Source organism: Cibotium barometz, chromosome 4 (assembly GCF_041138505.1).
Source record: "Cibotium barometz isolate CiBa-2024 chromosome 4, ASM4113850v1, whole genome shotgun sequence".
NCBI classification, from domain to species: domain Eukaryota; kingdom Viridiplantae; phylum Streptophyta; class Polypodiopsida; order Cyatheales; family Cibotiaceae; genus Cibotium; species Cibotium barometz.
The window spans coordinates 68,656,507-68,728,595 of NC_141049.1; the positions used below are offsets into that span (position 1 = coordinate 68,656,507).

At 41.7% G+C, this 72,089-nt stretch overlaps 1 protein-coding gene, 1 long non-coding RNA gene and 1 pseudogene across 3 annotated transcripts; 1 reads left to right on the plus strand and 2 right to left on the minus strand.

The window, feature by feature from the left end:
- Positions 1-2,813: 2,813 nt before the first annotated feature.
- LOC147639552 (uncharacterized) lies at positions 2,814-3,695 on the plus strand (annotated as a pseudogene). The gene has a single exon (XR_015265052.1). The product of XR_015265052.1 is annotated as an uncharacterized LOC147639552 (transcript).
- A 15,715-nt stretch (positions 3,696-19,410) lies between these two features.
- On the minus strand, positions 19,411-39,464 carry LOC147639553 (uncharacterized). The gene is made up of 7 exons (XM_086792577.1): positions 39,447-39,464; positions 38,015-39,320; positions 37,573-37,824; positions 37,181-37,471; positions 28,147-28,481; positions 27,160-28,020; positions 19,411-19,931 (listed from the first exon to the last, which is right to left on the minus strand). The coding sequence occupies exons 2-6, from the start codon at positions 39,161-39,163 to the stop codon at positions 27,990-27,992; spliced, it is 2,058 nt and encodes a 685-aa protein (XP_086648703.1). The 5' UTR covers positions 39,164-39,320; positions 39,447-39,464; the 3' UTR covers positions 19,411-19,931; positions 27,160-27,989.
- LOC147639554 (uncharacterized) lies at positions 39,253-40,443 on the minus strand. Its single transcript, XR_015265059.1, has 4 exons — positions 40,044-40,443; positions 39,713-39,767; positions 39,482-39,587; positions 39,253-39,387 (listed from the first exon to the last, which is right to left on the minus strand). It is a non-coding gene; the product is annotated as an uncharacterized LOC147639554 (long non-coding RNA).
- Between the last annotated feature and the right edge of the window lie 31,646 nt (positions 40,444-72,089).

The following is a 72,089-nucleotide window of genomic DNA, read 5'->3' on the forward strand; positions in this document are numbered from 1 at the left end:
CATAATAAGAATGTCAATACCAAGGAGTACAGACCTGTCTAGAGTCGTAAAAATGCATTGCTCGCGGGAGAATGGAGACCTCAAGGGTTGTCAATCCCTCAAGCTCTACTAATCCAATGCTTGGGCCTCTACAATCTAACCACACAAGAGGAGAAGCTAGCAAGTTTCCTCTCAACTCATTCCATCTCTCTCTCTCTCTCTCTCTCTCTCTCTCTCACACACACACACACACACACACACACACACACACACACACTCCACACCTAGATATTCTCAAAGTAAGAATCAAGCAAGTAAGCTCTTTGTCAAATGATGGCACCAAAGAGAGATATTCCAATGATCTAAACTTTAAGGTGAGGGTTATGAGAATGAGTGAGGGAGGTAGTGGAAGAACCAATCCCTAGACAACCAACTAGATAGCTAGTGAGTTGTCTTGGTGGAATTTCCACCACTAGAAGACTCTGTATTGTCTAGCTTGGCTATGGTCTAGACGAGAGTGGTGGAATTTCCACCACTAGAAGACTTTGTATTGTCTAGCTTGGTTATGGTCTAGACGAGAGTGCTGAGTTGTTGGTGCATAGCTGGACTGGTGTGAAGTAGATTATAACGACTATAAGCGTAGGTGGAACAACCTACAAAGCTGGGGGCAAGAGAGTTTAGGGTAGGGAACTCTTGCTAGTGTAGTTGGCGGAATCCCTTAAGATAATAGCAATCCTTGTCCTCATGCCCATTCTTCTCATAGAAGGAGCAGTATTTTCACTTGGAATATTTTGAGCTAGCATGCCTAGGAGACTAACATAGCACACTAGAGACCTTTCCTAGACTCTTGCTAAGACTTGAGAGCCTCAATCTCCTTCTTAGGTTGTGGCAAAGTGCTTTCTTCCTTCTGAGACTTCTGACTCATCAGCTTCAGTGCCTCTAGCTCAAGCTTAAGTTGAGCGACTGGGTTGTCGTTTGGGGGTAGAATGGTAAGAGTTGGGGAACCCATATCACGTTCAAACATTGTATTTTCAACTTGGGATGCCAATTCCTAAAATTCTAGCAAGCTGGTGACTAGGTCCACTTTCTTGGATCTTCTATTGGGTTGTCCTAGCTTCCATCACCCACCACTGAAAACCGCACCATGGGCCACCAACATGGTCGTTTGTGTCATGAGCTCTGCTACACTTTCCCAAGGTAAGAGCTTAAGCTTTCCCAATTCTTGTAGAATGTAGAATGAGGTCTTCATAGATGCCTAGCTAGAACTTTCTAAGAATGTGTCCCTCATGGTGGGCTAATCTACAAAGGGAACTGGCTGAACCATTTGTCACCAGAGCCTTCCAATGTGGAAGGAAAGAGGGTAGTAACACATAAGCATCCTCTTGGTCCAATCCCCTGCTCCTACACATGGCCATGGTCGTCCACATCTTCCATGGGAAGAACCTCTGAAAGTAGGAAGCTTGACATTGACCTAACCTCGCATGGTGGTCAATGGTTCTGGAGTAGGTGGATTTTCGCCCTAGTTATTGCTAGTAGGATTTCCTAGGTTTGCATGTGCATGGGAAGGGGTGGAGGAGGATTTCAGGGTGGTACAAAGTTATTTAGCCTCCTACGATTGTAACAGGGAGAGAGAGGACTTCGGATTGGATTGATTTGATTAACATGAGATCGAGTATGGGGCATATAGAGAGGTAAACTCAAAAAAAGAAAGCTAGGAACTCCCACTAGTTAGAGTTTGGGTGGGATAAAAATAAGGGATCTCATTTGTAAAACATTTATAATTTAAATGGTGAAAGATCTTCATATCTAGAAATTGAAGGTAATTCTTTACTGATTTCAAGAAATATGAGATATTTGTGTAGACAAGAATGAGGGGAAAAAATGAACATCAGTGGCACATGGCTGTAAAAAAAACATAAAAATATATATCTCCCTAAAATAAAAACTAACGAGCGAGCTAAACTAACACACATCACACAACTTTCAAATGCTACATGAAAAGGTCTAGGCAACACATTAGTAGTTAGATGGAGCATTTGCCAAAATAGTTGACCACCACAAGCTCCTCTATGGAGTCCATTTATTTTCACCTTAAGTAGGGAATGGCCATTCTGAGATGACCCGACATAGATGAGAGCCTCCTTATAGAATACTAGAATAGCCTTCTCTAGGGTCATTTTTGGCCCGTCAACTATCACAAGTGTTGGGAGGCGAGCACGTCAGCCCTTGGAATGCATTATGGGTGAGGGCTGACATGTTAGCACTTAAAATGTAAATTGAGTAGGTCAGCTGGTTTGTTTTTGAATGGGTGAATGCAATATGGGTGAGGACTGATATGTCAACACTTAAAATGTATTTTGAGTAGGTTAGTCAGTTTGTTTTTTAATGGTTGGTGTAGAAATTGACGACAAACAATGATTGTGATGGGCCTAGACCAACCAAGTGTAGATGATAGATGTTGGACTAGGGAATCAGGCTTGATTTTTTACTGGTGTCCTTGCCCTTCAAAACTGATGGGTTTGATGAAATATAGCAAGTTTTTTTGTAAGCGGGCACTTTAAAATTTTGCGACCAAAAAGCTCAAAACTGATCGTGATACCGCTTAAACAAACTCAACACCCAACGAGATGCTTATGGCAAGAGGTTGAAGCACTACGGTTTGTAGTACCTCGTTTCCTACTATAGGATATTAGGAGGCATAGCCTTTGATAGGAGGCATAGCCTTCACAACTTTGAACTCTATAGATGAAATTTCCATCAAAAAAAGCAACTATGAAGCCACTTTCCCGTTGCTTTTTGTTTTTTGGTTTTTTTAGAATCTCTTTTTCTGCCTTTTTGCTTTCAGCTTTTTCTTTGTAGTGTTTTAGGGTTGCAAAAGGACCATAAGAAGCTGAAGGTCGTCACATCTCTATAGGTAAGCTTTCTGTGCGTCTTTCTCTCTAATGGCCGTGTCTCTGCCTTATGGGGACGGCCTGATCATACTGGCCATCTCTTTCGCATCGGCCATGATCTGCGAGACCATATCCTGGATCCTTATTTACAGGACGGATTCCTACAAGAGTCTGCGCTCCACCATAGACAGAGCCTCCAGAAAGCTCGAGGTCATGAAGGGCACAGGCGCCTCTGCAGTATCCAGCAGCAAAAACTCCAAGGTCAAGAAGATGGATCGATTGGAAAGCAGCCTCAAAGAGTCCAGCCGTGACCTCTCCTTCACCAAGTTCAAGTCAGGAGGCGTGGTTGCTGTTGTTCTTGTTGTTGTCTTTGGCCTTTTGAACTCTCTCTTTGAAGGGAAGGCTGTGGCCAAGCTCCCTTTCTCCCCTATCCCTTTTGTGCAGAGGATGAGCCATAGAGGGCTCCATGGAGACGATCCCACTGACTGTGCCATGGTTTTTCTCTACTTCTTATGCTCTGTCAGTATACGGTCCAACTTGCAGAAGCTTTTAGGTTTTGCTCCCCCCAGAAATGCTGCCAACACAGGCATGTTCCCCATGCCCGATTCGAAAACAAAGTAAAGGCTTGGTAATGTAAGATTTGGAAAAAAAAAATCTAAATTAGTGACTTTGCCCGTGCAATGGCTGGGTCTTTTTAATGCATAATTTGAATAATTAAGCATGGATTGTTAGAAGATCCACATAGCTTATGCTGGATTGGTTTTCATGTAAAGGAGTGGATAATCAGGGTTCAAGTCTTGTTGATAAATATGAATTGTGTCAGGCCTTTCAACGTGCATGTGAAAGTCTGCCATTTTCAGGGCTTAACACGCGTTGTGGGCCCAATCCTATCCAACTGTGGAAGATCTCTCCCATACTGTTAATGTCTCCCAATTTAAGGTCAAGCTTGAATGTAGGCTGCCTATGATGAGACTTAATGTCATGCACCACTCTGATGTGCTGCTGAAATCTCCATGGTTTATCTGAGGCTACTGCATGTATATGCTCGTTGTTTTGGACATCAAGCTTAATTTTCTTCTTTGATGGTTAATGTCTTGTGTGTACTGATTAGTTCTTTAGTTATAAATTAATGAACAGTAGTTTCCCAATGATGATTTGTTATTAGCTCTAGCTGATGCAAATGCTGAACACTGCGAGTATCTGAGGGACTACTACCACTTTTGGTGAATTCTTTTTTGGTTCTCATTGGGCCTTTACTTCCTTTGTCCTTTGAACACATGGAACACGGTGCTACTGTGCCTAGAAACTGTAGTGATGGCTTGGATGGTGATAAGCTATGTTGGCCACGGTTAGAGAGCATATCATTTTGTAGGTGGCGCAACAAAGGTTTAACAGCTGCTTGGGCAGTTTCAACACATCTCATTTGTAATATGTGAGCCAATGACCCCACAAACCATGTCTATGTCGCTCCTTGGTGACGCTTGCTCAGAGTTAGGGTTTTAATTTTATTTTCTACAGCAAAACTTGCAAAAAGTGGTCCCACCCTTCTCTTGTCTTCTTGAGTTTGTCAGCGAGGCACGGCCTTGAGGTGCGCCTTGTCACTTTGGTCAAAAGCGGAGATGCCTCTTCAAGCACTGGCATCGGCACCGGCTTCCCTCACGCGCCAATGCTCTGCAGAATTGTATGGAGGAGGACGGAAATGCATGGCCTCACACGCGCAGAGATCCCTGATATGTGAATGTCACTTCAGCTTCCTTGAATGGCCAGCTGGACTCAAGTGGGAGACTCGTGGCGCAACACTTGTCATCCCGTTCCTTCTTCGAGGGTGGATACCCTAACTTTCTAGGTCTGGGCATGCACGCTTTCCTTCATCCTGCTACAACATGCATTGGAACCTCTGAGCATGGAGGGTACACGCCACTCCCTTGCACCCACTCCCCCTTCAACACGGCACCTGTGCGGTTCCTCAAACAGAGGCTAGCGTACCCCCCTTCATCCACGCTCGAGCTGACTTCCAAGAGGAGCTCATCGCGCAGGAAAAGAAGCTCCTGCGACTTGGTCCTTGATGAGTAGAGAATATGTGCATAACAATCCCTTATTAGAATGCAACACAAATTCTATGGTCTTTGCGCAACCTATGCAAGGTCGCCTAAGTGCCAATTCAAGCCCTGATTCCAGCTCCACAACGTGAGAACATCGTGTCCCATGAAGATCTCCTTATGCTGTTGAGTGGCTAATTGGCCCACAATTACGTGTACCCTACTTGGCATGGTGCTAAGTCCACATAAGATATCTCCTTCAGCCACACATGGTTAACGTCTAATGTCTAAATTGGGAATTGTGGGTGTTAAGTGTGGGTTGATGTAGTGCACTCTTCCTCGAGTTGTAGTAGGGCTTGAAGACAAACCTCAAATGCTTTTGGAAGCTCTCGTGTTAGTATTGTCAGAATTGGTGTAGCAGAATACACACACATACGCACGTAGAGAGAAAGAGAGAGATGGCGCAGAGAGTTGACGAACGCAGGTAGGGAGCGAAAGAGAGAGAAAACGCAAGGAGATAGAGAGTTGACGAACGCTTGACTTGATATAGCAATGAATAAGATGGTTTTTACAATGGGGGCATAGGGTTGTTTATATATCCCATAGGTAGAGATGGCCGACCACTACCACACTTTGAGATACATTAATTTAACACCCTCTCTGTAGCTCATAGTGGGCATAGATGAACAAGCCAAGTTGATGTAGATGCAACCATGGACACCTCAGTACCGGCCGGATACCGAATACACCTCGAAAAATGCACCAAACAACCTGTCTCCTCAAGGAATGCCATCTTGAGCTTCAGCTGCCACATAGAATAATGAATTGCAGACAACTCCACATCCATGATCCTCCATTCGTTGAACTGAGAACACACACGTCCAAAAGATCTCCTGAACATTGAACTATCAACACATGACGCCCAAAATTCTCTGACAATGAACTAGGAACTCATCCCGTCCATAATGTTACCACAATGAACTGCAAAGAAAAGCACGTCCATAGTGTTGTCAAGCCATTCTTCTCGCCAGATGCATGTGCATTGAATTCTGACACACGAATCCAAACACCTAGAAATTGAACTCCGACACACGGGTCCAAGTCATCAAAATGGGAGCACAGACTGCCCCTCTCTGCCACTCACATGCCTCTCTCTGGCTGAAGCACGTGGTAGTATCCATCCACCAAGCTAGAATGCTGGAGCATGTGCCAGTGTAGTCCTCGCCACACCGGTAGACGCCGTAGCATCTCTGGTAGAATCACTGTCACTGTCATCCTCGTCAGCTTTGCCTTTGCCTTTGTCATTCGTCGAGCCTTGAGCTTTAGCTTTGGATTTGCAATCTCGAGCCAAATGCCCTCGCTTTCCGCACTTATAACAACGGCTCCTAGACTTCTTATTGGATTCCGATGCAGCATGTGCCGATTCTACATTCTTCGAAACTCGAATCTTGCCTTGGGAAATGAGCACTGTTTCCTCCTCAATGAGAAAAGAGCTGAGATCATCAAATTCCATCTTTTCCTTCGTGACTTGTAAGCGTAATGCCCTCGAGACCATCTCGTACTCCTCAGGCAACTTTGTAAGAACCAAGGCAGCTAACTGGGTACTAGTTAACGCACTATTCATAGCCAATAACTGATCATGGATAACCTTTGCCTTCATTAGAAATGACTGCATAGAGGTCCCGGCTTCAAACTTGATGAAAAACAACTGGCCAAGAAGGGTTACTGCTTGCATTGTTGAGTCTCGATCAAACATTCCTGCAAGCTTTGACCACATTTCCTTGGCATTCTTTAAAGTTTGAATGGCAGGGGAAATTTCCTTGGTGAGAGATTCTGCAATCGCCGACATCGCCTTCGCATTGTGAGCATCCCAATCCACAAGAGATTTGAGAAACTCCTCCTCCTGAAGACGTGTGAACCGATTGCTATCCCTTCGGGGACGTTCCTCCGAGCCATCAACAATGTCCCATAAGCCTTTTCTGCTAAACCATAGCCTCATGATCAAGTTCCAATGCGCATAATTGTCGCCATTCAGTTTGTCGTCCTTGCTCGAACACGGGAGTCCCATCTCGAAAACTCCGTCCACCTCTTCTCAGTCGACCCGGTCTGCTCGCCTTGCTCCTTACTGCCTTCCTCTGCGCATCACCACCGGCGCTACCTTGTAGCCGCTTGTGGTATTCACCCAAGCACTGCTTTACTCTTTGTTCGGCTATGCTGACTGCTGCTTGCAAGAAAAAAAAAATGCTTGTGTGCTCTGCCTACAAAAACGCAGGCCCTTTCAACACAGCTGCCCTTGCGCTAGACTGCACACCTAGCTCCAGCCGCCTCCTTGCTCACTTTGGTTGGCTGCTGCAGATGCTCGCTATTCCCAGCCTTCACCTTCTTCTTCGTGCGGAGTGCATAGCCGAGGATCACGAGCGCCTACTGCTCTGATACCATGTCAGAATTGGTGCAGCGGAATACACACACATACACACGTAGAGAGAAAGAGAGAGATGGCGCAGAGAGTTGACGAACGCAGGTAGGGAGCGAAAGAGAGAGAAAACGCAAGGAGATAGAGAGTTGACGAACGCTTGACTTGATATAGCAATGAATAAGATGGTTTTTACAATGGGGGCATAGGGTTGTTTATATATCCCATAGGTAGAGATGGCCGACCACCACCACACTTTGAGATACATTAATTTAACAAGTATATCATTGTGCCGGTTGAGTGGTGTGGTGGGTTTGGTCTGTGTGGATTGGCCATAGGGTGTTTGACATGGGCTTGAGCTATGACCAACCTTGGTACTATATATAGGGGGGTTGGCAACCTTCTCAATTATATTGAGATCATCAATCTTATTCATTGCATTGTGCATCCTTGCTATCTTGAGTTTTAGAGTCTACCTTGAACACCATCAAAGCTATACATGTTGGAGCACAGATTGGTAGACGTGGTCAGTTTGTAATCTGGTTTGCTAACAATTGTCTAGTTGTTCTCCATCTCTATTGTATCAAGTGAATCTTTACCTTATACAACAATTTGTTATTTATGTGAATGCAAAATTTATGTTTTCTTCCAAGATATTAAAGGATCTGAGGGAAGAAAAGAGTTTTTCCACGACGATACTTCATCTCAAAAGATTAATGATATGATCAATCAATACCTTGCTGAACGTGTACGGTTTATAGAAACCGGTGGAGCAGAGGAGTACCAAGTGAAAGCTTTGATATTTGATGAATTTTACTGATGATGACTAGCTGCCGATGTGGTGTTTGAAAAACTCAAGGTTGAAGCCGCTGGAGAAGACAACAGCATGAAAGGGGTGCCGAGGGCAGGGAGAAGCCCAAGGCTCTTGATTGTAGGGCCAGGCTAAGTAGCACCCAGTGTGACGGCCGTCGAGTTGTTATGCTGGTGTGTAGGCAGGTGACTGAAACGCCCAGTTGGGCGGGATGGTGTTGAATGTCCATCGCTGGTACCATAGACTAGAAGAATATTCTTGAAACGACATTACTGAAATTGGTGGGAGTTCATTTTGGTCATCAGACCTAGAAATGGAATCCTAGGATGTCATCTTCTATATTTAAATGGAAGGGTTAATTCTCTGGTCGTTTTTCATTACGATGTGAGATAAATGTAGAAAACCTAGCATAGTTGTAGCCTTGAAGAGAGACTATGAATTTTGAACGTCTCTCGCTCTCCCTCTCTGTCTCTCCCCCCCCATCTCTCTCTTCCCTCGTCTCGAACCGCGTGGACATCCATTTCATGGAAGCTCTCCAATCTGTCACAGTTTGGCCACAGCTTTCCACTTTGTACCTTCCATGTTCTTCTCTTCGGTCTCCGCCACTAACAAGTCTACGATTTGTTGAGCTTGGTTAGCTGTGCTTTGAGAGCTCGAGACACAGTAAGAAGAGGATGGCTTCTGCGCTATGGCATATAATTTCGAGGATGATCTTCCTGAAGAGGGTGCTGCGTCTTGTCGTCTTGCTGTTGTGCAGCACCGGTGATGATGATACAGATGCATGAGCAACGTTTAGGAAAAAGCGGCGGCGTCCTAGAGGTCCAGCTCTCTCCTCTAAGTTGGGAGCTCCATGCCTATGCGGCAGTGTTCGAAAAAAAATATTTTCCGAAAAGGTGGAAATGTGTACCTTCAAGTTTTAAATTGGAAGGTATTTTTCAAAATATGCAAGTGCAAACTACACTGAACTCTATAGATTCTTAATTCATCGGTAAATGACGTTTTTCTACTGTGAATTCTTTTGTGGCCATTTTTATCTGCATGTGATGTGTGTGTAGCTATAAAATTTATCATAGCTATGGTTGTCTTTGCAAGGCTCCACCTCTACTCTGTAGAACTTTGCCATCGCCATAGCAAAGCTCTGCACAGAGGTTCACCGCCCCTTGGGGGCTCTAGGTAGTGTAGTTTTGGGACACTTGTCTGTAAATAATACGATCTAAGTAGGTTACTCGTAATACGATCTAAGTAGGTTACTCGCGCGTCATTGTGTGGCTACACCATATCATACAACAGAAAATATTTTCCTAATTGTGAACTCAAGCATAACCCAAGTAAAAAATCATACCTTCATCTCAAATCTAAAAAATCCCAAAATCCCCCTTTTTGTTCAGTTGCGAAGTCAGCAGTTCCTTCCTCCTCGGTGTCTTATCTGTCATTCTTGTGGTTTCTCATATGCGGTTTTGAAGATTTGGCCATGTCCATGGTACATGGAAGCACACATGTATGATGCTCTCTTGATTGTCTCGATGAAATCTAGCATAGAGAAATATAGAGGTAAAACGGTCAATTTATCACACTCTATAAAGTATAAAGGGAAGTAATCAAGCTCGCAGAAAATCACCTCTTTTTACCAAGCCAGACAATTAGCTAGTTTTAAAGCTTTGTTTGCACTAAACACACGTGAGAAGTCTTCAAGTGTAGGCCAAACTAAAAAAATTTAATATCAATGCTTCCAAACCAGGTGTAAAAAAGTCCCATCTTTTGATTCTCCATTACATTTGCAAAATCTAAAACATGCTATACCCATGCCTTAACATTGCAAGAGGATTTGGCATCCTTTGGATCGTGAGAAAAGGCAAAAGTAGAGCGCGAGGCTTGCATAGGCTCCTTCTCAAGCTTCTTGCCTAGATGTGGATGGAGAATTTTACCAAACCAAGCCATACAACAAAAAATACTTTCCCAAGCATGTATGAAAATTACAGCTTCCAAAAATATGCAAGAATCCTAACTCTAACTTGAGTCATAATAAAACCCTAATCCTAATCCTAACCCGAGTCATAATAAAACCCTAGTCTCCCATAATAGATGATGGGGGCAAATTCAGCACCGATGTCTTCTTCCTCATTGGGGGGTTTGGCGTTCGACATGATCTCTAGAAAAGGTAGAAGTAGAGCTCGAGGCCTCCATAGGTTCCTTCTCGTATTCCTCCTTGTACATATGTGATTGTCCAAATTTTAAAAAATGCAAGCTTGTTGGCCGCAATGTGGAGGGAGAATTTTATTAAACCAAGTTATACAACAAAAAATACTTTCCCAAGTGTGATCCAAGTGTAAAAAAGTATACCTTCATTTCAAATTTCAAAAATCCAAAATTCCTTCTTTCTCCTTGGTCCCTTTTCTCCCTCTCGTTTGGCCACATGGAGAGGGAGTTAGTTATGTTTAATTAAGAGTGGATGTGATGGTGCATGGCCACGTGTGAAAAAAAAGTGATTAATGAATGGTTTATGAAAGATATAGAGAGCTCTTCATACCATAACGTAATTCTAGAAAAAATAAAACATGAACTTATAAAAGTGAGTCAAATAAAATTCCCTAAAAAATGATTCACATGATCAATATTTGTAATTGATTGCCTAAGATAATTTCAAATGAGTTAGTAAAGGATTCTACTTGTATCCATTGATCTCTCTTTCTATGTGCAACCTTTGGTAGAAGAATAGTGAGAATGTAAGTCATAACATCTATGGTCAAGTTGGGACGCCTATGAGATGATTATTTACGTATGTTTATTAGAGATATTTTATTTTGAATGCGTCTTTTATTTATATCATTTTTTAAGATAATGTGTTTAATCGGCTTTGTGTGTCGACTAATATTATTTTGGATGTATGTGATGGCAGATTATTTTATTAGTCGTTCGTGAGTGGAACATTTGTTGGACCACAATGAGATATTTTGGAAGACATATAAATATCTATTATGCTTACATATTTTGGTATTAGTATTTTTAAAAGGCTAAGGCCTAAAATCTTTATATATATCAATCAGTATTTATAATTTTGGTAGGTTCAAGACTTGATAATTGTAGCTTACTATATTTTTGGAAGAGATTTTATGCTCAAAAACTCAAAAAGCTCTTTAGCTTTATTGTTGGAGTTGTCTTTTTGAAAAGCAAGCTTTAATATATATAAATATGGGTGAGTGGTATGACGGACCACTCATCTAGGGGAGTTTGAATCCAATCTTGTGTCGACAATTATCTCTCTTATTTTTCAAGTTATGTTTATTTATTTTTGGTATAACTTTGTTCATGTAAGGTTCATGCTTTTAATATATTCCAAGTCTATGGTTTGCTCTAATTTTTGTGTTGAGAAATAGGATTCTTTTCCTAGTGTCATAAAGGTCATGACAGTGGTATATTAAAGTTTTGGGGATCACTCAAGGAGAAGAATTTTTCTTCCAAAACAAATTTTTATGAAAGCTTTTGGAGCAAAGGAGGCTAATGAAATTATTTTTTGGAAATTCTTAAGGCTTCAACAAATTAAGGAGTCATTGCACGAGAAGAGGTAAAAGGTTACAAGGCATCTATATATACATTACAGGGCTTGCACCCCTACATGGCAAACTTTTTAGGCATATCCTACCTTCTAATAGACGTTGTCTAGCAGTCTCAACAGAGTGATAGCCTAGAAACGAGGAAAAGAGAGACGTTTCTTCGAGAATCTTTTTTTTTTTTTCAAAATTTAAATCCTGATTGTCATAGGAGGTGTCAGATTTAAAAAAGGGATTGAGGCGTCAGACTCTGCTCTAAAAAGGGTAAAAAGGGAAATGAGCCATTTTATTCTTTTCTTTCAAATGGTTATGAAGCCCTGCTTCTGGACTCCCCAATGTCTGCTCCATCGCTAGAACCCCTCCCCCTCCTCTGTCGCTCAACAGATACCACTTTCTCCTTGGCTCCACCAACCTGGGACTCCCAAAACCGGATCTGGACGGGCGACAGCACTGGTGTCGTGGCTCAACCTCAACTTTGCCAAAGATATCAACGCCTCCAGCTCCGCCCGTAACATCAATCTACCCGACACGGTTCCCGTGGGCATGCTAGACGCCAGAGTGAGCATGGGTGTGGTGAAGTTCAGCTTCGTGTTCACCCATGCTACGAATACTATATATTTTTGTTGTGAAATACAGGTTATCAATTTTGCTAGAGGATCCTTCATGATTTCATGTTAGAAATTTTTTATGCATTTGAATCATTCATGCCGGCAATCCCCTCATACGCATAATCAATCATGGCCACAATCACTAACTGAAAATCTGATTGTTGAAACATTATCTTAATTTTTTTTTTGCCAAGGTTGGTCGGTGAAAATATATAAATTTTTTTGAGGCTTTTTATTTTTGCTTTTAGTTTTTGGACCATTGGTGTGGATGCGATGGCACATATTTTTTGTCGACCAGGGTTTTTCCCAACATAGAGGTAGAGACAACAGTGCCTTACTTGCACAACCAATCAATGAATGTGTACGGTACGATCTGGGATGGTGATAGCTGGGCGACAGAGGGCGGTCAGATGAAGATCAACTAGACGCATGCACCTTTCATAGCATCCTACAGGGACTTTAGCAACTCATTCGTGTAGATTGACATATGTTCAGATGAGATTTTGCTTAGAGGCTTAAAAAATAATTGTAATGTGTATGTTTGTGTTTAATGTAGGCTTTGTGTGTATCCAAGATTGTGTGTGTGAAGAGAGAGAGAGAGAGAGAGAGAGAGAGAGAGAGAGAGAGAGAGAGAGAGAGAGGGCTCACGAAGGGAGGGAGAAACATTTTAATGTACGTGATTGTGTGTGTGTGTTCAATGCGAGTTGCAAGTGTGTGTGCGTGTGAAGAGAGAAAGAGATAGAGAATTGATTTGTGCGCTGTGAGAGAGATTTTAATCTGTGTGTGTGAGAGAGAGAGAGAGAGAGAGAGAGAAAGAGAGGGAAAGAGAGGTTTAAATATTTGCAAATATGTATTTGTGTACTCATAAAAAAAGCAAGGTTGGAATGCTCTTAACTCTTTTGCTTGATATGTATGAGTAGGGATGTATTCTCTGGGAATGTGCTCATTTGGAGAGAGAGAGAGAGAGAGAGAGAGAGAGAGAGAGAGGAGAGTAAGAGGGAGGGAGAGAATGAGATAGGGAGATGATAAGAGATAGGGAGAGGAGATGAAGAGGGAGGTAGAGAATAAGAGATAAGGAGAGTAAGAGGGAGGGAGAGAATAAGAGATAGAGAGAGAGAGAGAGAGAGAGAGAGAGAGAGAGAGAGAGAGAGAGAGAGATAGGGAGAGGAGAGTAAGAGGGAGGGAGAGAATGAGAGATAGGGAGATGATAAGAGATAGGGAGAGGAGATTAAGAGGGAGGTAGAGAATAAGAGATAAGGAGAGTAAGAGGGAGGGAGAGAATAAGAGATAGGGAGAGAAGAGAGAGAGAGAGAGAGAGAGAGAGAGAGGAGAGTAAGAGGGAGGGTGAGAATAAGAGATAGGGAGAGTAAGAGGGAGCGAGAGAATGAGAGATAGGGAGAGGAGAGTAAGAGGGAGGGAGAGAGAGAGGAAGAGGAGAAACTGAGAGAGAGAGAAAGAGGAGAAGGATAATGAATGAGAGAGAGAGAGAGAGAGGAGAGTGGTTGAAGAGGGTAGAGAGAGCAAGGAAAAAGGAGAGACAGTGGAGAGAGAGAGAGAGAGAGAGAGAGAGAGAGAGAAGAGAGAAGAAAGTGGAGTGAGGGCTGGGCTGAGTTGGTGAGGGGGAGGATGAAGGGAGAAGAGAGAGGACATGGGTAATAGATGGTATAGAGAGAGGGTGGATGTAAAAAAAAGCTCGCTCCAAACCCATCCCCCAAACAAAGCCATGCATGCTTCACATCTTCTTCTCCATCATTAGTGTTACCTTAGACATGTGGATAGGTAGAATACCTCTCCTCAATTTAGCTTTCTCCTCACAAGCTTTGGCTTCTCGTTGAGCCTCTTTTTTTTTTTTCTTCCTTTTTGGTAGGTAGAATACCTCTCCTCAATTTAGCTTTCTCCTCATGAGCTTTGGCTTCTCACATTGAGCCTCTTTCTTCCTTTCTATTTCTTTCTTTTTGATGTCTGTGTATGGCTTCAAGAAGCAATTCATAAGAGAGAGGTCTGTAGAACTTACTCCCTTTTAAGAATCCTTCCATTTGTATTCCATCTAATGTTTCTAGGTGGATGGCTACTCTTTGAAGTCACTTCATATATCCTAAAAGGACCCATCCCTCTAAGCTTGAGTTTTCTTTTGTTTTTCTTGAGGTTAAAGAGTAGGACCAAATCCCCTACCTTAAATCCCTTGGTCTTTATGTTTCTAGGTGGATGGCTACTCTTGAAGTCACTTCATAGATCCTAAAAGGACCCATCCCTCTAAGCTTGAGTTTTCTTTTGTTTTTCTTGATGTTGATGCAAGCTACACTCCGGTGAATGTTGGAGAGAATGCAGAGCAAAGTTCTCAGGTACCTTCTCCGGAGTTTGCACGTTTGCTGAGCAGATCACTGGTGAGCTTCTGCAAGAATATGTGAAGGCAAATAGCATGCAAATGGCTGCAGTAGATAATGGTGGTGTGGCTGATGTATGCATGGAGACTCCTTTGTTGCTACAACAGCTAGTAGATTTTCATGATCGTGCTGCTATCTTCTTCTTTACTGGGCGTATTCCGTTGTTGCCTCGTCTTAGAGCATGGTTGGGCCGCTTGGTGTCGCCTGAGGCACTTGAGGAGATTTATGATGGTCCGAGAGGCTTTTATGAAATACTTTTTCACACTTCGAAAGCTCATAGGGCAGTCTTGGAGCAGGTGCCACTCTTTTTGGATGGGCAGTTGGTTCATGTGGTTCCGTGGAAGCCTATGGCAGAGTACCAAGATATGTTGCGCCAGGCTTGCCCAGTTTGGGTTGAAGTGAAACAATTCCCACCAATGTTTTGGCATGTTTTACCAGGTCTCATGCGAGGTATCGGTGATGTCTTGGTGGTGCCTCGAATGGCATCGAGAAACCGAAATCGTCTATGCATGTTGTGGGATACTGGGAGACCTAGGCCGACACATTTGCGTGTCAATATGGCTGGGCTGCAACCTTTAATGTATGAATTGAGGTGGAATACATTTGCTGGCCACTGTTTCAAATGTGGTGAGATGGGCCACTTTGTCTCCGAATGTCCTAAGAAAGAACAAGTTGTTGCTACCAAGGATATCGTTGATGGGCAGTTGCCCGTGGAAGATGAGCATGATGCTCCTTTACATGATGCCTAGCACATGGATGTACATGTGGATGTTCAGAATGAGGTTGAGTAGCCATGGGTGGAAGTACGTAAAAAGACACGATTTGTTGCCTCACGGGGGGATTTCTCAGATGCTGTTTGGCGGGGGCCTTTGCGTACTCATCAGGGGCGTTACATACATATGCTCGTCACCCTTTGGGTTTAGGTGCCCAACAACAGACCAGGACTGAGAGGCCGGGAGGCCAACTTTCTCAGGGTACAGGGGCTCGTGGGGTGGATAGGGTAGAACGCTATCCTATTAGAAGTCGCCTAACAATAGAAGCTTAACAACAATTGCCTCTTGTGTTTGGTTCGAAGGGTGAGGTCATCTCGCCATGGGATGGTCATTACCCTTCGGCACGTGCTCGGGAACTCCAAGGGCAGTCTGAGATCACAAATACCATGTCTAAAAATGCAATGCTTCAAAAGGTTCGTGATTTGGCAAATTGTCCTGGGCCTAGTACACGGCCTTGTTGATTCCTTTTCTGGGAAGGCTTATGAAAATTGTACAATGGAATGTAAAGGGTATTTCTTCGCGCCAAAAGCAGTTCAGGCTTTGGCGTACAACTTTTTGTCATGGTTGGGATGTTTTGTGTGCAGTTGAACATAAGCAGCATAAGTTGGCTGGCAAAGCCTATGTATATAAGGGGTTTCATGTTTTCTACAGCGGACATCCTGCTTCGCAGTCAGGTGTTATGTTTGTTGTTCGTTCACAGTTTCAGCCTTCTCTTGTGATTCAAGATGTTCACGGAAGATTTCTAGTGATACAGATTGTTTGGGATGATACGCCTTTATGGTTATTAGGGGTGTATGCTCCAAATAATGCTCGTGCACGCCGTTTGCTGTGGAATGACTTGTGTGCTCTTTCAATCTCTCATCCTGGCTTTGTGATGGGAGACTTTAATATGTGTGTCTCCAGGGAGCAAGCCACGTCGCCTCATTCTGTAATGGATGGCCCGGAGAGAATGGCGTGGGAAGCTTTTGTAGCAAGGTCGCTAAAACAAGACATGTGGTCTTGGTTGCATCTAGATGAAAGGGGTTACACTTATGCCTCACAACAGTTTCGGGGCACTTATGCTAGATTGGATAGGATGTATATTTTACATAAAGATCTCTTTTTGCCAGAGGTTCTTACTATGATGATGGTCAACAGGTTTTCTCGGATCATTGGCCGCTTGTGTTTGAAATGGTCTATCATCCTGTGGATGCATATAAAGGCTTGTTGGGACGCTTGCCTTTGCGCTTAAATCACACTTTTTTGGAGCATGAAGTTTTTGATGTTTATATGCGTCAGTTGATACGACATTTCTCCACAAGAGTGTCCATGGCTGATTATCATGCTTGGCCAGTGTTCCTTACCAACACTCGGAAATTAGCGCGGCATTATGGTCTTGCTAATGCCTCTATACAAAAACAGCATGTGGCTCTTCTTGAGTCGCTTTTAAAGGGCTTGCAGGCGTTCATGTTTACTGACTCTATGGATGCTGAAGTTGTGGATGCCATAGAATGGCTGAAAAAGGAGCTATCTAGGGTGCAGGAAGCACAATATATTCGCTTTAAACTACTTGCACGTCTTGATGCTTTGCGGGATGCTAACTGTCAATCTCATCGCTTCTATGATAAGTTGGATCAAAAACATATGCGTGAGAATATTGTTAGGCTGATGGATGCCCAAGGCAACCTTGTTACTCAACCTTCTGAGGTTATTCAGCATTGCATCAGGTTTTATGAAGATTTGCTTGCCCCTTGAGAGGATGTCTCGCCGGCTGTCCTGAGTCATTGTTTGCTGAAGTACGATATCAAGTTGACCCTGATGTGGCGGTTCAGCTTGATGCTCCTGTTACTCAAGGGGAAGTGGAAGCTGTTCTCTCCAAACTTCCCATGGAAAGAGCCCTGGTTGGGATGGTTTGACAAATGAGTTTTTCCGAAAATATGTTGATCAGCTTGCAGAGCCTTTGACGCTTATTTGTCAAAGGGTTTGGGATGAGGGATATATGCCTGCCGATTGGAAGTTGGGCATACTTCGTTTGTTGCCCAAAGTCCCTTCGCCTACTTCTTTGGCTCAATGGCGCCTGATCTCACTTATGGGTATTATGTATAAAATGTTTACAAAGATTTTTGCCAATCGCTGCCTGCAGAAGGTGCTTCCTACTCTTATTCATCCATATCAATATGGATTTGTGCATGGCAGGAATATTTTGCATAATATTCTTAATGTTCAAATTGGAGTGGATTATGCCAAGGCAAAGAAGCAAGAGATTGTGATGGTGCAGCTGGATCTTGAAAAAGCTTTTGATCATGTCAGCTGGTCTTTCCTCTCTCAGTTAATGACAGCCATGGGCTTTGGTCCCAAAATGGCTAATTTGGTGCATTTACTTGGCTCTGGCTCTATCACGCGGATTATGCTCAATGGAGGACTTTCGGATGGCATTTCTCTCACCCGTTCTCTCTGGCAAGGCTCTCTTCTTGGCCCTCTTTTCTTTGCCATTGCCTAGATTCTTTATTGATTTGTATGCCATGTTTCATTTGGAGGATGTTGGTGGGAGGGTTACCTACACGGGATCAGCTCAGCCGTCGTAAAATTACATTGGCCTCTTGCTTCTTCTGCATGACATGCACTGAAACACTTATGCATCTGTTCATGAGTTGTCCAGTGGCCTGTCAGATTTGGTCTTTTGTCTCTCGCGTTTGGGAGGCAGTAGAGAGGTCTACTGTTTCGGCTCATCAGTGGATATTTGGGATTTGTCCTCAAGTCATTACTTCGGACAGTCACCTTGTGATATTCCATTTCCTTAGATGGACAGGACTTTGGCATATTTGACTACACGGAATGGGTTCATCTTTGATTCCTTGTCTGGAATACATGGACACATTCTACGTATCTGCGGTTTGCTGCTTTGGCAGTTTTCTTCTCTTCTCTCAGCTCAGCTACTGGATGCAGATGTTATTTCGTTATGGTCTACGGCAGCTCGGCTGGCTCATCTTTGATGCTTTTATCTGGGATGCTTATTTGGCTAGGAGGCTTTCTTATTAGTGTACAGGTTTGCATGGTCATGATCCTTTAGAGGATCTTTTGTGGGGGTTTTTTTGGGGGCCATAGGTTCTTTGTGAGCCATGTGGCTGATGTACATTTTTACATATAATATAAAACACCATTTCACGAAAAGAGAGAGAGAGAGAGAGAAAGAAAGAAAGAAAGAAAGATTTTATCAACGTCTTTCAAAAGACCGAACTCAGCCCATGAGACATATCAGTGTACCTGTGTGGGGTATCCTCTGTCATCCCAACAAAATGAAAAAGTACTAAACTAAAAAAGCTGAATCTGGGTGTGCAATAAGTACAATGAGTGGGGGAGGTGATGGAGCTCTACTACTAGGAGAATGCAAAGCTATATGCATGGAGTATACAATCATGATATGCAACCTAGCTAGCTCCATCCTGTACCATACTAGGGGTATAGAATGGTATACATCAATGAAGAGGGTGTCCACAGCTCCTTGAAGAACATGCCTGGGTCTGCTCTAAAGCGAGCCAGTCGCTCTACACCCTCTCTGTGAAACTGAGCTCTGATCTCTGTCATCTCTCTCTGGTATAGGCGTGGTGTCCGAGAGAGAGAAATGAAATGTTATATCAACGTCTTCAAAAGGCCATAATGACCTATGAGACCAAAAAGTTACATCATGGTGGATCTGATACAATGTCTGGATAAAAAACCAGAAAATGAAAAATAAAGATGATACTACTGGCACCTAGAACTGGAAGGTAAACAGAAACCCTTATAGGGTGCGAATATAGTGAGGGGGGGTATGCTATGGAGGTGAGTGGAGTACAGTGAGGGGATACAATATCATGTGGGACGGGGGTGTACACTACGGAGAGAGAGAGAGAGAGAGAGAGAGAGAGAGAGAGAGAGAGAGAGAGAGAGAGAGAGAGAGAGAGAGAGAGAAGAAGAAGAAGAAGAAGAAGAAGAAGAAAGAAGAAGAAAGAAAGAAAGATTTATTAACGTCTTCCAAAAGACCGAACTCAGCCTATGAGACAAATCAGTGTACCTGTGTGGGGTATCCTCTGTCATCCCAACAAAATGAAAAAGTACTGAACTAAAAAAAAAGCTGAATCTGGGTGTGCAATAAGTACAATGAGTGGGGGGGAGGGGATGGAGCTCTACTACTAGGAGAATGCAAAGCTATATGCATGGAGTATACAATCATGATATGCAACCTAGCTAGCTCCATCCTGTACCATACTGGGGGTATAAAATGCAACCTAGCTAGCTCCATTCTGTACCATACTGGGGGTATAAAATGGTATACATCATGAAGGGGGTGTCCACAGCTCCCTGAAGAACATGCCTGGGTCTGCTTTGAAGCGAGCCAGTCGCTCCGCACCCTCTCTGTGAAACTGAGCTCTGATCTCTGTCATCTCTCTCTGATATAGGCGTGGTGTCCGAAAAGATAAGATATATTAACGTCTATGGAAGGCCAAATTGGCCTATGAGACAAATCTGTATACAACAAGTCCATGTACTGAGTGTCATGGAGAGAAAAACTGCAATGAAAATGAAAAGCTAATCCTAGTCATGTGCTCACTATGCAGTCACTGCCTAGCATGCTATAGATATATACCTAGATGAATCCAGGAACATGCCCAAATTCACCTTACAAGAATGTGCAATTTATAACCTCATGGTAGTCATCCACAAGACTATAAACCATCAGCTCCATCATGCATAGTATGGACTAATACCATGACATCCCTACTAAACATCATGAGTGCCCAATAGTGGGTGTAGAACTTGCTATCAATATATGCTCCCACACACACACACCCCACGCACACAGACACACAGCAATAATCTGGTCAGAGAGAGAAATACACAGGATTGGGTCCCAAATACCCTCTACCCGGACTGAAGTGATCATCTAATGAGATGTTTCTTGGCTGAGTGTTACCTCTGCCCTTGATCTACTTCAACCACCTTGCAAGAGGAATCCCTTGGCTGTCCTAGCATGGAGACTCTGGTGCCTGTAGGAGAATAAGATGAGAAAGCCTTAGGCTGTCTATGGTTCATATAGGGTTCCAACACTACTCGTCAGTTTCTAGAAAAGGCTGTCAACTTAGATAAACACCAACACATAAGGCATCTTTTCACACGTGTGCTGGCCGACTGACCTTGCTATTGGCTGACTCGGTGTGTATGCCCTACCACCTTGCTGCCAAACCCTTATACAGCTGGTTTCTTGAGCATGGGGGCTTCCATAGCCCCTAGGGTGACCTAGAAGGGCTACCCTTCATGTAGAACAGGCTCAAAGAGCTCTTATGAGAGGTGCCCATAGGGCTGCCCCCTAGCCTACAGCTTGGCTCCTTGTAAGCCCAACAGGGCGTGCAGTGACATACTCAACCATGTGTCCAGGAGATAAAGATATAGAGAGAGAATGGAATAGGGATCTTGCACAATACACCACACTGAGTGGGGAACAGGCCCCGCCTGGCGCCTTTGACGAATTTATTCAGGAACAATCCACGGGCACGCTAGCCAGGATCAATACAATCAATGAATACAAAACAAACAGATATGCCGATGTAGGATAACCAAGTCGATGTAGGCATGAGATCTCTGATGCCGAGCACACCACGAGGATGACCCACAAGTATCTCTCACCGGCTAGTACCAAATCTAATATCCAAATCCAAATCCAATGAATCCAAGTCCAAGTCCAAATCAAATCCAAAACCAAGTCCAGATCCATGTCCAAGCTTTATGTCTAAGTTCCATGTTCATGTCCAAGTTCCATGCCCAAGCTCTATGTCCAAGTTCTCCATGTCTATGCTCCATGTCCAAGTTCTATGTTCCATATCCAAGCTCTATGTCCAAGTTCAAGTAGTCCAAGTTCCCATGAGTAATATCCACAACTCCTACAACCTTGACGATGAAGAAAACCATGGAAAATCTCTTTCTTGCAAGAAAATTGATATAAAACCTGTTTTAATGGTTTTTGGGCGATAAAAACATCCAAAAAGCAATTTTTAGGGTTTTTGGAGCAATTTTAGGGTTTTTGAAATTCATGCCCGTACATGTCTGTACAGCTCCGTACACGCGTCCATATCGCCCATGCATATGCCCATACAAGTCTAGGGCTGACCGTACATCTGAAAAGCAAGTTGAAGAAGGTGTTGATGGCAAAGACGAAGCTCTCCATGATCATAATGATGCCCACACACTCCATATCTCCTTCATGATGCTACAAGAGAGGTTCAAGCCTTTTTATACTTGAAAAGGGCTCTGCTTTTTGCAGAAAGCTTGTCCATGCTTTTGCTTTGCCTTTTAATGCTTTGCTTTTTCCTTTTTGCCTTTGCCTTTGCTTTTGCTCTTTTTACTTTTATTAATAAAATATTACTCAACTTTTGGTGCTTTGCTTTTCTAGCTTTAAGGCCTTGCTTTTTGGCCTTAGAGCTGCTTTTGAGAAAGCGCCTTTTAGCTTTTTGGTCTGGCTCAATCTCCTCTTTCCAATGGTGCCCTTGGTTTGCGGTCAACCCTGTTTGACTTTTTGCTTTTTCTTGCTTTTTTGACCAAGAATGGTGTTTTTTCTTAATCAAATGTTATGGACCCCGTCCACATGTCTTCTTCCACCTATCTGATGTCCGGGCATGGGTTTCATCATGTGAAATAGAGCTAGGAGGACCAAATAGTTACATTCCCTCCCTGTTACATCGCAGTTCCCCTCAACTGCAGACCGGCAAGTGTTCCAAGCATATCCAGTTCTTCCAAGTACATCCATATGTTTCAAGCATATCCAGTTCTTCCAAGTACATCCATATTTCCCTGGTACATCAAGTACATCCATGTACATGAAGTACATCCATATGTTTTAAGGTACTAGCCCCATCTGGTGAGCTTGTGCATCTGGTCTTTCCCCATATCTGTGGTGTCGACCAACGTCTTTGTTCTTGATGGTACATCTTCATTACCTGTCACATGTGTTGGATAAAATAAGTACATACTTACCTCCTGCAAAAACTAGACACAAGCTAGTCAATAAACAAGTATGCATCATTCGCGTCTACTAGGTATTCCAGGTACTGGGGCCAAGTAGTCTAGAGCCCAATGGACTATCACATGCCATAAATCCAAGCATTGTCCATACATCAAAAACAACATAGAAAGTCAAAGAAATTCAAACATACATCAGTCTACAATGCAGAAGTAATGATCCTCCTGTTCATGGATTGTCCTGTCTGGTTTCATCAAAACCGTGCTGAGCCATCTGGCCACTAGGACCGCTCAGACTATCCTCAAGGCCATCTGGTCACCTAGGACCGCCTGAGAGTTCATCAATAGTCATCCGGGCCATCCGGTGGCAATGACCGCCCGACCGCGAAATCCAATAGTCTTCTAGGCCATCTGGTCGCAATGACCGCCCGACTGCGAAGTCCAAGATATCTCGCATCGTTGCCATCCAATGGGTCATCTGGCATCGTTGCCTCCATATACAAATCTTTCTCCTTGGGCTAGGGCTAGAGGCACAATCCCTCCTTCTTGAATCTGTCTTGATCGCAAGACGTCAATACATGTACTTTAAATACATATGGACCAACCACTTCCTCATAAGCTCGAAGTATATCTAAATAGTCCTTGAAGTACTTCTCTGGGATTCATTTGGCATCCAATAGCAAATAATTCTCGAATTCCAAGAGGAACTTTCTGACCATGGTCTTTTCTCTTTTTCTCACAAAATGAAACTCAATCTGTTCTGACTCTTCCATCCCTGGTGGATCCTTCAAAACGAGTTTCTTTGGGGGTAACCTATACATGGTTTCAATAAACTGTCATGGAAAACATTATATATCCTCCAATGATCTAAAAGGTCCAACTGATGAGACATACATGGTTGATCTTCTTGGTATCTTGAAAAGGTCCATATACCATCATTTCCATTTCCTGACTTTGGTAATCCAAAGCTAAATCCATAGCAATACTCGTTCAATGGGTTCAATAATCTTGCTAGCTTTTTTCGATCAAAACTTGACCATCTGATAAAACCACACATTCTCGAACATATAACTCAATGTCCTTTCTCATACTAGGTCAATAAAAAGTAGCTCTCCAAAGCTTGAAGTGTAATCAAGGCGTCTCTATGCCCCACGTAGGGAGGAGCATGGCACTCCTCCATTACTTTGGCCTCAATTCCTTCTGTCACACATAACTTGGATTTGCATCATAAGAAAACCCTTCTTGATGACATAAAAAGTCACCAATTGTCTATTCTGCAATCTGTTCCAACACATGTTTGAAATCCTCTTTGGTAGTATAAGGATCCTTCATCAAAGTGAAATCCATATGGTAACCCATAGAAACCGCATGGCTCAAGGCTCTCCGAGATAATGCATCTGCTACCTTGTCTTTGACGTTCATAGGCCACAGCATGGCCTTTTGGTTCAAGACTGCTCCAATGCAAGCTCATCAGATTTAACCACAAAAAAATTCTAGAATATCCAACACTGGTCCTTTGCTAGCATAAAGTCTCAATGCTTCAAAAGGATTCCGTTTCAGCTTTGGTCCACAAAGATCCCATGGCTTTATTTGTCGAAACATGCAATGGGCTAAGCACCACTGCAAACCGTTTGTCGAACTTCTTGGCATGATGTCAATTTGATGATCTTCCGATCTCTCTGGCTTCTTTGCCTTCCTTTTCCTTACATGTCTTGAGGAAACTACCTCTGAAAGAGTAGACCTAGGAGTAGCTTCCTTGTCTCCTCCATGATAAATAGAGCAAGTAGCTCTAGATCCTCCTACAATGGTGACTCCTTTGCTCCAAAGATAGGCTTTAGTAGCTTCAACTCCTTCGGCTTCGATGGCTCGCCCCTAATGAAATCTTCAAACATTTGGGCCCTTCTTTGGTCCCATTCCCTCTTGGTTCTCCACGCAAGGAATTCTTCGTCTCTGAGAAATTGTCTAAACTGCTGAAAGTCATGGTACTCTTCTCATGACATGGCTACGGTCTCATGAGTAATGGATCAATGACCCTTGTTCTTATCTTGAAGTCTTGGATCGGCCTGATAGTTGTTCCCTTCATTAGACCCTTGGTTTACCTCTCGACATGGCTCTGTCACCCCAAGAAAGTTTCTTCAAGAGAAATCCTGCTCTGATTCCACTGTAAGCCTAGCGGGGCGTGCAGTGACATACTCAACCATGTGTCCAAGAGATAAAGATATAGAGAGAGAAGAAAATAGAGATCTTGCACAATACACCACACTGGGTGGGAAAAAGGCCCCGCCCCCTTTCAAGAATTTATTCGGGAACAATCCATGGGCACGCTGGCCAGGATCAATACAATCAATGAATACAAAACAAACAGATATGCCGATGTAGGATATCCAAGTCGATGTAGGCACACGAGATCTCTGATGCCGAGCACACCACGAGGATGACCCACAAGTATCTCTCACCGACTAGTACCAAATCCAATATCCAAATCCAAATTCAATGAATCCAAGTCCAAGTCCAAATCAAAACCAAAACCAAGTCCAGATCCATGTCCACGCTATATGTCTAAGTTCCATGTTCATGTCCAAGTTCCATGCCCAAGCTCTATGTCCAAGTTCTCCATGTCTATGCTCCATGTCCAAGCTCTATGTTCCGTATCCAAGCTCTATGTCCAAGTTCATATCCAAGTTCCCATGAGTAATCTCCACACAACTCCTACAACCTTGTCGATGAAGAAAACCATGGAAAATCTCTTTCTGGCAAGAAAACTGATATAAAACCTATTTTAATGGTTTTTGGGTGATAAAAACATCCAAAAAGCAATTTTTAGGGTTTTTGGAACAGTTTTAGGGTTTTTGAAATGTCTGCCCATACAGTTCCGTACATGTCCATATAGCTCTGTACACGCATCTATATTTCCCATGCATATGCCCATACAAGTCTTGTCATGTGCATGATAAATGCCATGGACATTTTTAGGGCTAAATCCAAAAGAGGCAGCCAGATAAAGAGTATGAACCAGTCAGAGATAACTAGAACTAGGATTTGGAGCAAAAGGTGTAGATGAGACAGTAGGATGGACTTGGACCAGGACCTGGAGGACTTAGGGGATTCAGTCGGCTGCAAGGAACAGGGCGTCGGCTGTACCAGAAGGCGTCAACTGCACCATGCGTTTCCAATCATGGAGAGACGTAGCCGACCAAGGTTTATGGAGGGTCCAAGGCTAGTCGGTTGGTCCAACAGCAGTCGGCCAGTCCTCCAGATTTGAGTCAAGAACCATATAAATAGCAAAATGTGCTCATTGTTTTAGGCATTCATTCCTTTATGGAGTGGATCATTAGGGTCCTAGTTTAGGACAGAATTTTGGGTGTTATCACCTTTTCTTCAAGGCAGCCTAGGGCTGCAGACAAGTACCTTTTTGTACCATATGAATATACTGAATTTCCAGCACATCTCTCTCTCTCTACTCTCTCTCTATATCTGCGTTTTGCATCAGATGGTTTCCAAGAGTGTCTAGGGCTGTAAGAAGACTCCCAGAGCTTCCGCGTGTTACATTGGTATCAGAGCCTACTTAAAGTACAAAGATTTAGCAAAGAAACCAGAATTTTTTCTCGCTCGTGTGGTTGGTTTTTAGACGCCGGTGGACTACCCCTTTCAGAGTGACTCCTGTCTCTCGAAGGACGGTTGGTTTTTAGCCTCCGGAAGCCTTCGAAAGTCTCCCACACAGATAGTGGATGGTCAGATTGCGTTCCGGAAAGGAATTGCATTTTCTTGCTATGGCGAGCTTCGACGACGAGAAAGACCAAGAACCATGGGACCAGAGTGCACCAGGCAGCCCAGCTAGGGCACCAGGCTTGAGTGTCACAGACATGTTCCAGCAGATGATGTGAGCAATCGCAGAACAGACAGCCAAGTTGGATGAGCAGAAGGCGCGGATCTTGGCTCTGGAGGAGCGTACCCGCTCTCCAGCGTCGCGTTTTCCATCTCCTCCTCCCTCTCGTTCCGTAACCCAGATACCAGATCCTCAACACAGGGACCCTCTCGGGGGGTCACAGCTGCAGCCAAGCTCCTTGCTTGAGTTGCAGATGCGTGCATTGGAGATCCGACAACGAGAAGACGACGCCATGCGACGCGTGGAACACGAGCGAAGCTCCTTGCTTGAGTTGCAGATGTGTGCATTGGAGATCCGACAACGAGAAGACGACGCCATGCGACGCGTGGAACACGAGCATTACCTCAAACCTTTGGACGCCAAATTGACACCGGCGGCGCCCTCGAATCATTTTCCCGAGAAAATGAACTTCAGTAAGTATAATGGTACACTCGATCCCACAACTCTTTATTCATGGTTACATCCATTTGAAGCTTACTTTGCCGCAGTTAGGAAAACAGATACTAACAGAGTGATCTTAGCCGGTTGGTACTTGGAAGGTGAGGCCAGACTCAGTGGGCTCATGCCCACACGGGAGCAGGTATGGCAGCTTATGTGTGGGACGAGTTTGTTAGTGTATGTACATTTATATGCATACATATATATAAGATTGGAAGCTTACTGATTGAAAGAATCTTAACAAAGACACAAGTCATATCAGAGTTCAAGTTAGTGACTACTTTGGTCTTTATACAACCACGAGAATAATAAGGCTAGCATATGGAAAACACCAGTTTAATCAGTCTGAAGATGTAGTTTGGATACATGGTTCAATAATGAAAAATAACGATGTGCAAACTGAGATAAACTAATTACCTTGTGGCTCAGCATATCTGCTCCTATGATCTTCAGCTCTTCAGTAAGCTGACGTATTTCAATGTCCGTCTGATCTTCACTGTGTTCCTTATTACTGCTTGATACCCTGTCATCAGAGTCTGCTTCTGACATTGCTTCAAGATGAATTCTTCCAGTTTTGGCTCTGGAATGGCCGTGTTCAAAGATAGGGGACTGGTAAACGCAGCTGTATTTCTCATAAACCCCATCAGTCCACGTGCTTGTTTGGGTAGCAATCTCAGTGTGCTTGACATCTATATGATGATCTTGTGCTGATTCTGAACACTCTTTCGGCGCAGCTTTATCAATTTCTACATGTTTTAACTTCCTCTCAAGCTCCTGGAAAGCATCCTCTGCTGTTTTCAACTGCAGTTCCTGTTGCCTCACCTGCTGCAAGATGCATGCCTCCTTATTTTTTAATAGAATGCTTCTTTCTGTCACAGACAGTTTGTCATCTTCTAACCTATCGGTTCTCTTTTGGACCTTGGCACACTCTGAGATGCTACCACACATGGAAAGCTTTGATTGCTCCTCTCTCTTTTCAAAGACATCATGCTTCTCCAATGTATCATACATTTTAGAGAAAGATTTTGGTGATAGGGCCACTTCATGCAGCTCATCACGCATGATTTTGGGGGCAATCGGAGTTTTGATCATCAATGATGAAAATTTTTCCTTCAACTCCTGCAGCTCCTTCTTGGCCTCTTCGCTCTTAAATCTCTCTTTCTCAAACAAGGTGTGTAACCGCACCCTGTCCGCCTCCTTCTGCTCCAACTCCTCGTCAAACTTCAAATGAAGTTTCGTGCGTTCGTCTAGCAATTGTAGCAGCCTACTCTCCGCAGCCTGATAAGAAATCAAACTATCCGTCAGCTGAAATTCAAGTATAATAGGTTTCGCCTTTATAGGTAAAGGATTGAATCAATAGGCAATGCAACACTGCTATATAACCCTTCACTGTGCATTTCTTACCCTTCATATATTCGTGCCTTCTCTTCTGCAGCAAGCCTTGCTTCGAATTCCAAGGTCAACTTTTTCCTCTCTCTCTCCTGCACGAGTGCAAACATCTTAGAACATCCATCTCCTTCTACACTTGAACAATTCATGTCCTTGCTTGTGCCCAGATCTCTCAAGAAATCATCATAGTCTTTCGTGACCTCCAGTTCTTTCTTGGAGGATTCATGCCTGATTTTCTCAAACTCCAGCTGTTGATGTACCCTTAAAGTGCCTTGAGACAAGGATTCATTTGAGACGATTTCACCCTTAGAGATTGGTGTTCCAGGCACAAAATGACCATTTTCTCCTGCCTATAAGAGACAAAAAATGATATAATTATAACAACCTTGTTTGCTTAGTGTTTATTTATATTAAAGACGTGCGCCGCATAAAACACACATGCACCCCTCTTCCTACAGATTCAGGTATGGAAATCTTAAGAATACATCACAATGGGCACTGGTTCATAATTGGCATAGATCGTTAGAGCAGAACTCGCAAGAGATAAAGTAGATATTCATGATTGGTAAGCTTCACATACACACACACACGTGCGTGCACGTGCATCAATGCACGCATGCATGCACGAATGCACATGTGTGTGTGTGTGCGCGCGCGCGCACACACACGTGTTTCAAAATACTCAATGGATTTTTGCTTGAATGGTGGCGGGTCAGTGGAGGTGATAGGAGGTTTTTCCACATCATGATCAAACAAATTACCCTTACTTTCTATACTCTTTTGGTACTTTGAGCAACTTAGATTGTGTTCTAAACAACCATTCATTCGGTATCATGACTAAGATGAAACAACATCCAGTAGACTTTGTGAGGAACTGCATCGAGTAAACCTCTTTTATGGATAGATCCTTACACCTTTACTCATATTGCATTATGACCACGTTAATTTTTATCTTCATTTTGACTTTTTACTTGATGATATACACAATGTGGCCATTTCTTGGGAGGTTTTGTCTAGTCTAAACACACACACACACACACAATTTTTTTTTTTTTGTGAAACCACTGTTTATATATTAAATAGTAAACTGTACAGTCATAGTCACCCGAAGCGGGTGGAACTATGAGAATGAACTAAAAAAACTGGGAAAATTCTTCAAACTGCTGGAGAGAGCTCGCCAAGATCATAGCAATCTCGAAGAGACCGGAGTAGGGCAGCACGAAAATAGGGGAAGGATGAACATCACCAGAAAAATGCAGATGATTCTTGGTCCAAAGAGCTTAGAAGTGCACCCATGCGAAGAAATCATCATACCCTGGTAAGGCCGGGGACAATCTGCCAAAAATCCAAAAAAGTCGCCCAAAGCGATGTCAAGGGAATCTATATTGCAGCAGTGCTGTCAAGTGTTGAAGAAAATCACGGGGGGAATGCAAGCAATTCCACAATAAGTGAGGTACGGTCTCGGGCATAACACGGCAACACCAACATAAAGCTGGAGCAATACGCCTTTGAGCCAGTAGAGTGCCAACTAGTAGTGCGCCCATAATGCATCGCCAAAAAAAGACCCACTGCTTAAGTGGCAACTTTGACTTCCACACCTTTTTTAAAGTCAATTTCCACCAGGGCAAAAGGCTTATCCAAGTGCCATAGCCTGTTCCCATGTTCCACTATCCAAGTCTGAGGAATAAGTCAACGGTAGGCCTTGGAAGCAGTGAGGAGATGGAATGGGAATGAAGCATAACTCAGCTGCTCATGATCAAAATGCCAATCCTATAATGAATCCTCCTCCTCAAGAGGGGGTACCGGCTGAAATGGAGCCAGAAGTTCAGCTATGGCACGCCATATCGGCCTATGATGCATGCCCAGATGCCATTGCCTAGTGGCCCTAGGGAAAGAAAGAACCATACCATGCTCATCAACCACATCTTGTGCCATACGTATTCCCAAAGTCGATATAAGCCTTTCTTGGGTGATCCAACGCTAAAGGCCAAGGAAAGGCTCGACTCCAATGAATACTCTGAGATCGGAGTGAGTTCCCTGTATGTGGAGGTTTACCTGACCAATGGATGAAACATAAGATCTACTGCCAAGCTATAATCAAAGAAGTGGCATAAGGGCAACCTGGTATGCGCCCAATAAGATGACCAAAATCACATCCGAGTGATCCAAAACCTAGTGACCATAAGCATCTACTTTCATGTGTGCACACATGGCTGCCAACATCTTTGTCCAGGGCTGCATTCGACGGACAAAGTCAATAAGCAATGTGGCCTTATGTGCCAGCATGTGATAGTGAATGTCAAGAATGTTCATGCCGCCATGCATTTTTGGCGAGCACACAAGCGCACGTTTGAGCAGATGAAGCCCTTTGCGATCCGATTGTGTTCGCCATAGACAGGCAATGGCACGAGACATAAATGTATCAATATACTTACTAGTCCAGGGTAACAAAGGAAGGTGAAACTAAATGTATGCCATGATGATCGACTGGACAGTTCGCAAGCGGACATGCAAAGGCCAAGTGGATAGCTTCCAGTAATCAAATTTGCACTCCAATCGAGTCAGCACCCATATCATCTCATCTTTCAAAGAAACATCCCAGCCAATCGGGTATCCCAAATGCCTGACCAACTGACCGGGTAGAACAATTTGACTTGGCCAAAGATTAGAATGCCAAAGATAGTGGCGGACTAATAACAGCTTCGACTTTCGAAAATTGACATGCAACCCAGCTGCCAGCCCATAAAGTAAAAGGGCATCCATAATCCATTGCAAATCCGCTGGGGTATTTCTAGGGAAGGAGTCATCAGCATAGGTATGTGCCACAAAGTGAGAACCATCCGGCATCGCAATACCATGCAAGCTGCCCTGCTGGGTAAGCTTGTCAATATATAACAGCAAGGGGTGTGTGGAAATGGCATAAAGCAGCGCACTAAGAGGGCAGCCCTGATGTACCAATTTACCCAAGGTCCAAGCAGTCGAAAGTTCCCGACCAAAAATGCATTGAGCAGTACCCCCCTGGTATAGCCAATAAATCACATTTCGCATCTTGGGTCCAAAGCCCATCTGATTCATCACCCCAGCTATGAAGTCCCAATGGACAGTGTCAAATGCCTTAGCAATATCTACTTGCATGATCAAGACATCTTGGTCAGTGTACTTGGCATACTCAATACCCATGTAGGCATTTGCTATGTTGTCCTTAATTTGCCGCCTCGGAACAAAGCCGTATTGTGTCAGGTGCAATCCCGAGTGAAGGTAGCCCTTAATGCAATTAACTATCATTTTGGTGACCAATTCATAAACAACTGGCATAAGAGAGATGGGCCTCCAGTCACCTAAATTCTCACAGAGTTGCTTTTTTGGGAGCAATTTCAGCAAGCCTTCCTTCCAAGAATGAGGCAACATGTTGTCATGCCAACATTGACTAATCATGCATAGCAATGGAAGCTTCAATTCCGGCCAAAATGTGTGAAAGAATTCAACTGTCAAACCATCCCACCCAGGAGATTTCCATTTGCCCAAACCTCTAAGTGCAGCCTATAGTTCTTCCTCCGTAAAGGACTCTTCCAAGCCTTGTGCCTCATCAAGTGATAGGATCGGTGTAACCTCATGCAAAAGCATAGTGCAAGCAACCAATACATCCTGTGTAAGTGGTATAGGATGGGCAAACAAATCCCTAAAATGAGAGTGACATATTTCCGCAAGCTATTGCTTAGTAGAGGTCCACGTGCCATCAGACAACATAAGATGTGTTATGCCTTGCTTTTGTCTAGATGCATGGAGACCTTTGAAAAAAGCTTTGGAAGAGCATCCCTTATCAAGCATTGATTTTTGTCGGGCACGCACTTGCCACTTTGCAATCTTTCATTTATCATTGTCCTTGATACAAGATCCAGCATCTATGAGTGAGACATTTTCCTCGACAGTCAGTGGTCTTGTATGACTAAGTTCAGTGTAAGACTGCACAATCCTTTTGGCCTCTACCACCCTCCCCGTAAAGCACCCATGTACCACTTGCCATAGTCCCTTATCAGCATTTGCATGCCTGAAACAAAACAACGCCATGCAATGTCAACATCCTCATTCAACTGCAGTAAAAGGGGTTGCACAGCCGAGCATACCAAATCAGCATATGCGGCATGTAAAGGCATCATACTAATTTGCATTTAGCAAATACCATCGATCAAGATGGGCAAAATAGTGCAACTGAGCATTATGCTGAAATGTGAATCCAAGAGTGTCTGGCATGAACCGTCTCTAGAGATCCAAAGCATGCAAACCCTCAATCATACTATGCCATTCTGCTTGCTCAGCCCGCAACATATGGGAACGATGTGAGGAGTTATCCTCATGGCTAGGTGAGTTATTGAAATCCCCTATGAGAAACGCATTTGTAACCCATGGGTAACACCGGATGAAGCGCCAAAGTTCCGCTCTATGAAGCGATGTCTATGAAGCATATATACTAGCAAACTCGTAAACCTCGCCAACAATGAGACACTGCACCACCATCCACCATCCATGTGAGTCATTGTATGCGACACATGGCTGCAAATCATGTTTAACCATGGTGAAAGTACCCGAAAAGTTGCTTTTGCCAGCATAAAAATTCTGATACCCCGAGAAAGCACCATTTCTACCAGCAAATAGGTGTTGATTGTGTTCTTGCACACACTATACATGCGGTTGCCAAACTATTTACATATGCCCAAAAGAGCCTCCATTTACTAGGGTCGCAGAGGCCCTGTATGTTAAAACTACTGCATTTCAATGGTATATACATATGGAAATGATGAAGGATGAAGAAGCTCATGATTATAATCCTTTGTAGGTGACCACGGCAATACATGAGTCATTTGTGCCCCAAAGTACAATGGCGACATTTTCAGACACACGCTTCCTCCTTTTGTCAGGCAACCCAACTCCTCAGCTACATGTATGTCAAAGGTGATCTTCTTTTTTTCTATTAAGTATGAAAAAGACATACAACAATCATGGCTATAAGCCAGAATAGAATAGACTCACCCCAATATGTAAGGTGATTTCAAACACAGAGGAGCATGATGATGCCATGAGAGACCTGTGGGACTAGAAGAAAAGAAATGCCATGGTCCCACTCCCGCATAAATATAACGTGGCAATACCTCTACGAATGAAAATGGCAAAGTCTGTACCACTGCCCTCATAAAAAAGCTGCAGACAGCAACTGCCCCCCAAGTCACATTCATGGCACGGCCACTCAATTTGCCCATAAGTTGGGCTATAGAACTCCAAATCTGCTGTGTAGTGCTGCATCCCCATAAACAATGCTATACAGTCTCAAAATCTACCGCACATCTCGGGTAGGTAGATGCTACACTAAAAACCAATCTCCACTAATTGGTGGGAAGACCACCATGTAAAAATAACCAAAAGAAATGAGATATTTGACTCCTTCTGTATGAATGCCAAAGCCTATGCCAATATCTGCGCTGTATCGCTAGAGAGATATCATAACTCTCCCATCCAAAGACCTAGGAAGCCTTTGTCGCAAAAATGGTCTCATGCTTCTTCATGCTCTAACAATGGCTGCAATAAGAGGGGAAGATGGTGCCCTGATATCAGCCTCTGTGAACAAAAACCGTGTGCTGGGCAGCCAGTCTCTCCCAACACGAGGTGTACATCCGGAAATCTGAGACAAGAAAAACTCCTTCCAAGGCTCAGTGCCTGATAGGAAACCTCTGACCACAAGTTTGCAGAGCAACACCCTACACTGAACATCCGGATCGATAATATTCATTCCCCCCCCTCATCTGGGCTGAATAACTGTGAGCCAAGCTACTCTCGCAACGAATGTTTGTGGTGCCATCCAAACCCAACTGGATTGCAGCCCTCTGGTCACAGAGATCTTTGATTCTGGTGAGAAACACCTCCACCGTTTCACCTTCATTTAGCTTCTCTTGCTAATGCTGATTTTTGAGATTCTAAATTCTTGAGGGATTTGTCGTCTCGCACTAGCTCTGTAACAAAGCGCATGCTTCTGCACCTGTTGAGACATGTTGAACCATGGTCAGCACCCTATCTTCCACGCTAGTGATGACGGCACAAAGAGCCTTCGTCTCCAAGCTTGGACAAAATCGGCAAAAACAACACGTGGTACAGGGTTGCCATCTACTTCCCTTGTTGGTGGGGGTGAACATCAACACCAATGACGGTGTCCCAAAGTTCACAAGAGGAAAGAATTGTCATGTGCAAGACATGTGCAGGGCTGATCCCAGGACTGATCTTGAAGGGCAACAAGATAAAGAAACAGATCCGAACCAGATTTTGGAGCATGTCCTACTTGTGTGGGCACGGAAGAACTGGTGGTGGACAAGTGAGTGCATGTATGAGGACACCTGTCGGCTGCAGCAATTTCATTGGATTTTGTCCAAGACCTGGCCGACCAGCAGTCAGCCAGTCCACTAGGATATTCCCAAGGCCTATATAAGGCATAGATGCTCATTGTTTTTGCTGGACTAGGTTATAGACTAGGTTAGTTAGGTGATGTCTACCTTTTCCAAGACAACCTATGGCTGTAGGACTTGTGCTTCCTTTTTGTACATTATAATATACTGAATACTCAGCTGTCTCTGTCTCTCTTCTCTATCTTCTGCTTGCGTTTTGCATCCGCATGTTCCAAGATGGTGTTTAGGGCTGACAGAAGGCTCCCAGAGCTTCTGCATGTGCCATTGGTATCAGAACTTCAGGTTGATTCTGAGATATTGTTGCTGCACATGTGCCACCCACCCTTACTGCATCGCACATGGATGAAACCATCGCCCGTGTCTTGATCTTTTGGTGGTGTGGGGACCAGGCAACATTGTTTCAGCATCACGCTCAGCAAGGCTAAACATTGATTTAGTCCCAACTGAAGGTGCGCAAGTCCAAGGTACAGGAAAGTGCACAAGTACGAGGCCCAAGGAAAGGAACACAAGACATGGGAGAAATTCCCAGGAGGTTGGCTGGTGGTGCTCCACAACACCCAATGGAATGGCAGTCCTGTGAGTTGGGTGCCACTTGGGGCACGCCAGGAAAGGCTTTCAGGCAACAGTTCCAAGGGAGGATGATCCTCCAAGGGGTGGAATGGGAGTGCCAAACTCAATACTCAATCAGGAAAAGAAGACCAAAGAAAGTGTTCGGAGAAAGGGCAGGAATGGAAAGAGAACAGGACGGAACAAATGCATAGATCTTCATCAGAGTTGAAGTGGATTTGGAGATGAGGCAGGGTTTTCAGTGAAAAGGTTGCCATGAAAGGAAGGATGGCAGTTTGGGACTCCGTGAATAGATAATGGGATGATGACAGTCATCCAAGAATAGAATTTGGAATCCCGTCATCAAGTTTAGCAGAGGGGGATGTCATGTGCAAAACGTGCAAGGTTGATCCCAGGACTGATCCCAGGACTAATCCTGAAGGGCGACAAGATAAAGAAACAGATCCGAACCAGATTTTGGAGCATGTCCTACTTGTGTGGGCAGGGAAGAACTGGTGGTGGACAAGTGAGGCTGTTGGCCAGCGCATGTATGAGAGGACACCTGTCGGCTGCAGCAATTTCATTGGATTTTTTCCAAGACCTGGCCCAGCAATCGGCCAGTCCACTAGGATATTCCCAAGGCATATATAAGGCATAGATGCTCATCGTTTTTGGTATTCAGTCCAGCCATAGACTGGGTCATAGACTAGGGTAGTTAGGTGATGTCTACCTTTTCCAAGACAGCCTATGGTTGTAGGACTTGTAAATCCCTTTTTGTACACTATAATATACCGAATACTCAGCTCTCTCTCTCTCTCTTCTCTATCTTCTGCTTGCGTTTTGCATCCACATGTTCCAAGATGGTGTTTAGGGCTGAAAGAAGGCTCCCAGAGCTTCCGCATGTGACAAGAATAGCCTTAAGCTTGAACTTCTAGAGAGGATAATTGGTGCCATTAAGCTTTCATCAACACCATATGGTGGTGGGCGGGGTCTTGCGAAAGATACAATTTCTCCTATGGGACTGCTAGAGACAGCAATTAGCAAAGAAGTTGTACTGAGCCAGGGCTCTAATACCATGTAAGAGGATATAGCGTATAGTGTATACAAGAGAACACTTAGAAGAGGGATCTTTCACAACACAAAATTTTAAACTCAAATTGCACAATAACAGAGATAGAGAAGAATACTATATTATGGAAATGATACAATAAATGGCAAAGCCCCACACCCCTGTGCTCCCTGTGAAGGGAGCTTCGATAGCTAATCTAGAACTACTAAGATGGAGGTTATATGCTAGTAGAATCTCGGCAATAAACTCACAACGATGACTGATGAACTGTGCGGAGAAGGGGTTGGCCATTTATCTATATAGGCCTATATACGTAGAGCGGCCATTCGCCATCTGGGCTCATCTTAAGCCCGGTTCAGGCCTCGCAATGTCAAGACAAAGTGTCCAAGAGTAAAGTCTACCTACTCCATGTGTGGACCATTATGAAATAATGTTCTAGTGTAGCGCATAGCCTATTTGGCAGTGTACCAAATCTGATCCAAGCCATCTCTAAACCATCTGGCCTCCTAGGCCACCTTCCCATGTGAATACGGGGATGTTGGGCATACAGGCTGCTCAACCATGGCTTCTCCTCATAATGGGAGTCGTTCATGAGCTAGTCGGTGCCTGAACAATACATTATGAGGGTGGAGCATTAATATCCAACACTATCTTGGGCACAAGAACTTAATGAAAATGAACAAATGCAATCATTGTATCACAGGAATACTGCAGTATAGCCAATGAGGTGATAGCTCAAGTGGTAGAGATGTTTGTCTAGGACCAAGAGGTCCTAGGTTCAAAACCCCACATGGTGCTTCCTCGGCGGCATCGCCTACAGGCAAATAAAAAGCACCTATGGGCAGGTGGGCACCTACACGCGGTGAAAAAAGGTAACTATGGGAGGATCTTGGGCCTAGGGCCAGTCCAAGGGGGAGAAAAAAAAAACACTGCAGTATAAAGCCTAGTGACAGAAACACACAGAAAACTGAGCTTGGATACAGACCTGAATCAGGCCCTCTGATTTGCCAACCGCCCTGCAGTCAGTTTGGCTCGGAGATTTCTTTTCGTATTGCAGTTCCAAGTCTTCAAGCTTTGCTGTAGAGCATGATGTGTCTAGTCTCGTATCTTGAGACCCTGACTCAGATACTTTATCTGAGTATATGGCAGGCAAAAAATCTTTAGAGTGCACCTGCTGCCATGTAAACGTCCTGTCAAGACTCTGCTCAGATGAGTCTTCATCCTTCAACTGTATCTGGGACCCCCCATCTTGAACAGTTTTCCATGACTCGTCACCCTTTTATTCAATACAAACGATATATAAGCACCCTTCCTGGTTGTCATAAGCAATTACAAGCCTTTTTACAATGTAACTCTGCCCAAAATTCAAACAATCACCTTTTGCGCTGTGCAGCCATGGAGTCGGTTGTTGTTGATAGCCGTCTTTCTTATACCATCAGGTGAATAAGAAGCTTTAGATGTTCGTGTAGCCTGCTCCTTGTCAGTAAAAATGCCATTTTGCACCTGATTATGTTCTTTTCTGGGGTTGATATTCGATGGCTTTTCTGTTCTCTTCTCAGCATTCAGATACTGCCCTCCTTTCACTCTTGTTTCATACCAAACAACACTGTCATTGCAATCTTCTGAAACCTGAAATTATAATTAATCTTCTGTGAAAATTAGCTAGTGTACATCACCTATGAAAATTCTTTAAAAGAGGAAGAAATGGGTTTGTGTCGGGATTTAATAGGGATCTTGCTTCTCTTCATGGTACACATATGGAATGATGCCTAGACAAATTTCTTGTGTTGAAGCAAAATGAATGCAGAAAAAACCTGACCTTCATAGAAGAGCCAGCCATAGAGCAGTCATCTGTTCCTACTGAAACTGGATTCTGATTCTTCGGCAAAGCCTTTTCTTGCCTGTTCCCTAGATATGGCGAGCTGTGTCTGTCACCATTCTCACTGTCATCCAGGCTTATTATCTTCTCTCTGAGATCGTAGTGCTTATTAGAATTAAAATCATCCTTCATATCTTTAATCAAGCCATGAACTGCCATTTTAACCCCCAAGCCCTCTTGCTTTTCATCAGAAGAAGACAAAAACCGTTGGACTGGGACTGACTGTTGACAAGTACATTCATCACAACCTGACACAGCGCCTTGCTTATGTGGAAAACTGGTTGTTTTCCCAGTGTGTAATGACATCATATCAAGACCGGGTGTAGCCTTTTCACAAGCCTGAAAAGCACATCCTTCTTTATGTGCGGAGCTTCTTGGCAGCTGCCCTGCTGAATTCATAGTGCTCAATCCTAGCAGCTTCTTTGCACTCTCAGATGCTGCTTGAACTTGTCGTGGTTGACTGGCATTGTTTGTATCAAAACACAGCCGCGACATTGCATCAGAGGAGCTTGAAAATGTCTGGTCATCACCCATTTCAACATCACTGAAGCTTTTCTTCCTTTTGGTAACAGCTGATCCAACCTTTCTTGCCGATGCTGAGAATACATCTTGGCTACTGACTGCTGGCATGTTTGCGTCATCAGGGTGCAATAAAAAACTCCTTTCCGATTTCGAGCCATTACAAATCTGTGACAGGTGGTTTGAAGAGTTATACTTCGGAGTGGGCGCCCAGCCAAAGTCGGTAGCAGCAGCCATGTAATCTGTTGCATCTGTGCTCAATGGCAAAGACCGGCCTCTTTCCAGCTGTCCGATTCCGATCCCAAATCCTTTTGTCAACTTCTCCTCTTGAACTACGCTGCACTCCCAATGAGAAATTCTGGCTGCTGTGTTGATATGTTGATGTTCGTTACCTGTGATGATCGGCTGCGTGATTGCAGGAGCTGCTGTCGTCCCCCCATTCCAATTCCTTTCTGCACAAGAAGGGAAACTTTGTTCTCTTGGTTTCTCTTTCTTGTCATTGTTTGATGAAAACCCTCCTTCAAAACCTGCATAGGTAGCATCTCTTTTGATCAAAGATCCATGCAACATGAACTTCTGTGACCTTTCATCAACCCTGCCATGACCTTGCCATGCATCTTGGAACAATTGGATATGGTCACAGATCGACAACAAACTGCCGACTCCCAGGGGAGAATCACTGCTCGTCGGCGTGTGCAAGGGCCTTTTCAGAACCTCGTCATTTTCCCTACAATGGTGATGGTGATGATGATGCAAATGAAGTTCCACCGGAACTGAGCTATCGAGGTTGAGACCTGTATAAAGGACCATGTTTAAAAAACCAGTAGAAAAAATCATTGAAATCAATCTAAACCTGTGGTGAGAAATTGCAGTAGCTTCAAAATTTGCCTGATGATGGACAAGGCCATTCTTGTGTTTTTCTTCATATGGGTCAAACCCAAGGTCCGAACAAGCGGCAAATTGCGCCTGCCGTACCAAATCTATGGATCTTTTCCTGCACATGCCACCCATAATTTATGGAAAAGTTCAGATTAAAAAGACAAGTTTCATAGAGGACAATACTAAAAAGCCCTTCAATAAACAAAATTAACTATGATAATCAGTGTTTAGAAGAAGAACCTTTGTGATAATACCGGTGGTGTGCCCTCGATTTGATTCCCTGGCTGACAGTTGCCTGAAAACACAGTAATCTTGATATCTCGTGTCAGGGTAAGAAAATGTGGGGAGAATCTCATTAAAACTAAAATGATGAATATTTTTTATTCAAAAATAGTTTAAAATTTTACTTGAAAATGAGAAATATCTTTTAGTTTAGGTAAATGTTATGAATCTTTTTTATAATTTTAAAAATGGCATTCTTCTGACGCATATATGAGTAATGTAAAAAAAATTTACTTCAAGCTGAAAATGCTAGAATTTGCAATTTGTTTTTAAAAGATTGTGCAAGCACCTGGAGACCACATGGGCGAATTGTTTCAAATTCAGTTAGCTGCTGCAGTTCATGATCAGAGAGCTGGCCTGTTACTTGCGTGATCAAATGGAAAGAAAGAGGAGTGCCAGATTAGGATTTTCAATTTGGAGCGGTAATGAAAAGAGAGATGCGGATTAGGGTTTTTTCGAGGTTATCGGTTAGGATTTCCTGCCTCTTTTGCGAGATTAGGCATCAAAACAGAGTAAGCAAGATCAGGGTTTCCGTAATTGGGATTCTCTGTGAGATTAGGGTTCTCAGCGAGATTTGGATGACAGTTGCAAGTCCTGGGAAGGTGAACTCTTTCTTTCTGTGCCAAGACTGTTAGGGCCCCGGAAACCAAGAACGTTAGGCCCCACTAAGTATTTATTTTCTTCCAATGCCTAATGCCTCCGCTATCATGGAAAATTAAAATCTCGTAATTTAAGAGAAAAAAATAAGTTACCAAAATGTTTTTTTTAACTAAGGATTGGAGTTTAGTGAAGCAAGGTTGGAGTTTAGTGGAGTTTTTTATTTGAACTGCTTCTTTTAGAAACTTCGACGTGTCCATTGCATGCTGCCTTTTTTTCCTTGTGGTGGTTGGCGCTCCTTTGTCTTCGATCAGATGTGTGTCTTCAATTTGTCCACTCTATACGATGTTCTTCCAAGGTGATCGATGTGCTCTTCTCTGGTTGCTGGTCATGGATCTTCTCTGGTTGCTTTTCATGGCTCTTCCATCACATGGCTATTTCGAATGCTTCTGTATGGTTTTTGCGGCGCTCTTCCACGGTGATCGGACGGATGTGTTACGGCCTTAATGATGCACTGGGACTTTCTAGGGTATAGTCTATGAATGATCGATGCATGCCTTTTATTTTGTTCTTCCTTGCTCTTTCCTGGTCTTGGTAGCTTCTCGCACACATCCACCTTCTACAATTGTCCTCGCTTGTTTCTTATTCCAACGTGCCATTTCGGATGATTGTTTATAAATAGCGCCTTGTTCTAATTGCCCATCTGCTTCTAAAGCATGCCGCCTGAAAGGCTCCCTCTTCTTGATGTCACAAACTTAGCGCCCACTCTGTATCTCTGTATCAAGTGCGTTTTTCTGTCATGAACCAAAACCAACTCGAACTACTATTCCCAGAAATGGAGCTATGAATTCATTACCAGGAAGGATACTTACCCCGCCTGAAGGTCCCAGCTGTGTTCACAATGTTCTGGCAGCGAAAAGGAGAGCAACATCGCTAGGTTGGTTTGTTCTTACGTGTACATAGCACTTTTTATAAATCTATAAGACTATGGTAGCTACTGAACCATAAGCATACTTTGCAGTATGCATGCTTGTATGCTTTACACGGTACTCTAATATATGTATATACGCTTTGTATCATGCTCTTCTGAAACTCTTGATAGAAAAGGTAAGAAGCAAAAAACCGATCACTCTGTCAGCACAATTGCTCGAAATTCCCTCCTCCAAAAAAAACAAAACGTATAGCGGCCTTAGTTGGAGGGGACTAGAAATGGTGATATTGATGTATCTAACTAGGAACCTCGTTAAAGAGTTTGTTCGTATGGAGTGCCTCAAAGGAATGTTTGCATTGGAGAAAGGTGGAATACTAAACCATCTTCATTTTCAAATGGTGGTTTCTCTAATGACACCCTCTCTAATAAGTATTGGGAAACTGATAAAACGATACATGCAATGAGATTTCTTCAAACCTGAAGGAGGATTGGTCATGTGTAGAGGATTGTGTCAAATCCGCATGCACACTTTTGAAGGTATGTTTGGCTACTATATGAAGGATCTTCATAAAAGCCATTTCAAGTTTCTCTACCACAACATTTCATCATAACTCGTGGGTGGTAGCTATATGCTTTGTATGGTCAAGGTCTAAAGAACAAGGTATGCCTATCACCAGTCAATTTGTTTGAACATGCATATGTCGTCATGAAGAATTACACTCCGAATAAATTTAGTACAACACTGAAGACACTCTACTTCGAATGATACGAACTAGGAAGTATTACCCTGCCGCATCATGGATAATACCTAAAACAGGAAACGGCATGGACAGAAAACAAGCTTCATCGGTTTAGAAGGTCATGAAGCAAATGGTCTCTAAGACATCTTCTTTGACACGGGTAATGCGGCTCATTTGCGCCTCAAAAGTGCGCTCCGGAAGCTCTGGGAGTCTTCTTTCAGTCCTATCTCCTTGTCTACAGTGCACACTGCTATAGTGGACAGCGCACCGGTCTCACCGGCTAATATGTACTAACCAACCGACAAACACACTGCCTATCGACCACCATATACAAGAGAGAATAAGGAGCATCTAATACAATCGGCACCACCAACAAGCACTGGCAACAACCCCAACAATAAGTGCCACCAAGCACCAGTAACAACCCCGACAACAAGCACCAACACAAGCGACCACAAGCGCCAACACAAGCGATGGACGGGCAGCGCGCCAGTGACCTCATCTCCGCTGGTGGACGGGCAACGCGCTAGTGACTTCACCTCCCCACAATCCCAACGTGGGTGTCTCCTAAGAGACAAAGATAAAGGGTAACTTCTTCTACCCTTATACCTAGCTTGTTTTCCCTATTCAACACTATGTGGGATTATTAGGGGGGCTGCGTGGTATTTTGTGGTGAATCCATGATGAGGAGAAGAAGAAGTAAGAGAGTAAAAGAGAAGAAGAAGAAAGAAAAGAAGAGAGAAGAAGAAGGAGAGAGAAGAAGTAGAGAGAAAAGAGAAGAGGGAGAGAGAAGAAGAGGGAGAGAGAGAGAGAGAAGAGAAGAGAAGAAGAAAAAAAGTAAAACAAAAAACAAAACAAAAATTTAAAAAAAAATACATACATATATATATATATATATATATATATATATATATATCTTGTGAAGGGGTATATTTTTCCAATTCTTGTTTCCGCTACATCCGCCATTTCTACCAAGCATCTATAGCCATGGATTTTGATGATGGCACTTAACCACCAACCATTTCGAATGTGTCACCTCTTCTCGCTCTTACTTTGAAAGAGTGCATTCTTCTACTCGAGATGCAACTTGAAGAACAACGCAAACACCAGCGCGGTCATGAGGAATCTCCTGATGTCATGCCTCCCAAAGATGATCACTTGAGCAAGATTCTCAAATCCATTTTCGACTCGCACGGACTCACAAGGACTCCAAGATCAACCATCGTGCATTCACATTCCCCAAATTTGACGGGTAAAAAAGATGGTTGTCTAGTTCTTTCTTGGTTGACTCGATTTGATGATTATTTTGCTGGTGAATGATTCTCCGAGGAAGATAAAATAAAGTGTGCTACTAATCATTTGAGTGATCGAGCTTCTTTATGTTGGAATGCACTTCGCATGGGTCCTACCAAGCCTCTCACTTGGGATCAATTCCAAGACAAATTCAAGTCTGCTTTTCTTCCTCCACAACTCCACCTTAACACTTGTCGAGCATGGAATCTTCTCCGCATGACAAATCGTGATACAGTTTCTCAATACATGGAGAGATTTTGGCAATCACTTCTTAGGCTTCGTATGCTGGAGGATATTCTTGAAGAGTCACTCCAACAAAAGTATGAAGATGTTCTTGAGACAACTATTCAAGCGGATGTGAACATGTTCAAGCCAACTTCTCTTTATGAAGCAATCTCTCTTGCTCATGATTTCGAGTGCAAGAAAGGTTTGCCTCATCAATTACCTTGCAATGGTCAGTACGCTTCTCCACCCAATCGATAATCTTCTTTTGTGGGGAATCAAGGTTTCAGATCTTCTTTTTGAAGCCCTTAATTTTATCAATCTCCTTCATCACAACAACGACATCCATGGAATGGTAATGATGGTAATTTTGGTAATGGTAGTAGCAATGCACACACTTTTTCCAATTCAAATTTAAAGAACTTTGTCTCCTTCCTTGAAGATCCTTTCAGACCTCCTTTTGTCAACATAATGCTTTTACCGATCTTGAGCAGCTTTAATATCTTTTTGGATTGCCTTGGCCTCTTCTCCATCTCTTCGAGCATTTTTCTGGATGCCTCAACTCTTATGTAAGATTCCTCCCTCCAGCTTTTGAGGAGTAAAGGTATAACTCCCCTTCTGTTCCTGAAATTATTCCCCTCTGTGAAATAGGAGAAAGATCTTGTTTTACCCTGTTTTGGCCTAGAGAGAGAAAATGTCTAGAGAGAGATAATCCAAAATTGAGATATCTTTGGATATAAAAATCCTCCTAGTGTCTAAAATGGATTCCCCTAAAACAGAAGTTCAAAATGAACTTTCCAATGTGCATTTAGAGTTAATTGAAAATGTGTATAAGGGACCTTAGTCTAAGGGTCTACATTTTCAGAAATTTTTGGATTATGGTAATTAAGGTTCCAATGGGCCAATTAGATTAATCCAATTGTTGGGATGAGATAAATCTAAGAGAATATAAGAAAATACCCAAAAATGAGTAAATACTGACATAAAATGAAGAGTTGACTGAGTACAAGGTTTATTAGTTACAAATTATGAGATATTACTAAAAAAATGAGATATTTTAAAATAATGATAATTTTTGACACCTTGGTAAGGAGAGGGGGACTCTTAAGGTAGGCGCCTATTTCACATGTGTGGAAGGGTTTTTAATTCAAAACAATTGTGATATTTTTATCTCTCCTCTCTCTTGGATCAAACCAAATAAAAAAGGGAGCCAAACTGGTCCAAATCTTGTCCAAATTGAGTCAAACTGAACGTGGAAAATTTTAGAACCCAGTTGGACTTGGTTAGTGGCCTCCCTCACCTATAAATAGACCCTCGGTCATTTGTAAAAAAATATTGGAGCTATACTATGCCAGTATTATATTAAAATAATCATATTTTCTATTATCCCTTAAATTTTTCTCTCTTGGGAGCTTGGAGCTCTCTCTCCCTCTCTCTACAACAACTCTTGGAGTTGCTCTTCTCCTCTTGGTGGACCAATTGATTGGTTGGGGACTTCACTGCTAATAGAGAATCAAGCCAAACTTGGAGGTAAAATTAAATCTTATGGTTTTTTCCAATTTATCTCAATGACTTTCTTCTTCTCAGCCCCTCTCAAGCTTGAGAAGCTTTCTAAATAATTATTTTAATTCAAATCAAGATTTCCCTTAAAGTCTTAATGCTTAATTAAGAGGAAGTTAATCTTTATGCTTATTTGTAATGCTTTCTTTAAGTAAATATCTCTCTCTAAAAGAATAGCCATCTTTATAACTAAATCCCTTGAAAAAGGATGCTTCTCAATGATAGTGATGTGTGAATGGATGCAATGAGATGTAAATGGATGAGAATGAGATGTGATGTGATAGATATGCATGTGAATGAATGGATGGATGTGGATAGATGCGAATGTGAATGAATAGATGGATGTGGATAGATGTGCATGTGAATGAATGGATGGATGTGGATAGATGTGCAAGTGAATGAATGGATGGATGTGGATAGATGTGAATGTGAATGAATGGATGGATGTGGATGGATGTGATTATCGATGTGATGTAATGTGGATGGAATGAATGAGATATGATGTGGATAGATATGGACGTGATGTAATGTGGATGGAATGAATGTGATGTGATATGAATGGAATGAATGTGTTGTGATGTAATGTGGATGGAATGAATGTGATGTGATATGGATGGAATGAATGTGATGTGATAAGGGTAGATGTGGATGGAATGTATGTGATGTGATGTGGATGCAATGAATGTGATGGATGTGAATGGGTGTGATGAGATGTGAATGGGTGTGATGAGATGTGAGTGGATGTGAATGAGATGTGAATGGATGCAATGAGATGTGAATGGATGTGAATTTGATGTGATGATATCTGAATGGATGCGATGAGATGTGAATGGATGTGAATGTGATGTGAATGTGATGAGATGTGCATGTGAATGAATGGATGGATGTGGATAGATGTGCAAGTGAATGAATGGATGGATGTGGATAGATGTGAATGTGAATGAATGGATGGATGTGGATGAATGTGATGAGATATGAATAGATGTGATGAGATATGGACAGATGTCGATGTGATGTAATGTGGATGGAATGAATGAGATGTGATGTGGATGGAATGAATGTGATGTGATATGGATAGAATGAATGTGATGTGCTAAGGGTAGATGTGGATGGAATATATGTGATGTGATGTGGATGCAATGAATGTGATGGATGTGAATGTGTGTGATGAGATGTGATAAGATATGAATGGGTGTGATGATGTGAATGGGTGTGATGAGATGTGAATGGATGTGATGAGATGTGAGTGGATGTGAATGAGATATGAATGGATGTGATGAGATGTGAGTGGATGTGATGAGATGTGAATGGATGTGAATGTGATGTGATGCTATCTGAATGGATGCGATGAGATGTGAATGGATGTGAATGTGATGTGATGATATCTGAATGGATGTGATGTGATCTGAATATGATTGATGAGATGTAAATGGATGTGAATATGATGTGATGAGATGTGAATGGACGAGATGTGATGTGGATGGATGTGATGTGATGAGATGTGGATCTGAATGAATATAAATGAATGTGATGTAATGTGAATGGATGGATGAGATGTAAGGGGGATGAATGTGATGTGATATGGATCTAGGTAGATGTGAATGGATGAGATATGATGTGAATGGATGTGATGTGATGTGATGTGGATCAGGGTAGATGTGAATGGGTGAGATGTGATGTAATGTGGATATGGGTAGATGTGAATGGATGGGATGTGATGAGGATAGATGTGATGAGATGTAATATGATGTGATTGGATGAGAATGGATAAAGACGATGGGAATACATATGACTGGATGGGAATACATATGACTGGATGTGGAATAAGCAATGTGAATTGATGTAGAAGAATGTGGAATAACGAGAAATAATGTGGAACAATGTGGAAAGATGAGAGTTCATTAAAAACTGTATTTATGACCTATTTTTAAATGACTGTTTTATGTCAAGAATGCTGGGGAAGCATTTTGACCATCTTGTGAATGAGGTCGTGGAGACCTAAGTGATAAAGTTGCAACAGCTGAGACGAAGAGTCAACGGAGGACGTCTCCCGTAGCACGATCGGCCGAGGTCTTGACCAGCCTCGGTTCGATTTAAATGGTGAGCTTTCGATACGGTGGATGAGGACCAAGGAAGTGGCCTATGAGTGAAATGCTAGGTGACCCCTGCGGCGAAGGAGCCTAAAGGGTGCTGACCATATGGTGCTCGGGCTTTGGGTCACTGAAGATACCCACGGCGTGTGTCGAGGAAGAAAAAGGAACAAGGTGTTAGAGTTGTTTTCTGAACTCGAGCATGGATTTGGTTGATTGTCCTTGTTGGTCCTCAATGGATGAGTCCATGGCTCTTTTATATGGATCTGTTGGTTGATCTTGCTGATCTTCAACGGAGAGTCCATCTACATTTTCTTAAGTGAATATATTTTCGGGTACTATGAGCTAGGAACTATTGAAAAGGCCCCTTAGTGAACAGGTGGTGAGTGTTCTGGTTGCCAATGATGCCATAGGTACTCCGGTGGAGGAATGATTGGAAACTAGAATTCAAACTGGATATTTTGGAGGATTATGATCAGTGATACTATGGTTTCATTAAAAGATTGTTTTAAAGACAGCTGAATCTGTGAAACAGGCAATTTCATATTGGGTGTGTAAGTGGTGTGACTATCTTGAAGTTTGCCTGAAGCGTCGGCTAGGGGGCCTGGGAACTCTTTTCCCTAGTACCCGGGGCAAAACATAACCAAATTTCTAAATGGATCCTATCACTATAGTGGTTGGACGGTTGGCTAACCCATAGGGTTAGGCTGGACTGATGGATCCCTAAAATGAGACCCAATTCTATTAAGTTACGATAGTTGAAGTAAATCTCGGATAACTCTTCTTCTATGGAAAAGAATCAACGCCTATGCCTCTTAATGAGGAAAAAAGTGTTGATCCAAGTGCAAGTCTTTTCCTTGATCTGACCATGAGACTTACAGGTTTAGTCGGATCAGTTTGGTTAGTGAGATGACCTTGACTATGTTAGAATAAAATTATCCTGGAGGAATCGCCTATGTTTGTTGGGCAAGGGAACTTTTTCCGGGTTCAATTTTGGACGAGTCGAGGGATTAGTCTCTTGTCCGGATATCCGTGGGTGAGGCCCGAGTGAGAGGCTCTACCCTACGCAAGAAGTGCTACTTTCGCCTGCTAGCACCCTTGAATTCGTTGCGCAAAGGGGGCAAGGATCTTTCATCTTGTGGTTGGTGGATCAAAGAAATTTAGATGAGATAAACATTCTTGCCCATAGAGTTCTTTGAATGGTGACATTCCTATGCTCTAATGATAAGATGTATTATAAGCAAAATCTACCAGAGGAAGGTATTGAATCCATCTTCTTGGTTCCCATCCACAATATGCCCTGAGAGTGTCTTCAATTACTTGGTTGACTCTCTGAGTCTGGCCATCGATCTCTAGATGATAAGCTGTGCTAAAGCAAAGCTAAGTTCCCAAGGCTTGAAATAAGGACTGCCAAAACTTTGAAGTGAAATCAGAATCCTGAACACACTGACTATCCTCTTCGGAAGACCACTTCAGAAGACCATGAAGCTTGAAGACCTCTTTGATGATGAATAACCGGGCAACATCAGAAGCTTTGAAGGTTTTCTTTGCAGGTATAAGATGAGCTACTTTGGTAAGCAAGTCCACCACCACTAATATGGAATCATATCCTCCATGTATAGTAGTGGGGAGACTTGTGACAAAATCCATGCTTATACATTCCCACTTCATTTGGGGGATATCCAAGGGTTGAAGCTTACCAGGCATCTTGACTCTTTCAGCTTTGATCCTTTGACATGAGAGACAATGCTTCAAGTATCGAAGGACATCATTTTTCAAGCCTGCCCAATGATAGCTCCTCCTTACAACATTCAATGTTTTTGCATAGCCTAGATGTCATGTAGCGGGGCTATCATTATCTTCATGGAGGATTAGCTTCTTTAGAGCTAGATCCTTAGGAATACATAGCCTTTGATTGAAGTAAAGACTCTCTTCATGGATAAAGTACCCTTTGATTAGATTTTTCTCTTTCTCGTTAGTTCCTCCTTCTTCTACTAACTTCACCATCCTCTGGTAATCAGCATCACGAGATGAGACTTCTTTGACCTTGTCTAGTATGGGATCATTAGGCATCAAAATTGCACTCAAGAAGGATTTGCGGGCTGAGTGCATCCGCTACCACATCATCTTTCCCAGGGTAGAATTTGATGTCAAAGTCATATTCTTGTAGGATTTCAATCCATCTTCTCTGTCTCATGTTAAGGTTAGGCTGGGTAAAGATCCACTTCAGACTCTTGTGGTCAGTTAACGAGTTGGAATTTTTCCCCTAGGAGATAATGTCATAATTTGAGGCAATGAACAATTGATAAGAGCTATAAATCATGGGTGGGATAATTTGCTTCATATTGCTTTAGGTTTCGAGAAGTATAAGCCACTGGTGTCCCTTATTGTCCTAAGACACCACCAAGTGCTAGACTACTGGCATCGGTAACCACCTCAAGAAGATTCAGGACTAGCGTTGAGGTAATAATGGCTTTTAGCTGATCAAAGCTGACTTGATGGATTGGCAACCACACTATTTTGCAATTCTTCTTAAGAAGATCTGTCAAGGGTGCAGCTACCAAGGCATAATCTTTGATGAAAATCTTGTACCATCCTGTGATTCCCAAAAATCCATGAACTTCGTGGACTGATTGAGGGGGTGGCCATTCCAATATTCCTTGACCTTGGCGAGATCTACCGAGATACCATCTTGGGAGACAACGAATCCAAGATACTCAATTTGATGAGTAAAGAAGGTACATTTGCTCTTCTTAGCATAGAGTTTATGTCTACGCAGCAATTGTTGAACTCTACACACATGCTCCTCATGCTCTTCCACCGACTTGGAGTATACTAAGATGTCATCAAAGAAAACAAGTACAAATTCATCCAAGTAAGGACGGAATACATCTTGCATTAGGCGGTTGAGGTTGCAGGAGCATTGGTCAACCTGAATGACATTATAGTAACTCATAGTGGCCATAACGGGTATTGAAAGCTGTTTTGGGTGTATCTGCTTCCTTGACTCTGATCTGGTAATAACCAGACCTTAAGTCTATTTTTGAAAGAACTTTGTCTCCATGAAGCCTATCAAGAAGCTCGTCGACAAGGGATAGGATACTTATTCTTGACGGTGACTTGATTTAACCCTCGATAATCTATGCAAAGTCCAAGAGTACCGTCCTTTTTTGGAAAAGAATGGGTGCTCCCCAAGGAGAGCTGATGGGACATACAAATCCTTGCTCAATGAGTTGGGAAAGTTGCTCTTTAAGCTCAATGGCTTTAGGAAGAGACATTTTATAGGGTTTTTTTGAGATAGGTTGAGTACCAGGGATCACCTCAATTTCATGATCGACTTCTCGAGAGGTGGTAACCCTATGAGCTCCTCAAGAAAGATGTCAGAGAAATCCTGGAGCCAAGAGGGATCTGTTTCTTTACTAGGTTCAGCAGCTTTGTTGAGTTTAACTAGGAAAACTTGTTGTCCCTTATGTGCTCCTTTGAGAAGATTGTTTGCTTTGACTACCCTAGACTTAGGTTTACTTGTCTTTCCCTAAACTGATACTACTTGGCTCATTTTTAAAAGTGATACTCCTCTGCATGTGATTGCTCTCCCGGGCCAGGAGGATACAAATTGCCTCGTTTATTCTATCATGCTTGGTGGGAGATTGAGGAGATGTAGTATGGAGGAGATCATCCCAGATACTAGGCTTAGTCTAGTGAGGATAGTTGGTCGCTCGGGGAAGCACTAGTTCATTGACCCTTCTCCTCAGATAGTGACTCATGGCTCTTGGTGTTTGTGGCTATATGGTGGTAGTCCTATCATATATCTTCAGTGGGATCCAGGAGAGTGGGAGTGGATTGATGCCTTTGATCCTTTGAAAAGCCTTCCTTTTTTCAATTTCACTGTTTGGAATGCCAGGCTTCTCCTCACTCGACAGATGCATAGGATCCCTACTCTCAGACCTCATTGGGAGAGCTATGATATTTCTCCAGTGATACAGCTCAGATATTGGCATAGACTTTGGCACTCATACAGAAGGAGCCAGATCTCTCATTTCTTTTGGTTATTCTTACATGGTGGTCTCCCCACCAATCAGTGGAGATCAGTTTTTGGTGTAGCACCTTCCTGTCCTAGATGTGCAGCAGATTCTGAGTCCGTACAACATTGTCTGTGGGATGCAACACTGCACAGCAGATTTGGGGTCCTGTAGCCCAACTTATGGGAAAATTGAGTGGCCAAGCCATGCATGTGACTTGGGGGGCAAATGCTTGGCTTTCCCAGTCCAGTCCGTAGCTTTTTTATGAGGGCAATGGTACAGATTCTGCTATTTTCATTCGAGGTATTGCCCAGCATGGTTTATTGCAAGATGTTCCTCACTCTGATTATACACCCCCTAGACAAAGGATTGACACCAGTTGGGAGATTATTGCCAATATTACAGCACGACAAATCTGGAGAGCTAGATGCACGGAGGCTATTGAGGGTGTCTAGATTTTTGGGTCTCAGTGCATTAGTACTATATGGGGTGATATCATCCATACTCTTATGGCTACTTGGGCTCGCATTCAGGGGCCCTCTCGTTCGCAGAGGCGAAGCATGTGATATTTATGTGGGAATGGGACCATGGCATCTTCCTTTCCTGTAGTACCACACGTCTTACATGGCATCATGATGTTCCTCAGTGGTTGAAATCACCTTACATATTGGGGTGATTCTATTCTTTTCTAGCTTATAGCTGTGATTGTTGTATGTTTTTCTCATACTTAATAGAAGACTCTTTTTGAAAAAAAATAGTGATACTCCCCTGGCTACAATGAATACTAGCATTGTTTGCAATTAACCAGTCCATTCCAAGGATCCCATCATAAATTCCTAATGGCAGGACTCTAAAATGACCATGATTTTTCTCACTAGCCAATTCGCAAATCAAGGTCTCCTACAAAATGTTGAGATACTACTTCCTTCCCACTAACTAGTTCTACAACCATTCTTCTAGCTGGTTTTTGACTCAAGTTTAATTTTTGCAAACACCTTGGGAGAAAGAAATGAATGGGTACTGCCACAATCAATCAAAAGCTAGAATGGCTTACTCCCGCAGAAGCATTATGTTTTTTCTCATGCTATCACTGGTCAGTGAACAGCGCCCGATCAGCTTGAAGCAAGTGAGTAAGAGGCTTTGCTCGTATAAGAGCATCTTGCAATGAGCTTGGCCTCATTGCTTTGAGGCAAGAATCCAAGGGTTCATTCAAGCCTTGGGAGAAATGAGCCACTTGCTGGGAAGTCATCATGGCCGAAGCATACTTCTGAAGAGTGATGAATTTAGTATTCTTCCAAAGTTAAGCTGAACTGCTTGAGACTAAAAAATTTATGGAATCATGATATGGTGGGAGATATCGAACCTTCACAGTCTGCTTGATATCCTCCCTGGTTTGGGAGTGTTCAGTGACTCCTTTGTCATGGCACCATTGTTTCCACCAGAGCTTAGCATCCCCGATGAGTCGAAATCGTGCAAGCATGGAACTAGTTTGCCGCTCCAGTACCGGCAGTTGAGAAATAATCGTCCATTGCTTCAATCCAAACCTCAACATCCTTCTCAATCTTTGAACCTTCCCCCTTAAAGGAGGGAAGTTGCATTTTCTTGAGCAGGAGCTTCTTCTCCTAGACGTCTGTATATAATGCACTGGGGAGTGGAGGCTGATTGTCCTGGTCATTCATCATAAGATTAAATTTTAGGATTACAAGATTCATACTTTACATTACGCTCATGCTTTTGAAATCATTTTATTTCTCAAATATTTAAAAGGACAAGTTTTATTACAAAGGTTTGAGACTAATATAATTAGTCTTATTCATCGTAAAAGAAAAATCCTAGGCTCAACTAGACATGAGACTAGAGCGGTCCACATAGGTGAAATATGGGGGTTTTGTTGTATTCTCTAAGACACGGAAGACTGACGGTAAGGGTGGTAGACTCTAGATTGGGCTGTGTCCCAAAATGGCTTCCCTGTCGCGATGAGTAAGACATGCATTACTTATTCATATACCCAACGGTCATGTGGTATGCGATTACTATCGATGGTCACAGAATTGTTAGGCCTGGGAGTACCTACCACGAACCAAAATAAACGGATCATGTTCAACTTCTCGATCCAAAAATCTACTTTAAATTGGTGGTGATGTTCCTAGTTCGGTCTCTCCTGATGAAAAAATAGCTCGGCCCACAATTCCAAAGGTGATCTCTACCCCACCCTCTTTGGATATGAGAGGTATGAGGGAGGGACAATCTCTCAAGTATCTGCACCATAGTATCACGTAATTGGAAATTACATGAGAGACATGCTGTCTGGAAGATGCACTGGAAGACTAAGTATCTTGAAGGGGTGTCACCCTCTTCCTAGAATCATTCAATCACCAATTTAAATTATTCTAGTAAGTTATTTTATAAATCGCTAGGTAAAAAATATATTCCAAAACAATCTCTACTAACAAGTCTTAGGAACTAAGATCGGCTCTGATACCACTTGTAAGGTCCTTTAAGATAGTCTACTAAGTCTAACTTAGGGTAGTTTCCTACTCGCGTCGACACCTTGACCATGTAAGATACAAGGATACAATAAGTAGGTATGACTTAGTTCTATCTCACACACGGGGAGCATGGTCTTTTTAAAGGATTTCTAAAATCAAACCACTCATAGAGTGATCGACTTTAGTTCTATCTCACACAGGGGGAGCGTGGTCTTTTTAAAGGATTTCTAAAATCAAACCACTCATAGAGTGATCGACTTTAACTCGGGCAACCTCTATTCTTGACTTCTAAAAACAATGCTTTTTTCCTTATCTATGCAAGGCAGCACAGCTACTAACCTAGTCCTCTAGAGTAGGGTTGCCCAGGGATTTATTTATCTAACGTAGCACTTTAAATAATTTATTGGAAAGTTACGTGACTAATTGGGTCCACCCGTCCATAGGATGTTGCCGTCAAGGCATCCCATCCTCCCACTTTCCACCCAACTCACACGTCACCTTATTTTCTAATTAATCCTACCACAGTGTTTGCCATGAATAAATAAGTTCCTTAATTAAAAGCCTTACATATGGTTCATTTAAATAGTCTTTATCAATGATACACAATATTTACAAACAAAGTATTTAAAAAAATAGATACAGTGTTCAAAATTATTCATAGTCAAATCCAGGCTATTTACTTTATTCTGCCGATGATCTAGAATTCGTCCTTCCAACCTCTACGGACTAGGCAATCCCTACGGGACCATACACATCGTCGGGCAGCTTGCGCGACGAGGACTCAATTCGGCCTGTCGCCCTCTCAGGCTCCATCGCTTGATCCTCCCGCTCCTCAGAGGGATGTCTATGCGCTAGGGAGAACTTATTCACCGCACTAGCCTAGGCCCGCAAAACTAGGCAGCATCTCAATATTCACCTCCATTGGCGAAATCTTATTCTCCCAATGGTATGAGGGATACCTTGGGTCAGCTTCAGGCCTCGCTAACATCACCGCCCGGCTACACAAGCACAGAAATGGGGTTAGCGTCGAGGTGTGGAGAAGATATACCTGTACTTAACTCAATCAAGATAACACTTTAGAAGCTGAATTTTAAAATATGACAGATTTCATCACTTTTCTTGAGAAAACAACAATTTCACCAAGAATTTTGGTATAAAGAAAAATAGCATCTCTTTCTTAATGTCTTTAAAGTTAACATTAAAGATTAATAATCTGACCAAGCTAACCTAGTCATTATTTCTTTGTGGGGATCCCAAGGGGAGAGATGGGATGGCATCTGGAGCAACCTCTCAAGGCTCATTGATGTGCGCGTGTCTCAGGGATATATTTTGGTGCTTTTGTGAAGGAACCATTCTTCCCGCCTTCTTGTAGTCCGCGATGCCAGAAATCCAACACTTCAAGCAAATCACAATTTGGAGCTCGTTTGCTCAAGTTATGAGCAAAAAACCCCTAGGTGTGTGAATCACCTTTAAGAGGCTAAAAGCCCTTACTAAACGCACCGCTAATGGGGGGGGAGGTGTCCTTAAACTGGATTTGCAGGAAGAAGGTTACAGCTAGAGGGAGAGGAGGGGGAGTCCTCCCTTAAGTCTATTCACACACGGGGGGAGGAGAGCAGCTAAGAACACTCTACCCTCAAGGGTGAGAGGAGGCAAGAAATATTCTGCATAGGACTTACTTGGAGATGGGAAAAAATGGCTTGTTGGAAGGCTATTGGGTACACTACCGTACAGTGTTAGGTGCAGCCCCTGTTGGGTGCGGAATAGGTATGGGTAGAGCACGGTGCTAGAGAGAGAGAGGAGGGGGAGTCCTCCCTTAAGTCTATTCACACACGGGGGGAGGAGAGCAGCTAAGAACACTCTACCCTCAAGGGTGAGAGGAGGCAAGAAATATTCTGCAGAGGGCTTACTTGGAGATAGGCAAAAATGGCTTGTTGGAAGGCTATTGGGTACACTACTGTACAGAGTGTTAGGTGCAGCCTGTCGGATGCGGAACAGGTACGGGTAGAGCACGGTACTGGGGGGTTTATATAGGTGTGGGTATGGGTATGGGTGCAGGGAAAGGGAGAGCAAAGCATGGGTGCAAAGGACAGTGTATGGTGAAAGTACACTGACCTGTGGCTTGCATGGGCCTGGGGAAAGGAACCTGTGCGTGGACAAAAGCTATGGTACGCATGTATCTTCTAGGTCAGAGGCAGCATGGGCACCCACATGGCGGTTTCTGTTGACCGTACACTAGGGCGATCGGCCTTTGGTCCTTGCGCGGCATTGTACAGGCGGGTGCCTGAGTGTGTGTACAACATCTTTTTGGGGTGGGGATCCCTAATTTGGGGCGTCGACCTCAATATGTGTGCCGGAGCACCCGGCGGTGCAAAAAATTATTTTTTCAACAAAAATGTCCGAGGTGTCTCCCTAGTCATAGGGGTGTTGACTATTTGTCAATCGAACACCTGGTCGTGCATTTATTAAGGTTTAAGTTTACCGTATTTTTAACTACAAATAACTAAAATTTACGTATAGGCTTGATCCGATGTCCGTTTCCGATGTCCGTTTTGGATGCTGTAAAATCTTATATTAGGGTAAAATTGCACGCAGATTCTGAATTTGGACTCAGAATTCTAAGATTCTAAGTAGAAATAGCTCATTTTTTAAAATTGTTGATTTTTACATCATAAAAGACCATAAATTCATAGGCATGTAGTATTATTGAAGATGGTTACATCTCCAAGGTTCCTTCACTCTCCCTTGAAAAATCTAAGTTGATCTTTATGTAGGGCTTCTCATACATCATCGTCAAGTGGTTCATTTTAATCTATGAGGTTAGCCTGATTGTAACTAGCATGATTTATTCCTATCCAAGAAAGGAGAATTTATTGTGAATTTGTTACATTATCGCATAACACGTTTCACAATTTTTTGTGCCTTTCTAACTTTCAATATTTATTCAAATAAGAATGCATAGAAAAGTAAAAAGTTTTATTGTATTTGTTAAATTTATTACATCATCAGAGATCCTCTCGTGGGAGGTTTAACGTAATCGAGGGAGATGGTAATATCCAATAATTACAAACTTTGATCACAATTTATTACATTATTAGAGATCCTCTCTTGGAGGTTTAAAGTAATCGAGGGAGGTGATAATATCCAATAATTATAAACTTTGATAGAAATAAATACAATGAGAGATGATCAAGTCTAGTGATGCAATCATCTAAGGGTAATGGGATACTACCAAAAATTCTATATTCTTCTACTAAGTCAAATTTCTCCATTATCATTTTGATAAGCTAATGTTTAATGGATAGGAGGAACGATGATCCAAACTTATTTTAACCACAAATTTTCTCTTAGTTTGATGACCATAAGAAAGCAAAAGCTATGCTCACCACTTCCTAAATTTGGGTTATGGTCCCGTTATGAGCCATAATAAGAGCCTACATCTATTCATAATCCATTTACTAACTTGATTCCTTCATTTGATATCTTATCCAAAATACTTTTTAAAGTTCTTAATCTTTTTACCTTATTAATATTTAGCAAGAAATCCTATCCAAAATACTTTTTTAAGTTCTTGATCTTTTTATTTTGTTAATCTTTAGCATGACTTCCAAATATTGTAAGCTCGCTTCCATAGTCTCATTGTATACAAACTTATGATATGGCAAGAATATGCTCAAGGAATTTAGCCTTGTAAATGAACTCTCATAAGGATAGGGGTTTGTCTTCCTATATAATATACTTCCTCACTAACCTCAATGTTTCCATAATCATTTGCCAAGAATAAGGTTCTCTCGGGCATAGGGTTGACAGCTTAAGCCTATATAAATGATAAATTTGTTTGATGCTCTATCCCTTCCATCTTTCCATAAAAAGCACCATTTAGAATGGAAAAGATTATCCCCTATGTTCTTCATAACTCGTTCTCTGGCTAGAAGGGAACTAAAGAATAATCTTTCATAGGCAAAATGCTACTCTATCCTTGCATTCATCAATTCTTGCAAGACCTGACAACGAAGCAGATATCTTTCCCGTGTCTGATTTCCATCTTTGTTGAGAATATTTATGATTGAAAATTATTACTCTCTCATGGAAACATGGGAAAGATAATATATATCATTTATTTGAATTATTTCAAGGTCTAAACTTGTTACCTTTCTTTAAAAAGATGCTTAAACTATCTAATCTTCATAACGAACCAAATAATAATTTAGAAACTTTCTCAAGTTAATTTACAAAAAGCTTACTTTCTTTAAGGTAAAAAAGGAAACAAAAGTTTCTATTTCACTATTAAATGTTTATTTATGTACAAGGAGATTCATTGATCTAGGACTCCTCAACCTCACCCTATTAAATGTTTATTTATGTACAAGGAGATTCACTGATCTAGGACTCCTCAACCTCACCCTAGGAATAAATTAAACTTGTGACAGATCATAAGAGTCTCAAATGGACCTTCATTTGACCGTAGAACTAAAAATAAGATAGAAAAGATGGGTTCAAATACTACAAGAGTATGATTTTTAAATTAAGTTTAGACCAGATGAGGAAAATGCAGCAGTAGATGCCTTGAGTAGAAGAGCCTCAGTGATTGTAATTTCCATGTCATCCAACCCTCTTCTTGAGTTGACTAGAAGAAGCGTAGCTGGAGATCAATATTTTGGCTCTATCCTTACAAAGTTCATGCAGGGAGCTAAATAACCGAAAGTAGATGGTTATACTTTAAAGGATAGAAACCTAAATTTCAATAAAAGATAATGTGTATTGGATGATGTAGAACGTAAGAGATAGATTCTTGCAAAGGCACATAATGGACCCTTTGGTAGCTCGTTCGAGATGCCATAAAACTTATGCTTCTGTAAAGGAACAGTTTCTTTTGACAAGTGATTGAGAGATTAGTGCTTGCTTGTAGAAAACTATTTGCTAGTTTTCACTAGATTCCTTGAATTTCTCATGACTAGATTGATTCTACTCTCTAGATGGGATAATTAATGGATTGATAGGTTAATTAGGGTTGTAATTTAAGGATTAATTAAGTCTATGGTTAAAGCAAGAGGGAAGATTAGTTATGTCTTGATTGTCATCTATGTGATGTATACAAAAGGTAGCTAGATTGAGGAATTGTTCTTGCATAGATTTTTATGATGAGAAGAGACTACAATTAGGAAAGGTTTTAAGTAGGACTTAATTAAGACATGTTATTAACCACTTTGCAAGTTAACATAATTTTACCTGCCCAACATACACTCATATTTTGTAAGATGGCATTGGGATGTTGGAACGTATAAAGCGGACTTACCTTGTGCTTAATGTCAAATAGGGAAAGCCTAGGGGGGATTTATTTTAGTTAGTATTTTGTAGTGAGTGATTTTTTGGAATCAGGCGAGTGGATTCCAAAAAGATTCCCTTCCTCCGGAGAGAGAGAGAGAGAGAGAGAGAGAGAGAGAGAGAGAGATAGAGAGAGAGAGAGAGAGACGTCAACATTACATCCTCTAAATTGAGGTTGTTGCTACCAAGTGAAAATAAAAACAAGTTCATTTACACACAACTTCCAAATACAACTCTTCAGTCAGAATTATTGTTCAGTCTTATTATGTAAGATATGAATAAGTACACAATCTTGTTTACTTCCACGGGGTTGGCTTGTCCTCTGAGGCAAACGCACATGTTAGCAGATAATCAATGCGTATCATTATTCATAATAACACATTATAGACAAAGAACATAAATGAATAACAACACAGACAAAATTATTCAAAAGACAAGTAGTCGGCAAACCATCTGTATCTACATAAATTATTGCTTTTCTCTTAGAGTACAATGTATATATGCTTCAAAGTGATTGTGCTTTGAGCCATAAAAGGTGTTTCCAGTAAGATACAAAGTGACACATACTTTCAGTATGCCGAGATTGAATAATGAACAAGGATAAAGTATAACTATTTGACAGATAACTAAGGGTTAACACCTAGCACACCCGGTGGGTAGTCCATCTTGCAGATGAAAGACGAACCCACTTGATGACGAGGATAAGTAATGAAAAAACAAGACTCTGTAACTTCTTGAGAAAAAAATTCTTGAAAACCTAATCTAGTTCTAGGTAATGGTTTTTGAAATTGACATCTATAATATAAGCAAATGGATGAACTTGTCTATATAAGACTGAAACTGAGAATTTAAATAATAATAAAAAGAACGAGGTTGGTGGGCTTCCAGATCACCGGACTCTGAAAGATCTTCAGACTACTCCGCGAACTTTGGCTGGTTACTATGACCATATAGTCAAGTAATGGCACCTTTTCTTTATGCACGAGTCGAGCCCTTAGATGGCTGGACTTTGTGTGCAGGCTCTTTATATCGGGTAGGGCACTCTGAAGTTTACCGGCGATCCGGAGTTGCTGACGAGCGACGATCCTCTGGAGGTGGTTTCTAGTTTAAAGGCGAAACATCCCTACTGAAATGTGCCATGATATTTTGCACTATTTGCTAGTTGGAGGGAAGTGGCAGATTCTGGGATCGTAAGGTTTCCACTACTTCTTGTATGCATATAGCACACCGTTTCATCTCCCTTTCCAAAACTTGAACTGAATTTTTAAGTTGACTTACCTACACTTTCAAATTTCTTGCTTTGCCTTCACTTATATTTACATACTCTGTATGTTCATGCTGCAGCATTGAAGTTCTTCTTCATACTGTTCCAACTTCTTGTGACTATATTCCTCAGCTCAGCTCAGTAGAAGCAGTAGCTTTTTCATGTAATCTTGGACAAATCATGTAATTTTTCATCTTCAAGTTTAACGTTACGCTCCTCCAAATGCTGATTGGCCAGTTTAAGTACCTCGGCCTCATCTTTATACTGCTCGGCATTGTGGTGAAACACCTGGGCTTGCTTCTAATAAATAACAATTTATTACATCGGAGTTGGGCTAAAGAAGTATCTGTATTTTAACATACTTGCTCGCCCTTGCCATGAGGATTACTTGATGTCTGCCCTTGGTCCTTTCAAGTGTTTTGGCCTTCCGACTGCTGAATAGGACCAAGAGGTCCATCTGCTCTACCACCACCCGTCGGATCTACCTGCATCGGATTTATCATCATGTTGTCGTCTAACAGGAGCTCATCTGAGCAGCATCAGCATGTCATTTCAATAATTTTCTTGAATTCTTTACTATATCTTACATATAAACTATCCATGAGTTCTTGGATGCGAGCTTCAAAATTTAAAGTGCGGTTTGTTCTGAGCGACTCTCTATGATTATTCAGTTGAAGTAGAACTCCATGTCCTTATCTGAAGACATCCACGGCCCCTTCCAAAGGTAGCCCGAAGATTTGAGAGACATATTCTACAATAAATAGTATTATGCTAGGCTGTTTTGATTATGTTATTCTTTTGTACCTCCAACAAGTTGCTCCAAAATATTTGTGCCGAGTTCTTGAGAGGATTCCATGGCAGTGAGGTGAATGGCATAGGCCCACCTTCTCCAACCAAACACGATTAAGGTTGAGATTAACATCAAGAATTGTTATGAGTTTCTTGAACTCAACCATGGCTGCAAATGAACACTGCAAGCAAAGGAAGCAATGAAAGCGAAAGCAGTGAAATAGAAGATGGTAAAAGAGCACAAATGGAAAATGAAGAGTGGGTGATGAAAGCATTAAAATCTGGTAGTGAATTCCAAACGGCCAAAAGATATATACACAAATTCATGATGATGTTAATAATGAAGGTACACAACATTCGAAAGGATAGGGTAATGAAGTGAGCAAAGTCAAATAAAAGAGAGGCCACCCCATAATGTGATAATAATAGCCCAATTTAGATATACACGAACCAATGCGTGATGACAATTGCATGATGACAATGTGGGCGAGGAAACATGGTAGGTATGTGCATGGCAACACTTTAAAATTTCTATTTCTAATTCTGAATTCATATTGAAAAATAATTGTATACACAAACAAAGAAGCAAATACAAATAACAACAAATATCCATGCTTATTGAATCCTACTACCCCAATGCCATTTATGAAGCTAGCTTCTAACACGGTCTGTCAACAATGTCCCACCCCTTAGACCCGAGTGTGAACTATGTTCGAACACAAGAGATTCTAGCTTTTGCCTATTTAACCTATACCCTAGTGTGAACTATTTTATGTTCCAACACAGGGGATTCTAGCTCCTTTAAGTAACCTAAACCCTAGTGGGAACGATGTTCCAACACAGGGGATTCTAGCTCCTTTAATTAACCTAAATCCTAGTGTGAACCATGTTCCAACACAAGGGATTCTAGCTACTTTAATTAACCTAAGCCCTAGTGTGAACAATGTTCCAACACAAGGGATTCTAACTACTTTAATTGACCTAAGCCCTAGTGTGAACAATGTTCCAACACAAGGGATTCTAGCTACTTTAATTGATCTAAACCCTAGTGTGAACAATGTTCAAACACAAGGGATTCTAACTACTTAGACTCACTAACCCTAGTGTGAACTATGTTGAAACACAAGGGTCTCAACCTACCTAAATTGCCTAATTTAATAGTTCTAACTAAATCAGATTTTTGTTTTCTTACCACAAGTGGCAAGAGGCAGATTGCTTTTGCAGGAACCCAAGGAATTGTACAATGACAATGTGGCCCATAAGCAAGCTTATATAGCTAATAGTAATTGTTCCGATAGAATTGAATTCAAACAAAAGGCATACTATAGAATACCTTTTGATCGTATGGCGTTCGATCATATGACATTCGATCAAATAAGTCGATTAATGTCCGATGTGGCATGGAATAATATGACTGTATTTTAAGTGTATTTGACTAAATATGCCCTTATTCGTGTATAACGTATAACTCGTATAACATATAATGCAACCATTAGGCGAATTTTGGACTCAACTTTAGGCCTTTTTTCTCTAGAAAGAGAAAGGCTTTCAACCAATAGGAAGAGAGCCACCATAACGAAACTTTTGATAATTAGACGTTTTTTATATATTCTCTATATGAATATATTGTTATTAAAGAAATACAAAATGCATTTGACCACACTTTATAATGTCATTTCTTTAATATATATGAAAAATAGAGTGTTGTCAGCTCATTTAATAAACCTTAGCTCATTTAATGAATGGTTTTCAATCTAAAAATTTTCCTAGTTCACCTCATTTAATAAAAGTGCTTTTTTCCTCTAAAAGTTTGAAATGTTCTCTTTGAAGTTCCTACGTCATTTAATGAATGGATTTCCCTTTAAAAATTTCGCACGTTTTGGAGGTTATCTCTTCTGCCATCTCATCTTCTTACATTTGCTTTTATTTTCTATTTGCTTCCATGGAAACCAGACGTCCTAGGCGTCCTTGCTCCTCTACTAGAGCTATTATAGTATACAATAGTTTTGATATGGATAATCAAAGGTGGATTCCTACCACAATCTCTATTGGTAGTTGGATTATGTTGCAAACTAGGAAGCGGAAAAAAACAAAGAATGAGTTCATCGACACTTAAAAAGGCAGAGTTCAAGACTTCAAACTCTCTTAACATAGGTAGGAGAATTAAGGAATTCCTTATACAACATGCCTACATGCACTTAGAACTGCGTCTGCAACGTTTGCATGATGGAATCCCACTCCGTAGACCAAACTATAAGTAAATGTTTTTACATTATGTTTATGTAATGTGTTTCATTTCTATACTTATGCTTCTCTTATATTTCTCTGTATAGATATATATCCTTCAAACTTGGGTTGACTGGCAGCCTATAGATAGTATTATGGGAATCTTCAATGTTTTTCATGCGTCTATTGGTGAGCAGCTATACAAAGAAACATCCAACAGGTCTTTGGCAGAGAGGAGTTTTCTTTGATAATGAATTTTACACGGCACCTCATAGTGTTACAGGTTATGGATCTTTGAAAGAATTACCACTGCCTTCATTCGATAGTCTAGAATGGCCCATACCAACAGCAAAAACACGTGAGTGCTTTAGATTAAAGATATACCAAGGCGTGCAAAGGTGTATAAGACCAAATGTAGCAAATCGTCAGGTGAAAATTGTTGTCTATGCCATTGCATGTTTTTGACGAGGAGGTCAAAAAAACATTGTCAATGTTTATATATAAATCAGAGAAATGTTTGGATTTCTTAAGTCAAAACTGGGATGTGAAAGAATTAAATGGGATTACCTGCAAAATCCATAGGAAATCTATTATCTGTAAATATATGATTGGCTCCTAGAATTTTATTTTGGCCTTTCATTATATGAGATGGCATTATGTCAATGGAAAACTTGTAGCAATTGATCAGGACTTGGAGGATGACATTGAAAATCCATTGATGTTATTAGAGGTAGGGTTTGAACATGAGCTCTTGACAGTACTCAATATAAGGTCAAAAATCTCACTGTGTCAAGTGAGAACAGACTTGGCAAATGAGGATGACCTACAAGTGCCTGATGATTATGTGTTCAAGTGCAACGGCCATACGGTATGATATTTAATCTAACCTCGAAAAAGTATTCATTCCAAAACTACGCCATAATCATTATTACTTATATACATTACTTTGATTTTTGGAAATAGGTACCAAGGAGAAAAGAAAGGACCATTCAATGTAAAGACATTACAAGGAAGCAAGTTGTCGTGGTGCAAACAACCATCACATAGAGATAAATGGAGATAAATGTATTTTTGACAGCATATAGTTACATCAATCATGACAACATTTTGTATTTCTTAGAGCAAGAGAAACTAAGACAAATATTCTACATTTTCTTAATGGATGTTTAAAACATTAATAGCATGTTCTCATTTTTTCCTACGAAGCGTGCTATTGCGTGTGGGATGATTCCTGTTGTTGGGGCGGTGAGGCTTGTCGTTGAGGAGGTGCTTGCTCTTCAGGACGCTCTTGGGTTGGTTGCTCTTCGGGACGCTCTTGGGGTAGTTACTCTTCCAGATGCTCTTGGGGTGATTGCTCTTCTAGAACTGAAGCTTGCTGTCGTTGCGAGGTTGAAGCTTCCAAATTGACGTCTTCAGATTCATCAGATTCTGGAAGCTCGACAACAAACCTGTCGACTTGTGTTTGGGGGTACTGCCGTGGCGGTGGTCCTAGCCGCGGTCGTGGTGGAGGGGGCACAAACGCAACAGGGATATTAGGCGGCATGCTATGAATGTTGACAATAATATGCTCAATGGCCTCTTCCCTGAACAGCCCTAACTCCACATCGGAGTATTCTGATAATCGTGGATTCTACAAAAAGCCAAAAAAAAATAGACACGTGCCGTCAAAGAATGAGGAAGGAAAGTAACATATCATTAAAAAAAGGAGCATGCCTACATTCTCTGCGAGAAACGAGAGAACTAAATGTAGCAGCAACTTCACGTTGTAGCACACCCTCCAACCGCAACTATGGCCATCATGTTGTTCCATGACTCTACATCTCACAGTCCTTGTGTGTTCTAGTAGTGTGTCCTGGATTATGGCCTCGAGAGAAGTTATTAGCTTTCTAATCGATCTGCACAAAACAATACTGTTGTCAATACTGAAAGTTCTCTAACTACTTCTCCTTCTCTCTCTCTCTCTCTCTCTCTCTCTCTCTCTCTCTCTCATTACGATATATAAATACTAAATGTATGGACTTACTATCTCACGGTGCCATGAAATTCTTCACCTGAATTGGCCAAGTAACAAGTCTTGGATTCCATATCGTAAAGGATTAGACTCCAGTGTGAACTACAACATGCAATTAGGAGTATCAGAACTAACATCAAAAATATATAGTAAATATAGGTCATAATACTAAGACTATAAATGAGATTGCATGTCACTTACTCTTCATTGTATGCCGTTAGGATTATTTGAGCTACATCGAAATTTATCAAACTAAACCACAGACATACATCTGTTGTGCAGTAAGAAACGACGAAAGAAGGGAATCTACAATATATACACGATTTTGAACATCGAATGGGAGATTTGATACAACCAAGCTGCACAAGATTACATTATATTAGTTACTTTAGACAAGGAACCCACTTTACAATCACGATGATGAAAAGGATGTAGCAAACCTTAGAATTGTTATGATAATTCTATCGTTGACCTCCCTCAAAACATTGGACAAAACATCAATCTCCTTCGCATCGAAGGGAAAAATTGCGTGGTGCCTCTCACACCGGAAGTCTAACGTGAAACGAGGGGACAAAATAATAACTCAAAGCTCTGACATTCGACTTATGCATTTCCCGAATAGCCGATTTCTTTAACCGTAATTCTTGGAGCTCCTGCATCCTGGCTTGGTTACCAATCCTTTGTGCGTTGAGCCTTGCATTAAGCCTTGTGTCACAAGAATGACTAGCCTCTGTCACTTCTGTGATCTTAAATTTCTTCATCAAAGGCAGGATTTCCAAAATTCTTGGAGAAGCACTTAGCATTGCAAATCTTTGGGCAAGGCCCTAGAGTCTATGCACTAAGGAGTAAATATTACTTAGCCTATACTGCTTACGGATTGTATGCTAAGTGATTATGGCAAAAGGGAGCTTCTGAGATTCACAAAACCGAGGCTTCCTCCAGTTTGCCAGTTACAGGATGTTGCAGAGCCATCTTCAAAAAGGGCAAGGCTTCATGCACCCAAGGATGTTAGTGAGTAGGTTAAGAAGTAGTAGTATATTCTTATCTCTTGTAATAATATTCTCTCTCGTGTAATGTCATGACAGTTTGCATATGATCATTTCTGAATTTGAAATGTTAATCATGGATCTATGGGTATCCAAATCTTCCCATTTCTTTATTTTGCTACTCGCCATTCTGCATGCTTAATACTTGCATTAGATCTCCTCCTTGTTTTCTTTCTTTATTCACAAGTTTTACTGCTTGATTAATTTGGGATGCTTTAAACTGCTGCTTCTTTTTGGCTTTGTGTACAAGCTTCCTATATGTCCACTGATGTAATTCCTCTAAACTGTTAGCTTTTTCTACTCCTCAACCATGTCTTGTATGATTGAAATACGCGGAGCGTGCTTGATAATGTGTTTTCTCCATTCCCTGGATTGACCATATTGATAAACTACCATACTTCTTTGCAAACCAAGGGGTATGATGGTATATAATATGCTTCAAGAGAATAAAAGAATACATTAATTAGTATATTTTTTAATATACAATATAAAATTTAGTTCAATGCATAATCAATCTAATACCATATAGTGGGTGATGTGTTGATCCGTCCATGCATCAATCATTGATCTCTTGAACTCATCTAGCCCCGTTTGAAATATCTCATGGTCCTCCTTCGTCCACACTTTCTTGTCACAGAACTTAAACATAGTGTCTAGAGATTTATTTCCACACCTTGGCTTTCTGTGTTCTTTCTTGACCATTGTCTGCATGGTCTACTATACTGCATTGTGAACACACTTCCATCTGTTGTATTTTACGATCTGCACATTGATCGTCTTCTTCTACGACCTTCTGGTGTTGGTTCAAATAGAAACTGTCTTGCTTTAACACCCCCAATGGAAAGTTTCTTAGGTACATTCTTCCCATCCTTATACCTTTTTTCATCTTGTTCAATTTTTGCATGTCCACCATGCAAACCAATGTCTGATAGAACTTTCTCTAGTGCTTTGATGGATGTAACCTTTGTTGTATTGGGCTGTAGAGTCCATGCAAAACATATGTATAAAAACAAGAGTTTTTCAGCATGCATTGTACAAATGTGGACACTTGACAATGCAATATCGAGAATTGGCTTGAAGTTTGGGTCTTTCAAGTGCCTATTCGGTGCCTTCTTCCAATACCTCTTATCAAACACCTTTGTACTGCACATGCAATATATGCAGGGACTTTTTGAATTGGTACCCTTTGACACATTGTGCATACATTTTTTTGTGCATACATTTCAGAGTTTTAAGATCACCCGCCATATGCCACTCCACCTTATATTGTCCGATGCCTTCCACATCCAAGATTTTACCATTTCTCTGCTCGCTGATCTCGGGTTGTATCGATGTCTTATGAAAGACCCAATGCAGAATATCAAAATTCTTTGATTCTACCTGCAATACATAAGAAACATAGGAATGCAAGACCATTAGTGTTTTTTATATGTAATTCTTTTTTTCACAAACATATCCGAGTCTAATAAATTTTACCTCAAACGATCCCAACGACAACATATTGTTTTCAGATTGAACACTAAACCATCTAGGATCATCTTTTAGAATAGATGTATCAAGTGCCATGTTCATCAGTGTGATGATAACCCTTTCTAATTTTCTCTCCTTCATAATTTGACACTCATCAAGCTTTAGCACAAATTTGAGGGCACCATCACATTCTTCAAGAGTAACTTCAAACAACTGAACAGCATATGATTGTAAGGCCTCCAAGTCGTAGAAAATATTATTCTATCTATTGTAGACCACATCTCCTATTGGTGCAGCATAGGTGTCTTCAATATGAAATGGGGTTCCTAGTGCTTGCAGTACCTCTTCGTTTACTTGTTACACATTTTTTTTAACCAAATAAGGATTTGGCAATAATGATCCTTTCATACTAGAATCCTTCATCTTTTCCTGCAAAGTCTTATAAATGGCTGAGTACCCTTTGTGTGATATACCAGCCTCATCAAGTATTGCCTAGATGTCCTGTGGATTGAGTTTATTATCTTTGAAAAAGTTGTCTATTTGCTTTTGTGAGACCTTCTTATATTTCTTCTCGTTCATCAATGCTTCTGCATACTGGCGATCTAAAAGAAGACTTAAATGTGCGCAGAAGGTTCTATCGTTGATTCTTTATCAGGGTGCAATAATGATTTGATATCATATTGAAATGCAAAAATTGATATACATGAACATATGGAATAATGATTGCTATTAATAAAATATCACGATCGAAACAATAAACCAATTAATAGAAAGGAGCTTACTTGATTGCATGTATTCTCTTCTTGATGCCACCACCTCCTAGCTTCATTTGCTCAATATCCCTTAGTTTTTTTTGTCGTTTACGGAGACCTAATGAGGTTTGCTTATGTCTTAATTCAGACATTTGTTTTTCAAGCCGTGAAATGGTTTCCTTATTGCTTAATAACTTCTGCACACAATGCTTCATGGTTTTCTTCAAATGAATGTTCTCCTTCTCAAACAAATCTCTTTCTAATTTAAGAACATTGCTTGTTGCTTCCAAATGATGTGTATATCCTAGGAGCCCATTATAGCCATCTCCAACAAAGTTAAGCAGAGATGTCGTATTCCTAAAGGGGGGGGTGGAGTTTCTAAAAGGGTCTTTGGATATAACCTCCCATCAATCCATAAATCTATGTTTTTAAAAGGGTCTTTGGATATAACCTCCCATCAATCCATAAATCTATGTTTTTCTTCCCTTGCATCCTCAACATTTCTTTAAAAGCATTACACAAAGTATTAGGTTTATTTCTCTTACTTAGAGGTTCATATTCATGTTCAAGCTCGATGTGCAGGTTGTAAATGTCTCTTTTCTCTGTATTCCGCCTTGCTCTTGATCCCTCTACCATCCTCTTGATTCTCTATGTGTTCCTCCTTGCTCTTGATTAGTAGAAAAATTTGAATGGAAAGAGAAAGGTGCCAAAACAGTAAAGAGTTCAACTAATTTGTAAGAAAAACCTTGATTTTAAAGGTACCAATACTTGCAAACTTTGATATATAATAGCTTCGAAATTTGAGGTAAAGTTTCTTGTAGGGAGGGAAGTCAAAAACCTTCAAAATTTGAGGTGAAATTTCTTGCAGGGAGGGAACTCGAACTATTTTTGGATGATCCTTGGTTCAAATTTCAAGAAATATTTTATTTCGGCTTGTACGTAGAAATTTTGAGATATAATCCATTAAACTTGGAGAATTGTCCAATTCATTCTTCACATAGTACATATAGTACATAAACAAATTGAAGACTTCGAGAATTGGCAATATTCTATCATTTTTATGTACATTTAAGAATAGAAATATATCTTCTATATCTCAAAAAAATTCCAAGAGAAAATACGCCAAAATCAATTTCACCTTGTTTTTTAGGCTTTTTGGATTCTCTCTCTCTAAGCTTAGTTGGCACTTCTTAGAGGGCCCAAAGTTGAGTCCTAAATTCCCCTAATGTTAGACACCTCCTAGCCTTGATTTCAGTACCCACACACTCTCAAAGGTGGCATGAATGGTTAGTGGCATAAATAGCCACACTCCCAAAGGTGGCCTAAATGGCCATACACATGTGCACAAGTGCTCCCCATTCCATTTATAATTTCTTAGGGCATGTGAATCTTAGCATTTAGGGTAAAAATCAATGTTCCCACCTAAATTTAAATTTTCAAGTACTTGTACCCATCTAAGAATACTTTCCCATGTGTTTACACATTTACACATTTTTCAAGGACTTGTACCCATCTCAAAATATTTTCCCTTGTGTTTACTCTATTTACATATTTTTCTATAAGATTAATAGAAAACTACAAAGCAATTCATATAAATGATTATGGGAAATCTACAAGCTTATAATTTGACCTCATGACTTATGTAATGTTGGTAGTATATACTTAGAGTATATGCTCACAAAGATCTTATAGCATGCCATTAGCAAAGAGCTTCCACCCCATGTGTCTCTTGTAGCATCTCACCAATAACCCCAAGCCCTAACGTCCCCCAAAAGAACACAAAGGGGAGACATCTCACAACCTATCCATTTCTTCTCCAAGGCCAGCCATGGAGGAAACATTAAATGATGGTGTTGCTCCAGCCCAACCGCAACCTCAACCTCTCGTCCTTTGCTGCCTGCCACCATCCCCATTCCCGGTCCACTCAATAGGAAGCTCCTCTCAACTCCACAAGTGATACATTTGAGGCTGGGACTTCTTCCCACTTGACTCACATCTAAGAGAGGTGCATGGAGCCTAAGCAAAAGAAGACACCCATCAAGAGAGTCACCATGTGACACATGAGCAACCCTCCCCAAATCTGTCACTAGCTCCTACTTCATCATCCCAACCTCTACCACATCCTCTTCAATCTGCATTTTGTCCTTGGGACCATCCCATACCCACCTCTGTGACACACTTAAGGATGCCATAGATTGGTCTCTCATGGACCATCTCATTCCACTAGAACTGACCCATGACTTTGCACCTCTCCCCAATACTTTAGAAATCCACACACCGGTGGGTTGAACTTCTCAGCCATGTAGTCAAAACTTCTAAGCACCATATCCTCTCACAACAACAAGAGCTCAAGATCTAGGATGCATATATCCGAGAAAAATGTTGAAGTCTTAGCCATTCCCAAAAATTACTTCAGACCACCCAACGAGAATAATGCTAAGCTTGAAGCCGAGCTGAAGAAAGCAACACATAAATCCATTGGCTTCAAAATGAGCTCGTTAGCAGCTGAAGCTACCTAGCAGGAGCTATCCCACAGTCACAAGTAGGATATGGATGCCCTGCAACTTCAATACCAATCCCTAGGGATCATCAAGCTTGTGGCATCCTAGTAGGCACATGAAGCCATGAAGATACCAACTCCTAGATGAGCTCAATCAAGCTAAAGTTGAAGAATACCAAGCAGTATATGTAGTTAATCAATTTTTAAAGGAGTGTAACAATGCCCTCACCATAATTGATAAGGCAACCAAAGCTCATGCTGCCCACAACTGATGTGGCTAATCGATTTGCAAAGGAGCATGACGCTGCCCTCACCCACAACCAATGTAGCTACTCAATTTGCAAAGGAGCGTGACGCTAATGCGGCTAATCTATTTGCAAAGGAGCATGATGCTTATGCAGCTAATCTATTTGCAAAGGAGCATGATGCTGATGTAGCTAATCTATTTGCAAAGGAGCGTGATGCTGATGCGGCTAATCAAATTGCAAAGAAGGGTGACACTAACTTCATTGAATTACATCAGTGAATTCCATGAGTAGTGCAATCATGCAATGAGAAAAGTAGTTGCTCGAGAAGTAGCCTACCAAGGCCTCCTCTGCCCCGTATAAAGAATCCCTCATCACCCAGACACATGGGAAAATTTATAAGATGGAAACCCTTGCCTTGGTGGATGATAACCCATTGGAAGGATGTGACCAAATGAAGCTAGACATGCATCTCTCATGGGCTACAGACCTCGACACCTTGCCCACCATGATCCGATCTCTTGTTGATAACCTTACCCTCACTAACCAAACCATGGCCCTTTACTTGCTTTAATTCAATATCTTTTTATAGGACCCCATTTCAACCCCTACCTTCCACACCATCTTAGCCCCCACCAATATAGTACGGTAACCCACCCTTACCACCCTTTTCTTCTTTAACTAAGCCATCTCATTCTTTAACTAAGAATCCCTCATCACCCAGACACATGGGAAAATTTATAAGATGGAAACCCTTGCCTTGGTGGAT

Coding starts and splice junctions, on each gene's coding strand:
- LOC147639553 (XM_086792577.1), bottom strand. CDS start 39,163: ATGTTGCATGGATCTTTGATCAAAAGAGATGCTACCTATGCAGGTTTT. Junction 37,472..37,572: donor ATGGCTGCACAGCGCAAAAG/GTGATTGTTTGA, acceptor ATTGAATAAAAG/GGTGACGAGTCATGGAAAAC. Junction 28,021..28,146: donor AAGGCACGAATATATGAAGG/GTAAGAAATGCA, acceptor ATTTCTTATCAG/GCTGCGGAGAGTAGGCTGCT.